The sequence below is a fragment of the Benincasa hispida genome, chromosome 6, assembly GCF_009727055.1.
Source record: "Benincasa hispida cultivar B227 chromosome 6, ASM972705v1, whole genome shotgun sequence".
Taxonomy (NCBI): Eukaryota; Viridiplantae; Streptophyta; class Magnoliopsida; order Cucurbitales; family Cucurbitaceae; genus Benincasa; species Benincasa hispida.
This window is the reverse complement of record NC_052354.1, coordinates 36,568,999-36,641,087: the sequence shown is the minus strand read 5'-3', so window position 1 is coordinate 36,641,087 and position 72,089 is coordinate 36,568,999. Positions and strand designations below refer to the sequence as shown.

The window sequence follows — 72,089 nt, the reverse complement described above, 5'->3', positions numbered from 1 at the left end:
CTTTTACTACATGATCGTATACTTCACCTAAACGATCAAGCATATTGTTTATGCGATAAACGACCGCATTTCCCACTTGCTTGATCGTTGTGTACAGTCTCTCTTCCTCCTTCCCTCTACTAAATCCGAACAAAGCCCACACTTTGGATTCTTACTCCAAGAATACTAATAGCTCTAAGTGGTGTTGTCTTCTCTGTTTCCTTCTATCCGAGTGGTGACTGTTCGAGGTAGATAGTTGGGCTTCAGACTCGCTATGAAAAAGAAATCTTCATCTGGTATGATTTCTTGATCCCTTTAGCATTATGAACGTATGTTTGAATGTATATGCGGTAATTCTGTCACAATGAATTAGAAAGATCCGCATCCGCTTGTAGGTACTCTTGAATAAGAGTTCCTTCAATTGGTATTAGGGCACCCGATTTTTTGATATTCTAATTCATTGCTGCAAAAGAATTGCAAATACGTTCTTGGTTGGTGCATTTCTACACTATTTAATCGTTAAATTGTTGTGGATGTACAAATTTATGGATGTTTTCGTGGATGTTAGCCTCGGTTTGATTTAATACTTTTACATTTGCAGTTGTTTGTAAAGGCCCCTACGTTTTTTGGGCATTAATAATCGTCATCGAGTATGTATTCAAAGTCTGTTTGAGTTTTGAGTCGTTCATGAAGAAGATCGGAGCAAGCGTTGCGGTTCTTCAAGGAAGGAGACAATCAAGGGTTGATCGCATCGTGTAGACGATGGAGTACGCGATCGCTGTTGATCGCGTCAGTTAAACGATGGGGTATACGATCAAGTGTTGATCGCATCATGCAGACGATGAGGTCCGCGATCGTTGTTGATCGCATCGTGCAACCGATGGGGTACGCGATCGCTGATGATCGCATTGTGTAGACAATCGGGTAAGTGATCAAGGGTTGATCGCATTATGTCGAAGATCGGTTACCCGATCACTGAGTATCGGGTCGTGTAGACGATGTGATGCTCGTGTATCGCTTAACGCGCGTGCGCACTGGACTATCGTTTTGGTCAGCAAGCTTCATTGAGTAACTGACTAAACGATCGCTTAGTAACGCAAGGTAAATCATTTACTTGCCACGTTAAGTGATCGCATAGACGATTGTTTTGGTCAGCAAGCTTCATCGCTTAGTAACTGACTAAACAATCGCTTAGTAACGCAAGGTAAATCGTTTATCTGACGTCGCGTTAAGTGATCGCATAGATGATCGTTTTGGTCAGCAAGCTTCATTGCATAGTAACTGACTAAACAATCACTTAGTAACGCAAGGTAAATCATTTACCTGTCACCGCATTGAGCGATTGCATAGACGATCAGGCTTCATTGCCTTGTTGTCTTCTACTTGATCGTTTAATTTTGCTCCTATCGTCTAGTTCACGCTGGACGATCGTCTACCTATGACATTTACTACACGATGGAGTCCTCCTGGCGATTCAAGATCCGGTTCGATTGTGAACTGGTTTGCTCGATAAAAATGTAATAGATAGGGTTATTTCATTCCGATTTTGTAAAGGCTCATCCCGGTCCATAATCCTTTATTATTACATGCGATGTATGTGTCTTCAATATGTTATATTGGTATGCACATATAGATAAATCCCACCTTAGGTCATACATATTCTCTTTATTATAAGTGTTATAAATTTAGAGAAGCATGTTTTAATTTACATAAATGCATGCTCATACATCATATAATATAAGGGTTATATTTATGTATGCTTTATTTATTTTTTTTTAACGTTATATTTATAAGCGTTATAAATAATTCATTATTTGGATGAGTGTTTTAGTTATTTATTTTATAAATGGTTATAAAATGAAATTAGAACCAAATAATTAGTAAAAGATTAATATGTAGCAAGTCTATCTATAGTAGACCTTTTTGTCGATGGCGGGTTCTGTTTAAGCTAGGGTATTAAGATGACGGCAACGGAACACCCCTACTTGGGAACCTACCTGGAAAGGTAATTTAGATAGATTTTATGCATGCAAACTAAGACCAGTCCATTAAAGAGTTTAATATGACTACTTGGGGTTTTTTTTTTTTTTTTTATTCAAAGACAAAAGTTGTTTTTGAACAAACTTTATAAATGACTTTGATCATAATCAATAGCCAGATTGTCTAGGTTAATAAACCCCTAGGTAGAACATTCAGTGGGAGGTCTTAGGGCATTTGATGCTGCATTTTCACCTTTCGCATTTCTCCCTCATAGTCCACACCGTGAGATCTACCCTCGACCTCAAGGCACCTTTGGCGTGTCCCCCCAACAGAGGTGTTTGGGTAGGTCCATATCAAGGTGGATGGAGAGAGTGTTCATAGTAAGTGGGAGCAAGAAGTGCGACAAACATATCCCTCGGTCTCCCTCGTTGGATTGAATAAAATTTTGCGCTTGCCTCGTGGCACCTTGGGTGTGTCCCCTATAGGATGGCTATTTTGCAGGTTCTTTTATTTGATCTCCTGTAAGAGGATAAGGTTACTTAGTCTCTTGTCCTAATATTTCTTTTCCCTACGATTAGTGCATTAGGGCTGGACTCTGGGGCCGAAAACGATGGGTTACACTTACACGGGATTGTTAAGGATTAATTATTCTGGACTGAACAAATGGTGGCTATTAGGTTTAGTTCCAAGAATTGGTTCTACCTAATGGTTGAGAATGTCTCATCCTAGTGAAGAGCCATCCGATCACCCCACTGGTGACGTTTTTCCTGCCTCATTGGGGCATCATTGCAAAATAGAAATCTTTTCACTTAGGGTACTTGAAATCTGTTTTGCTAAAAATTAATTGGTTAATTAAAATGTGGTTTTTGCAAAGTCTTATAAAAGGTTATTCATTTTTTTCCAGCAACGATTTTTTTTAATGGCATCAGCCACTCTCAATTTGCTTAGCACCGAAAAACTGAATGGCCAAAATTATTCAAGTTGGAAACATATGCTCATGACGATACTCATCATCGAGGATCTGAAGTTTGTCCTTATGGAGGAATGTCCTCCTATTCCACCTCAGAACGCTACTCGAAATGTTCGGACAACATACGAGCGTTGAACATGGGCAAATGATAAGGCCCGAGCCTATATTCTGGCTAGTCTTAGTGACGTCTTGGCCAAGAAACACTAGTCCAAGGTCTCAGCTCGTGACAATCGTCTGGACAACTCAAGCATGAGGCTCTGAAACACATCTTCAGCTCCAAAATGGAGGAAGGCACCTCTGTTCTTGAACACGTGCTGAATATGATGGTCATTTGATTTACATGGGTACGAGTGGCCAGAACGCCGACTCAAACCTACCATTTTGGGGATTTTTCTGATTTAGGAGCTGGGAACTCAGCTACACAAGATGGAATTCACTCCTTCCCCGAGGTAGGGGTAAGTAGATAGATAGCTCCCTTAAGGGTTGTTTCCGGGGATTGAACGATGTGGCGTCACATACCTTCTCTTGGCCCGAGAGGTGTTCACACATAGTTGGACTATGTTGTATTGTTCATTAGAGGGATCAGTGGTACTTAAGAAGGAAAATGTAATTATAGGGGCAAAACGGTAAATTGGCCTACTGTAATTACGAGCATCTGTGAAGGGTCATCGTACTGATGATTGGTTATATCCAATGGACATAGACATATATCTATAGCAAGAAGAGTTCAACTTTCGGTCTTTAGTGGAATGCCTGACAGTTAACGAATGGTAGATATCGTGACTAAAGAATTTAGTCAGCTATTCACGTACCCTTGGAGCTTCGAGCCATAGGTCCATAAGGTCCCCTTGGTAGCTTGGATACAAGATGAGAGTCAGTTTTTGGGTCAATTTGAAATGTTCAAATTGACAAGAGGGAGTTTGATTATATATGATATAATTGAACGAGTTAATTAAATATGATATAGTTAACTTTATGTATGAGATACATTAATTTGGAGGAAATTGGATATAAATATAATTTCTATCTAGTAGAGAAAAAAATATTATAATTAATATTTGATATTAATTTATAAGTTATGAATGTGATAAGATCACATTCATTGGATGTTATAAAGGAAATGGGAAGGCACCTCTTCATTCTAAATAACGGATGAGTGCATTTAAATAGCAGACGGTGTGTTGATCTCGGTGTGCGCAGATATTGTGAAAAAGATAGTGTCATCGTTTAGAAAATCAGTGTCTATACGATAGTGACTGCACGATCTCTTACATATACGATATTGTTAAGCGATCGCATACCAATTACACCGTTACGCACTATTATCTAAACGATCGTTTACCTATTTCCTAAGCGATCATTTAGCTCCCGATATTTACTAAACGATAGTATAGACAATCGCTTAGTTTTTCCTACGTGATCATTTGGACGATCACTCACCTTTTTTCCTACACAATCGTTTAGACGATCATTTACCTTTTCCTACACGATCGTATAGACGATCGTTTACTTTTACTACACGATCGTATACTTCACCTAAACGATCAAGCATATTGTCTATGCGATAGACGACCACATCTCCCACTTGTTTGATCATAGTGTACGGTCTCTCTTCCTTCTTCCCTCTACAAAATCTAAACAAAGCCCACACTTTGGATTCTCACTCCAAGAATACTGAGGGCTCTAAGTGGTGTTGTCTTCTCCATTTCCTCCTATCCAAGTGGTGACTGTTCGAGGTAGATGGTTGGGCTTCAGACTCGCTGTGAAGAAGAAATCTTCATCTGATATGATTTCTTGATCCCTTTAGCATTATGAAAGTATGTTTGAATGTATATGTGGTAATTCTGTCACAATGAATTGGAAAGATCCGCTTCCGCTCGTAGGTACTCTTGAATAAGAGTTCTTTCACACCACTCACGAGTCTCACACTGAGAATACCAAGGTAACTAAGTGGTAGTGTCCTCTACCTTTTGGTTCGAGTTGCATTGTTGTTTGCTGTTGTTCATTTGGAGTGTTCATGACTTGTTCGACGCGTTCATGAATGAGTTAGTTTGAGGGATTTACTTGAAGAAGAGTTCTTCAAAGGTATAATCTCTAAACTCTTGTTAATTATTCAAAGGCATGTTGTAATTTATGTTTTATGCATAATCTATTTATTTTACTGTAAATGTATGCATTCAATCGAAATAGGATTTTGATGATCCGCTTCCGTTCATAGGTTCTCTGTAAAACGAGTTCCTTTAGTTTACACATGTATAAGCATTTATATATATAATTTTCTAATATAATCCTAACAGATGTTCTAAATCAATTCACTTAAAACATTTATAAGTTTGATTGAAAAAATTAAATGTTTTGCATTATATTTTTCAAATTAAATATGAATGAATGTGTAAATTGATAAACTTATGGAAGTTCAAGGTTTAAGGGTGTGTTTGGAATACATTTTCAAGTATTTAATTTAAAAAATAAGTCATTTTGAATGAAATTAGAGTATTTGGCAACCACTCGAAATAGCTTTTCAAGTGTATTTTAATAAGTTTTTATTAAAAGTGTTTAATTAAAAGTGAGTTTTTTGAAAAATACTTTTTTCTCAAGTCAATCCAAATGATCTTTAAATTGGTACAAATATTAGTTTGGCATTTAAATTGATACAATCCCTAAAGTTTAAGGTTTAAACTGATACAATTATTATTTTAAGGTTTAAATTGGTACCGCCTCCAAAATTCAAAGGCCAATCCAAGTTCAACTCAAGCCTGATCCATGTCCAACCAGAGGTCAACAGTTCACCAGCCTAACCTTATCTAGCCTTTTCATAAATTAGATTAGAAATAAATCTATCTTTTTTAATTAGGTTAACCCATGCGCCAGCCCATTTGAGTTATATGTGGATCGGCCTGTCTGACTAATCCAATTAATCCAATATAACAATATATATATTATATATAATTATTAATACTAGCTAATAAATAGTAATAATTCTACAAATAAAAAAATAAATTCAACAACCAACTAATTTTCATCTATAGATGCATGTGGATTACAAAAATAAATGAGAGAAGAAATAAATGCAATGGTGCAACAGGTTGGAAAGTGAAAATCATTAAAGAATCACCATGTTCTTGTCCCACATAGAAAAATTTGAAAGATGGGGTTGTCTACTTTATAAATAAGTCCTTAAGGTTATTTTTAAATTTAAAATAAAAATTAATAATTTATTTGAAATGGCCAATTTGAATCGGATCCAAAAAGCTAATCCAAATCCAATCCCATTCAATTGGAATAATCAGGTAACTAGCAATAATTACACTATCATTTGGAAAAATAGCAGAAGACGGAGTAACTTTGAATTATAGCAAAATGCCTGAAGATCACGTGAGTCAAACTTTTGGAAATCCTAAAATGCCCTTATCGTCTCTTTTAGTTGCAGTGTAATTAATTCGACATATGTATTAATGATAACATAATTATTTCGACATATATATTAATGATACTGTAATTAATTCCTCAACTATATATTTCGCCAGACTTTTAATGCCAACTAACTTGATTATTTCAAGCGGGTTGTCCTCCTTCAATCTTGTTATTTTAACATTTGTGATGAATTTATGTATCAAATTTAATACTTATTTTGAATTTTCAAATATTCTACAACAACTAATTTTAAAATCTTGATTTGAAATTTAAATGATCATATATATTAATTATCCCAACTAAAATTATTGTTTTTATTATACTTTCTACTAAACTTAATCAAGATTCACAGTTTTAAAATACGTTTGAATATTATATCTATTATCCTTTTTTTCAAACATAAAATATTAGAATACAAAACATAGCCCTAGCTTTCTTCATCCTCTTCACGTTTCCTTCTTATGGTTGTTAAACGATTAAGAATTTTGTTCAATGATAAGTGGGATGAAAATAACTTCTATCATGACTTCCGATTTATTGAAGTTCCTATTGCTTCAAATACATCTTTTAAACATCTTGTCGATCTAATCCAATCTAAAAATTTTCCAACTTCTGAATGTATTATTTCTCAATTAACAATGTATCGGGATAACTGCAGAAATCCTACTATGATTAGAATCATGGAAGACAAAGATATGTTATGGTTGTTATCTTTTGTTTCAGATTCCTCCTACAATGATGTTTGTGTTGTAGTTGAACATGTTTCATCTTGTCAATCAGATTCTGCAATTACATTTTATACTGGGTCCAACAATAATGAAAGAGATTCCTTGTGCAAAACCTCCGATAACTCATCTCATATCATTGACCTAGTAGATTTGGATTCGTGTGTTGTAGACACCACCATTAAGGAAGGTTCTATTTTTAACAGCAAGGATGCATTAAAGAAAGCTATATACTTGCTTGCTATTAAACATAGTTTTGAACTTAGGATTGCTCGCTTGAATCAAATGTCTCTTGAACTTTGTTGCAAAGACCCTTCTTGTAGTTGGTATCTAGTTCGTATGTTTATAAAAAAAGAGGATTATGGATTGTTCGTAAGTTTGCGATGTTCATATTGACATTGTTAAGGATGCTCATAGTCGGCCGACTTCGTGGATAGTATTTGAGTGTATGAAACCTTGTTTAAATATGAATTCCATGAATTCCATGGCGTCCGTATGATGTCATAAGTTTCATGAAAAGGCAACATGGGGTTAATGTAAGTTATGATAAAATGGAGAGGCCGTGAGCTTGCGTTATATTCAATTCGAGGTACTCTGGAGTCATCTCTAATGCTTTGATTCAAAAGAATCCAGGTGGGTTTGAATAACAGTTACAGTGTAATTAAATTTAATCATACATTTACTTATATAATGTAAAATGCAGTTATGACCTACGCTTACTCTTGTCAATAATTCTTTTTACTAGGAACTTATACAACACAAGAAGTAAATGATGATGATGTATTCAAGTACTATTTTATGGCTCTTGTTGCTTCAATCCATGCATGGGAGTATTGCTTTCCGATCATATTAGTTGATGGTGTGACTTTGAAGAACAAATTGTTTGTACTCTACTATCTGCGTGTACATTGGATGGTAACTCACAAATCGTCCCCCTTGCATTTTCTATTGTTGATTCAGAGAATGATGAATCATGGTGTTGGTTTTTTCGAAATTTAAAAGATGTTTTTGGTGAACGTAATGATCTTGTGATTATGTCTGATGGTCATAAGAGCATACCAAAGGGTATAAGTGTTGTGTACAATTCAGCCAAACATGGACTGTGTGCTTTTAACCTATTTGGGTATCTTAAAAAAACTTACCAATCAGCTCCAATTGAATAACCATTCCATATGTGTGCTAGGGCCTATACAACTCTTGACTATGAATATTACATGAGGTAGTTGGATGAAATATCCCCTTCAATTAGGCTTGAATTAGAAGATCTAGGCAAACATAAATGATGCAGGGCATTTTGTGTAAGAAAAAGATATATGTTGTGCGGTGGAATACAACTGCAAAATGATATGCGATGTCTTAATCACGCTACCAGATAATATATGTGATGCTACAAAATTCACTGTGGAATACCAAGCAATGCGTTCATGTAGTTTATGCGTGTCACAAGTTTTCTTGCGATGAAATCAAGTATAATTCCACCGCAAGTTTCTCAAAATGATCCGAGGTCGAACATGGGATTTACGATGCTAATGCGACAATGATGTGATATATGCGACCATAATCAAATTAAGATTATGAGGTGCTAAAGAGTAAAATGCGATGATAAATGAATAAACAGGTAAATAAATATGAAGTTGTGCAAAGTATGTGTAAGAAAATGCGATGGCAAGTCTTGTGGATAGAATCAGAATGAGAATGGGTTTGGGAAAACGAATATCGCAAGTTTGTATATCCTATTGAGGACGCAACTAAGGTTCCATCTTCCCTTGACTTACACCTCTCGGTGATCGCCTGCATCACCACATCTCTATGATGATCAGAGACAAACGTTTCCGAACGCAAGGTTGTTTCCATCTCTAGAAATACTTCTTACTTTAGTTAACGCATTCTATCAACCTTCTTTCAAGAGGCAGATTAGCTTCTTCACTTCTGCTCTCGCAGGTGAAGATGCCATTGAGCATGCGTTAAATAAACTTAACTGAATTCTTAACATGGATTGACTTACTTGCTCAATTCTTCCCCCACACCCTAGAGGTTTAGTTACTCATGGTGAGAGAAATAGAAGATGAATGCGATATGGTGAACAGAGAGATGAAGATGTACATGATAATGATATTAACTGGTAAAGATAAAGCGTTTGTTACAGAGATATGAATGAAAGACAGGAAATGAAAACAATCGATGAACGGAAAGTAAGAACAATTGAGAGCAGCGTGTCAATGTCTTGGCACGGATCCCGATTGGAGCTATTTGTTTGCCCACGTGATGGAGGAATGAGGTGGAGAACTTCCTTCTCAGGAGAGTTCTCAAGGGAAGAATGTCCCTTGCGTAGAACTTCTTTCCGTCTCTTTTTCAGTGTGTTTCTCCCTCACCAGTGCTAAGTGTTGATGTTGCTATTTATAGACTTTTAGCATATCTTGCGTCAGTGGTCTCGCTCTGAAAAGTTACTTTTTCCTGTCGAAGCTTAGTGGGAATGTCTGCTCTGCTTTACATTCAATTTGTCAGGTCGTACATCAGAAAATTTGTACGATTTCATAAATCCCCGAGAATGCGTTGCTTTTTTTGTCCACGAGCAATCGTCGCATGCGGTGATACCTGTTACCTGTAAAACAAAGATTTGGACATTCTTTTTGCCATTGCAATGCGGTCAGCGGGTGTGTTTCCGATGCTTTTACAATTTTTGCGTTTCTAAGCCAATTTTAATATGTTTGACGCAACTTTTCCTTCCTATTGCCGCATATTCTAAGTAAGATGATATAAATAACTTGTATTTCTACAAGTTATCATTATACCTTGATGACCACAAATATATCTAAAAGTATGAATTTATACCTTAAGGAAGCATGTGAATTACCTATTCTTGGCCTTCTTGAATTTATTCGGAGTTTGATTCAGTGATGGTTCTATGAACATTGCAGTAATTTTAGTTTTCAGCATTCAGAACTAACTTCATATGCAGAAGACATGCTTTGAACATCATTAAGCGATAGTAGATCGATGGATGTAACTCATTTCCATTTTAAATGATTGTTAATTAAAATATCATATGTATATGTCACTTATTTTAATTAGTTTAATATTTTCTATTATAGATATATCTTATTAACCAAAATGAGTTTAAAGTCCATGACAAAACCAAACAATTCCACGTGAACATCTTCAACTGCAATTGTTCGTGTCGTTGTTGGGATCTATACCTTATACAATGTCCCCATGCTTGCATTGCTTTGTCTCGTAGAAACCTTGGATTGGGGTCATACACTCATGACTTCTATCATGCTTCAAAGTTAATTTCATTATATAGCAAGAAAACATGATCGATTGGTAATGTGCAACAATTTTCAAGTCTTTGCAATTTGAATGATGACCCCATTCGTTCTCCTCGAGTCAAACGCCCGGCTGGAAGACCTGGGAAAAAGAGAATCCCATCATGCTTAGAGAATAGAAAAACAGTACGTTGTACTCATTGTGGTAGTATAAGTCATAATCGTAGGTCATGTAAAAATCCAATACCTTGTTGAGTTTGAGTTTTTAGTTGTTTTCTTTCTTTTACCTCATATTTTCGTTCTGAACATTTATGAATAGTTTTGTTTGTTTAAAGTACTTAAAAAATTTGTTATTTTCTTAATCGATGTTAATTTTTTCATCTATTATTACTATGTTTTATATGTTGTTCCTCATACTTTTGCAATATTTAGTTAGACTGTAATTATCACTATTTAACGTTTTCACATCTCTTTGTTACAACATAATCATATATAACAGTGTATAAAACGTTACTTTTTAAATGTGTATGACACTATAATTATCACTACTTTAAGATCTTTCAGTCCTGTCATGATCTTTGTGTTCCTACCTTAGGGAATGCTTAAATCATAACACTTTTCTTGTTTTTGGTTTCCACTCGAGGAATCTATGAATAGAGATTTTCTTTTCCTCAATGATTTATGTTTTTGCTCATTCATTCAATCATGATATGCCTTTTTCGAATGTATTTGTACATAATTTTGAACGACGTACAATGTTATAAAATATTGGCCACCATTCTAAACTATCTATAGTTATTTGTCAAATTAGATTGTTTAATTTAATTATCAGTTTTGACTGACTATTATTTATCAAATTCAAATTAACTTTTTATCAATATTTAGGAATGACTAGATATGTAAATAAAATTATAGACTTCAGTTCGCTTCATTTGTAGGATAATTAAAAGGAAGTAAAATAACAGGACCATAAAATGCATTAACTGTAATTAAAAAGTCATTTCAAACATAAATTAAGAGGTTGGTCTAAACAAAAAACATAGGTTTAGAAGTTCAAATTCTAGGAAACTTTAATCCAAAATGGTATATTCATCAGTGATCACACTCTTTTACGCCTGACTCAAGTAAAGGTCAAAGGATGGGTCATTCTCGTCAACATATTCTTTAGATTTTTTTTTGGCATATTGCCCTTCACTGCATCAATCCATATACCAGTAATTTATGCATTTGTAGCATCCTTCAATGGGGTTGATTTTGCAGCTCTACGTCGATCCATTTCCTCTCTTTGCTTCTCTAATTCTTCTATAGTCGTCCCCAACTATCAACAATAAATAATTAATTTAGTAAGTATAATATTGTTATTTATTTCAAGAGTAGCATTTATATACAATTACACTTTAATTATAAAAACTTATATGTCGTAAGATGATTTGTGTTGACTTCAAGTTTGGGTCAATCATATCCAACCTTCTTTTGACCTTTGATTTTCAACAAATAGAAATTATATGTTAGTAGGGTACAGAGTCTATAAGTTTAATACCGTGCTCTATTATACTTAACCTGTTTATTCTTGGGGTCTATCGAGGCTTGCACTCCAATCGACGAACAAAATCTACTTGTTGCATATGTTGATGGACTAACAATTGTCCAATCAATAGGTAAATTAAACTTTTTTTTATTAATTTTACGTTTTGTAACAAGTTTAACCATACAGTTTAAAAATAAAATCTTTTTATACCCTCATAACAGAGTTTCCCTTCTGGTGTTTCGACAACCTTTCATATACCTCCTACTCATCTATGACATTGTCGATTATATCGTCTGGATCTTCAGCAGGCTATTACATGTCATAAGCAGTACACAAGATATCATGTATTGTTAGGATTTAAACTATAAAATTCAGTTCATTGACATTTTATTACCTTGTAGCATGTGTTTACTTTCCGTTCTATTTTTTACTCTTCTGGTTCTTTCACTTTAGATTCCTGTGGTTGTTGGGTTACCATATTAGACAATATGTTTTTCCGTTCTCTATTCCCTGTTCTTCCACCTCCTTCATGCTCATCATCTCTCTTTGACTTTAATTTTTCAACGCCACAAGCCATATTAAGATTTGGATTGTCTTGATTGTCTCCTTTATCATCTTCCATAGTATCCAGTGTCTTTGTGAATTCAAATGCCACCTGTTTGTATGTAAGAATTATTCAACTTTTTGTATGGATTAAATAACTACATTGTAATTATAGAACGTACCATAAAGACTTCACCGGTATTTTGAGTATATGCATGCTCCTCCATTCTTTTCGTTTGTTCCAATATCAGGTTCATTTTATCCATCAATTCAATCATTTGTTGCCTCAGGGAGTCTTGGTTCTTCATTAGGACCTATTGATTTTCATTGATTGTTTGATTCGTCATCTCTTGATGTTTCTCCATCCTCTCTAGTTGCTCTGTAATATGTTTGGTGTTCATTGATTTGTGTAGGCTTTTATTAATTGTAAGGTCCACTACATGCGTTTTTGGTTTTTGGTTTTGAAGTTCCAACTAAACTTCTTGAACTACTTTTTTCTCTTCTTCAAGGAATGGCTCAGACCATGACGTTTTTCATTTCTTTTGGAGTGGCTAAGAGTGGACAAATTTCAAGCTACAAAACATAATGAAGAGACAAAAATTGTTAGTAAACATTTTATTACTTAGATTGTTATGCAATATATATGTAATTCAATGTTACCTCGAGTGAATCGAAAACCTTCTTCTTCAAGTCCTTTTATTTTGGTTGGCTATCAGCAGCCCAATTTATTATTCTTGGCATATTCATATTAACTCTCCTTGCAAAGCAGTTTTGTCCAGTACTAAGGGTAGGTATGACTTTGTATGCCTATGCTAGGATTGGGAATACAAATCCTCCTATTGTCAATCTTGTAGCACACTTAGCAGATATGGCATTATGCATCACATCAACCAGAAGGTCAAAGACCAACTTACCCCAAGGATAATTTCTAAAAAGTTCCTCTGTTGGGATTGGTGTCCTAATTCTCCTGGTGATCTCATAGTTTGTAAACATTGTTATTAATAAAATAAATGTTATTATATTTGCATTTACTCATATCCAATAAACTAAGATTTGTGGTTATTTAATGTAAACTTAAGCATGTATGTGAGACATACAAGTGGATCATGCCTTAAGTAATAACCTAAATGGTCTATAGTATAAGAATAAATGAGGGATACCTTATTCTGGTGACACTGCACTACGAATACGACCCGTTTTGTAGATATTTACAAGTGTTGTAAAGTGCTACAAATGGTCTGATCCTGACCATTCATGTGGAGACATACGAGTGGGGGTGTCCTATACAAAGAGTTTGTATAAGACCGAACCACGAGATGATTAGTCTCTTTATATAACGTCATTGATAATTGGGATTTACATTTCACTAAAATGACCATAGGTGACATGACTTTAATCTTGAGTGAGTTGGAAACTCCTGCCTATGAGGGCGGTCCTTTGATTAGTATGGGTGAGAGTGGCCAGATTGCTAACTCAACAAGCCTACCTTTTTGGGGATTCGACTGATTGGGGAGCTAGGAACTTAGTTACACAAGATGGAATTCACTTTTTCCCTGAAGTAGGGGTAAGTAGATAAATTACTCCCTTAAAGGTTGATTTCGGGTCTTGAACATAGTGGTCACACCCTCTCTTTGGAAGAGAGGACTCAGCCATAGTAGGACTATGACTTATTGTTCATTAAAGGAATCACTGGTACTTAAAGAGTTAGATGTAACTACAGAGACAAAATGGTAAATTGGCCCAACTGTACTTACGAGTGATTTGTGAAGGGTCATCGCACTGTTGATTGGTTATATGGACACAAAAATATATCTGTAGTGCGAAGAGTGTAATTGTCGGTCTTTAGTGGAGTGTCCGGTAGTTAACGAATGGTGGATCTCGTGACTAAAGAGTTTAGTAAGTTATTCACGTACCGTTGGAGCTTCAAGCTACAGGTCATGAGGTCCACTTGGTAGCTCAATGGATTCAAGTTGAGAATAAGATTTTGGGTTAGTTTGAAGTGTACAAATTAACAAGAGGAAGTTTAATTATATGTGATATAATTAAATAGTTCAAATATATGTGATATAATTGATTTAATGTATGAGATACATTAATTGGAGGAATTAATATAAATATGATTGATATTAAGTACCATAAAATAGAAAAAGAACTATGGTTTATGAAATATTAAAACTATAGGTTATAAATATAACATGAAAAATTGGTTATCATATTTATTTATAATAAATTAATTGTATGATAATTAATTCTTTTTCTCTAATAACCGATTTGAGTGGGAGGTTATTGAAAGTTTTATGGTAACCGTGAGATAAAAGGAAAATTATTTTCCAAAATTTAATAGTTGTTTCATTCGAAAAATTCTCACGTCAAAAAGCTATTAAGTAAAAATAGTTTTTACTAAGCGATAGCCATTGAGAGCATAAACGATCGTTTAGAGTTGACTATACAATCGTTGCTACACGATCGAGTAGCAAAGTCTATGCGATAGGCTTCATTTACTAAACGATCAAGTACTTCATCTATACGATAGACAGTGTTCTTATCTCTCACTTACTCGATCGCATACCTCCTGTCTTCCTCAATAGTGTTCTACATCCGTTCGTGAATCGAGTTGGAGTCAATTGGGTTTGAGGAGCATTCAGACGTTCGTGGAGGCTGTGTTTGTGTTCGTGTTGTTGGCTATTCCAATTGTTGCGTTTGAGTGCATTGTTAGACGCATTGGAGATTGATTGAGGGATACTTGAAGAATGGTTCTTCAAAGGTATGCATCCTTTATCCCTTGTATCATCTTATAGCATGTGTAATTTCTGATTATGCATAATCTATTTGTTTCCATTTAAGATTATAATCATTGTGTTCATTCAAATTGGAATTTAGAACGATCCACTTCCGCTACTCATGGAGATCTCTGTTTTGTAATTTCCTTCAATTGGTATCAGAGACAGGTTGTTCTCATATTCAAAATTCCATTTCTGTTTTGAACTTCTTTTACAGTTGTGGTGGGTTTTAAGTTTGTTCTGCAATGGGTTTAAGAGTTAAATGTGTTTGTGGATGTATTGATGGATGTTTACAGGATGATTGCCTCTATTTAAAGCTTTCTTTAAGTTTACAAAGTGTTAAATTGTAAGGGCTCCTATGTTTTTGGGCATAATTAACAAGCAATCGAGTCTGTATTCAAAGTGTTTGAAGTTGTTTGAGTCATTCGTGATGAAGTTTCGAAGCATGGAGATGCAGTTCTCATCGAGGAAGAAGACCAAAGGTTGGTCGTATCGTGTAGCCCAGGCTAAACGATTGTGTAGAAAAGTTCTGCCCGATCGTGTAGTATTTACTAAACGATCGTATAACTAATATTAAACGATGGGGTAAAGAGTTTACTCTATCGTGTAGCATTGGTTGCTCGTTCGCATGGACGCTTGAGGTAAACGATCGCGTAGAGTATTTGATGCTCGTCGTTTAATAGGCACGCACACTAAACGATTGTGTAGCTCAGCATGCTTTATCGCATAGTCACTGGCTACACGATCACCCAGTATACGATACCTGACGCTTGCTCAGCGATCGTTTAGACGATTATGCTTCACTGCAGCTGTTGTCTACTTGATCATTTAAGGCTTGCGTTGCATGATGCGCGTTGCACGATCGCGTGATCTTTATACTTCATTGCATAGTCAAAGGTACACGATCGTTGCTAAACGATTGTTTATGCTCATACAGTGACGCTAGACGATCACAAGGATTTGTTACACAATCAAGGAGACACGATCTTCACGCGAACGGTTCAAGACCCAGTTCCCCTATTTGAACTGATAGACTCGTTGCTATTTGTAATAGTTAGCTTTATTCTTAAGAATTTTAGGCTAATTATCCCGGTTCATCAACTTTTACTTAATATAAATGAGATGTATGTTTGTTCATATGTCATAGTGTATGACATATAGTTTTTAAAACCCACCTTAGGTTATGCATTTTATTCATGCATTATATACTATAAGTGTTATAATATAGTAATTGGCATGATGAAATTACAAGAAAGCATGCTCGTGCATCATGAAATATAAGAGTTATATTTATGCATTCATTAAGCATATTCATGCATCATTAAGCATATTATAAGAGTTATAGTATAAGGGTGTATGAGAGCATGTATGCTTGGTTCATTGCTTTGTTATATAAGTGTTATATATCAGTAGTAATGAATGAGCAATGCATGGAGCATGACACTTAGGTTTATTTATAAGAGTTATGAATGCCTTGTATGTGTTGCTTTGTATTGTGGATGGTTTTAGTTGTTTCCTGTTATAAGTGTTATAATAGAAATTAGAACTAAAATCAATAAGAAAGAGTTGCATGTGAACTTAGATGAACTCATGTTTTAAAAGGGTTTTAAAATTTGATTGAGATAGACCTAAGTTCATGATTTTAATGAGATTAGATACCTAAGTTTAATCTTTTAAATCAGTTTAATAGGATTAAATTGATTTCCATAAAAGATTAAATTTGTACTAAATCTATCTAAAAGAGACCTTTTGTCTAAGGCTGGTTCTGTCAAGGCTAGGGTATTTAAGTTGATGGAAATGGAACACCCCTACCTGAAAACCTACCTGGAAAGGTGAATTAGATAGATTTACTGTAAGCATGCAACAGTTGATCAAAGACTTCATTAAAGAGTTTAATAAATGATGATCAAAAGTTGTTAAACTTTTCAAAGTAAGCATTACTTTTAGGCAAACCTAAAAAGTCACTTAGTTAAAATCCTTAGCCGTGTTTTTTCTAAGTAAACTAAACCCTAGGTTATAAAATACTCAGTGGGAGGAAAAGATATATATGATATGTCAATTCCACTCACGTTTCTCCCTTAATGTTCACACCGTGAGATTCATGTTTGGTCTCGTGGTGCCTTGGGAGCATCCCTCTTTGGATGGTATTTGTATGAGTCAATATCAAGGTGGACGAATAGAGTATTTATAGTAAGTGGGTGAAGGATGTGTGTCAACATGTCCTACGGTCTCCTTCATTGGTTTGCACTGTGAGATCTTCTTGCACGACCTCATGGTGCCCTGGAAGCGTCCTCCTTTGGATGGTTTGTGCAGTTGGTCAATATCAAGATGAAATCCAGAAATGGATATGGTCGATTTAGTTTTTGCCCCAATCGGATTTTTTCTCTTCGGGTTGGCTGCTTGGGGCAGAACTCTAGGATCTAAAATAAAAGGTCACACTTACGGGAAATTATTAAGCAAGTTAATGATTTCTTGATCAAATCAATGATGGTTAGTTGTTATAGGAACAAAAGTTGTTTTGGTATTAATGACTGGTTGAGAGTGTCTTAATACAGAGGAGGGATAAATTGACTACCCTTCGGTGGCTTTGTCCTAAACCATTGAAACGTCATTGCAAACTAGATGTCATACGGGATTCATTTAGTTTTTGCTAAACCAAATTGGATTTTGTTTTCAAGAGTATTTGCTAAAGTCTAATGTAGATCAATGTGTTTGTTTTTCAGCAACATGTATGATTTTTCGTTAATTGTCTCTTTTAATTTGACCGATTACATACATTTGAAAGAGTCTCTTAAAACATATTTTGTGGTAAACGACCTCAAGTTTGTCATGGTTGAGGAGTGTCCTCGAGTCTCGACCCTTGATGCACCGTGAAATGTTCATAATGCATATGAAGTGTGGATGAAGGCTAATTCGTTGGCCTGACTTCACATTTTGGCTAGCATACCTGATGCTTGGCCAAAAGGGTTGAGAACATGGTCATTGCACGTAAGATCATGGACTCATTGCAAGAATTGTTTGAACGTTAGTTCTCACTTTTTGAGCAAAAAGGGATGGATGACAAAGAAACCAGTAGTGTCAATTCTCAAGATAATCTTCAGTCTTTCTTGAATGTCAAAAGACTAAAAAAGAAAGCAATTGTTGCTAACTCTATAAAAGTTCATCGACGAGAAGTGTTCTCTGAAATGGAACTTGGAGTTTATTTAGGTTCTGGTAATGATCCCACTACTCTCCAGAAGAGAAAGAAGTCTAAAGACAGTAAATGTGATTTATTTGTCTTGGAGACGTGTTTGGTAGAGAATGATGATTCTGCCAGGATACTTGATTTATTTGCTACTAATCATGTAAGTTTTTCCTACCAAGGATTTAGTTCCTAGAAACCGTTGGAAGATGGAGAGTTGACTCTTCGAGTCAGTACTGATGAGGTTGTTTCAGCTATTGCTGTAGGTAGGCTGAAGTTGGACAAGAAACGTTATCTATTACTGGATAATGTTTATGTACTTCCTCATATCAAGAGGAATTTAATCTCGATTTCTTGTCTGATTGAACAAGTTTATACTGTCTCCTTTTCTGAGAATAAAGTATTTATCTTCATGAATGGTATGGACATTAGTTTTTGTTCAATGGAAAATAACTTATATGTACTAAGGCCGTTAGTCATAAAAGTCTTGCTTAATACTGAAATGTTCAGAATAGCAACAACTGTAAAAAGACCAAAGGTTTCTCCTAAAAAAAAGGTCCATCTTTGGCATCTAAGGTTAGGTCACATCAACCTCAATAGAATTGAGAAGTTGGTGAAATGTGGACTTCTAAAAGGTTTAGAAGAAAACTCATTACCGGTATGTGAATCATGCCTTGAAGGTAAAATAACCAAACGACCTCTTACTGGAAAAGGTTATAGAGCCAAGGAAACATTAGAGCTTATACATTCAGACCTTTGTGGTCTGATGAGTGTAAAAGCTCGAGATGGGTATGAATATTTCATCTATTTCATAGATGATTATTCAAGATATGGGTATCTATACCTAATGCAATATAAGTCTGACGCCCTTGAAAAGTTCAAGAAGTATAAGGGAAGTTAAAATCTTGTTAGATAAGAAGATAAAAACACTATGATCTGATCGTGGTGGAGAGTATATGGACCTCGAATTCTAGAACTATATGATAGAACATGGAATTAGGTCCTAACTCTCGGCCCCAGGTACACCTCAACAGAATGGTGTATCAGAAAGGAGAAACAAAACCTTGTTGGACATGGTTCGGTCTATGATGAGTTATACTCATCTTTCAGACTCGTTTTGGGGACTTGCAGTGGAGGCTGCATGTTATATTTTGAATAACATTCCTTCAAAGAGTATTTCTGAAACACCTTTTGAGCTATGGAGAGGCCATAAAGGTAGTTTACGTCACTTCAGGATTTGGAGATGTCTGGCCCACATGCTAGTGGCTAACCCTAAAAAGTTGGAACCACGTTTGAAAGTTTGTCTCTTTGTAGGCTACCCCAAGGAAACGAGGGGTGGATACTTCTATGATCCGAGTGAGAATAAGATGTTTGTGTCAACGAATGCTATCTTCTTGGAAGAAGACCACCATCAAGATATGTTTGGTGTCTACATATACAATATCCTATTTCGGCAGAAGGAAACTCTTTAAGATATATAACTAGGCCATTTTTAGTTGGTCACTATCAGAACCACCCTTGCTAACCTTAAAGCTTAGATTGACAAACCTTCTCACAACTGTCTTTTCTCCCTCAAAATATAAATCTCTAATATGACCATCCCCTTTAATCTTCTCCCTATCTATGTTAGGCAAAGGTCCACAATTTAGGCCTGTAATTAGAGCAAATTCTCTAAGGTCAAATTTTAACACCCTACCTCCTATGAAGAAGTTTAATTGTGAGGAAGATCTAGGCTTGCATTGTCTCTTAATCAAGTACACCAACATTTGGGAAGACTGGTTTGTTATAGAGAAGTCAAGGAAGTGACCAAATGGAGTTTCCTTAAACTTTTCTAGAAGGGGTAGGTCCTACAAGTCTCTCCTTGAGTACCTCAATTACCTCTAATTTTTCTAGTAGGTTTCTCTATACGGGTTCATCCCACTTTGATTTTGGCATTTAATACAATGCATCCTAAAAAAACCCGTAATAAACACTTGTTATAAAATTATAACGTTATTATATTATATTAGAGGTTTGATAAATATATCATTCAACAGAACATTGGTTTTATTACAGGAATGTGCTAATCTGATAGATTAATTGAGGTGTAATTATATTGTTTTCATCATAAAACATACAACAGTATTATATTATCCTTCCTTATATTTTATCATAACTAACGTATCAAAACACGACTTAAATTTATATTCATCTAGCCAGTCACATTACATCATTAAGGTATAATTATATTGTTTTCATCATAAAACATACAACGGTACTATGTTAGTTATAATAAAAAAATATTGTATATAGTACAAACCTCACTACTTTCTTCATCTATAATAACTTTTCGAGCTTCCTATTTTTTCTTATTTCCTTTTTCATTCCCCTTCTTAATGATTGCCTTTAAGGATTAACATTAGAATTTTATATACATCAAACTATTTTATGGATTAACTTGAGAAACATTACCTTTTTTTATTTGTTTTCTTCAATGGTGGAGTCTTCTGGCTGTGATGTTACTTCTTCGTTGCTATTTGGTGGTCCTTTAACCTCCTCATTGCTATCATTTTCAACGTATTCTTATGTGTGTTTTTGATTTTCTGTTTCCTCCATTGTCTCATCCAGTGTTAGTTTCATATTAGAATGATTCAATTTGAACATAATTCGGCCTAATTCTATTATTTCATACCTTTTTCTCTTCAATATCTTCTTCATGTTTGTCGATGTCACTTAATCTTGTCTTTCTTTTACCCTTTATTGGCACTTTTACATTCTGTAAAAAAACAACAAACACATGATTTCAAGGCATCTATTTAATAATTGTTATATGAAGAAGTATGAAACGTCAGTTACCTTTAAATTTATTTTTGTCCTTTTAGGTGTTTCACTTACATCAAGGATCGTTCCACTCTATTCTCTTTTCTTAGATTGTCGTTTCTGACTATTTCTTTCAACTGGAAGACTTTCCATTGTGTTATTTGGTATCTGTATCAATGCAAACAATCAATTAATAGTTCTATTTATACAACTTACAACTAAATAATTACACTTTGATTATATAAAATTGCTTCTATAATCTATCGCATGCAATATTCATAAAACAACCTTCTTATTGAAAATACAAATGTACCTCCTCGTCACTACTTAAAGAGTGGACTGATCCAATTTTCTTTGGCTTTCTTCCAATTATCCCGACAGCACGCAATCGGTCACTACTTATCTTCTCTTTTACTATCCCTTTTAATAATAAAAAAAAACAAGATATTGTTCTTAAAATGGGTACATATTTTCGGTTGGTGATCCCTTAAAAATTGGTATGAATCTTAGTTTTCTAAAAAAAAAAAAAAACAAATATTAGATATTTTGAATATAAAAATCTCGCATGGGTACAGAAGAGCATGTATGTGAACCTTTGTTTTAGTATGGAAGATTTCAAGAATAAAGAGTATCCGGCCGGAGCACCTCCTATCGACGGGTGGAGCGTGGACGGCAGCACGGTTTTGATTGCTTGAAGAACGGTCGTCGACCTCCTATGGAGCAGAAGTTCGAAGATGGAAGGGTTGGGAAGAGGAAATGTTAGAATGGGGAAGAGGAAAAGTTACGTGGGAAGAGAAAATGATGATTTAAACAGTGTAGGGTTAGATTTTTAGAAGATAAATTTGCAGTGATTTTAAAAGCATAATGGTACTTTTGGGTGAGAATAATTATATTGTATCTAGTCTTTTTTCTTATTAAGCATTGTAACTATGTGGTAGGGATAGTTTCGACTTTTAATATCTTGATTTATTTATTTTTTATTCCGACTACCTATTTTTACAAATGGAAAGTATGTTTGCTAATTTTTCAAATGGAAAGTTAAATTATGCTAGTTTTCTTGTTACCCCAATCCAATTTTGGTACATCGAGTAAGGTCCATGGATTAAGTTATGGATGTTTAAGAGGTTGGGCTAATCCAAGCCCGACTAGATCCGTGCTTGAGGCCTAAGGCTTGAAATCTTTTTTTCTTCCCTATAAAATTTTAAAGATATAATGTTTTTTATAGTATAAGAATCGAATAGAAACAGAAACTCAAATCCAATAAAAATAGACGAATAGCATAATCTAACATAAAGAATGGTCTTCAACCCACACAAAAAAAATTTGGGTTTTCGAATTTTTTATCTTATTAATTATTAAGAAAATTTTGGTTTTCAAATTTTCCATCTTAATTTAAGAAAATAAAAATGGTTAAAATAGCATTGATATGGTTGAAGAATATTTATATTTACCCCCAAGAAATATTAAAAAGTTTAGTTTTCTTTTCCTTCTCAGTTCCGGGATAGAAATCCAAACATGTGATCCTTTGGATGAGGTATAGTGTCTTCTCTGACTTAACTATATTCAAGTTGTAAAGACGAGCATAAATTTGCTATCATATTGTATACGTTAATGATCAAAAGGTAATTGTACTAATTTTATAGGTTAAAAGAGATGTTGACATAAGTATAGCTCGATTGATATAGGATAATTTGCACATGAATTATAATATAAATTGAACTATTAATAACAAATTATTAAAGTTGTATGTCAAATAAGGATATATTAAAAAAAGTCAAATGTAAATCGGATTTGTAAGGAATCCTCTTTTAGTCCCCTTTTTATATTATATTTATAGTAAGATAAGAATTAAGAGTTGCTTTATTAAATTCATAAACATTAAAGTATCAAACATATGATCTTTTACCGATAGTCGAATATTTTAACCGATTAAGTTATCATCAACTTGGCCCATTATCATACACTAAAATATATAGATATGTTGAAATATGTAAGAATTGGGTTATCACTAAGCTATGTTTATTTTGACTATATTAATATATTAAAAAATTATTATTATTATTATTATTATTATTATTATTATTATTATTATTATTATTATTATAGTTCAACCAGCGATGTATGAGATTTTAAACCTTCAACTTCATATAATGGAGCAAATACCCATCGTGGATGAATTATACCCACTTAGTTATGTATGAGCTAATTGTAATGCTTTCATAAATTTAAGATATTAAACAAATTCAAAGTAGAAATTAATAGGGAAAAAAAACGTGAAACATGTAATTCTATATATTATCAATTCGATTGTTAGCTTGAGGTAGAAAATACATTAATTATCATTTGTGACCAATTTTAATTCAATCCACTAAAAGTACTTTTTTAGAGAAAAATATCTTTTGGGTCCCTATGTTTTGGGATTAGTTTCTATTTGGTCCTTAAATTTCAAAATATTACATATTTGGGTCCCATTTTTGTAAACGTTTGGCTTTTTTGTTTTTTGTTTTTTATTTTTGAAAATTAAGCCTATAAATACTACGTCTACCCTCAAATTTCTTCCTTTGTTATCTAGTTTCAAATTATGAAAATTAAAAAAAGTGGCTTGTTTTTTAATTTGAAATTTGGGTAAGAATTCAACCATTGTAAAGATGCAAATCATTGTAGGAATTGAGAGGGAAATAAACTTAATTTTAAAAAACCAAAAACAAAAAACAAAATGGTTTGCATTAACACTAAAGATGGAAAGTGGGAATTTAGTGAAAATTTGATATTAAAGTTGTAATTCTTGAAACTTAATAATCAAATTGAAATAAAACTCAAATCTCAAGAATAAAATTATAACATTTTAAAACTTAAATCCTAAAATAAAACCAAACTCAAAACTTATTAGTCATCTGGCCCACCGAATGGAGTTAATATGTTGAAGTTAGTATATTTATGTTGTAGAATTGTAAAATAGAGTTCCTCGATAAATACGAAAAGTAAAGAAAAATGAGAAGGTGAAGTTACTCAATGTGAAAAGCAAAAATGAAGGAGAATATGAAATTCCTCTATGATGTGAAAAATGGGGAAAAAAATTGAAAGATGAAGTTCTTCTATAAATGTGGAAAAATAGAAAAATAGTCGAAGATGAATGTACTCCATAAATGTACAAACTTCTATAATGTTTATAATTAAAGTCGATTTATTTATACCAAACTTAAAAAGTTAGGCCAAATGGCCTTTAGCGACTAGATGTGTAATATTTTTAAAATTTATGGATAAAATAAAAATTAGACCCAAAATATATAGATTAAAAGATATTTTCTTCCCTTTTTTTAAAAAAAAAAAAAAAAATCTTGGTATTTTTTCCTTTTGGTTAATTAGTTAATATTCGATTCGTCACATCTATTTTAGGATCGCTTCCATATTACAACAGAAGAAGACGAAATTAGGGTCCAGAAGCTTCCATTTTCTTTCGCTGTCAAAATAAATAATAAATACGTTTCAAATAAAAATAATAAATAAATAAATAAAGGCGTGGAATCTGTCTTCAATTCAAATTCCATCCAGATCAGAAATGATTAATATGATCTCACGCTTCCGATAACCTCAGAATTCATGGCGGAGATTTCTTCTCATCTTTAAATTCTTCCTTTTTCTCTGTAGGATCAACATCCATTTGCAGGAATCTTCCTTCACGATCACGAGGAATTTCAACCATGTCTTCATTTCGACGCTAAAGCAACGTCTTCCCCACCGCTGCTCCTTCAGTTAAGTCGTATTTCCATAGCGCCCACTGGAATGTTCTATGTTCACTTTAGAATTTTGTTGAATGTCTTGTTCTAAATCTGGAATCGACTTCAATTACGGCTGTAAAACAACGGTTTGAGTTTTATAAATTTGAATCTTCTTTTTCTGACGAGTTCTTCGTATGAACGAATCTGAATTTAAAATCATTTGAAGAAAATACACCCGTTTAGTGTTCTGGTTAAATTAGGTTATAATATAGTTTTAGCAATAAAATTTTGGAAGTTTTGTGTTGGATTCGATCCTTACGCAAAATCATTCTAATCCATTGTTGTTGAAGATGACAACCATGAAATATCAAACATCCACCATAAGAAGTATTTTTTAGAAACATCATTCGTAATTTCATTGATAGTATGAAATTACAAAAGACGAGAATACCGAGATGGATTACAAAATGCTATTTCACTGTGAAATAAGGGATGTAAGATCATAATCAAAAAAGAAAGGGGTGAATTTACACTAAATGAGCAATGTATACAGAAGGTGACAAAAAAAAGAGTGAAATCCATCTTTATATCCATCACGTGTCAAATGGAATTTTCGAAAACGAAAGATCAGAGTGCAGGAGGATGTAGAGGGAAGGAGATAATAAAAATCACACTTTCTTTTTTATAAAGTTTATTGTCGTCTAAAATATTACACTCAGCTGTACACACGGTTGTACTTCCTCAAGAAATGCAAATCAGAGAAAGAAAACTAAATTGCAGACCATCTAATTTCTCTCCTGAAAATAATTGAATGAAAAAATAAAACTTAAAACTAAACATATGNTACCTCTCGTTTTGTCACATCAATGTCTGAAACGGGGTCAGTTGATGTAGTTTTTAGGCGCTCATATGGATATATTGTGAGGCCTTCATCATCTTCAGTCTCGCCTTCTTTCATGTCTTCTTGTATGGTGAGAGTTTCAATTCTGACCGTCTTTGTGTTCTCCTTCTCCTTATCCTTTACCTCCTTATCATTATTATTAGTCTCTGGTTTATCATTGTTATTAGTCTCTGGTTTAGGCTTGGGAGGCTCTGGAGTCACTTCACCCAATGTAAGGTAACTATGTCAGTTAAGAATACCATGAAAATAGTCTCCATAGATCCAGAAATTGAAGCCTACCTTTAATTGAACGCGGTATAATAGCTTCTCGAGCAGGTGGTGGCTGTTCAAAACTAGCACTAAGGGCTGCTATTGATGTAGATTTTGCAGCAACTAATTTTGCTGAATCTGGGCTCATTGATTTCGGGTAGATCTTTCTAACAATTGGGGGTGGAGTAGAAAGGTTTCTTGAATTGGGGTTCTCGAAGTTAGCAGCCAATGCATTGAAAGCAGGAGACCTCCCCCTTACACGGACCCTTTCAGGACTGAAAGACATGCTCCTAGAGCGCTGTGATTTGTCTGGCACCGCAGACCTCCCACCATATGATCTGTCTCTTATACACATCTAGATGTGTATAAGAGACAGTCAATCATGAACACAAGTCTCTGGGAAACAGAAGCAGCTAAAAATGCACTGAAGCTGTCCCTTCCACTCCTTACCAGTTCCGTCCGACCACTTCAGAAGGCTCCTTAGATCTAACAACATATAGATTTGAAACACAAGCTTCTTCCACTGGTAATATATAACTGCAGGAAACTGAATGATATGATCAAAGGAAACCATATTAAAACAGTTGAAGGGCCATTTTATGCTTATTCTGTTTCCATTTTGGCAACTTATAAAATGCGTCTTTAGTCATTCCAAACTTCTCCCTGAACTCTTCTGATGAGAGGTACGTCTGCAGGGTTGCAAATTTAAACATCTCAGAAAAAATCATATTAAGAATCTACGGATTCTAGTTGAAGCATAACAACTGTTTTAATATACCTCTCGTTTTGTCACATCAATGTCTGAAACGGGGTCAGTTGATGTAGTTTTTAGGCGCTCATATGGATATATTGTGAGGCCTTCATCATCTTNTGGCACCGCAGACCTCCCACCATATGATACTGGTGTTCTTCGCTTCGGTTTCTGAGTAATAGTGAAGTCACTTCATAGTGGGGCATAAAAGAAACACCAGAAACTAGGAAACGCGTGTGAAGAGCGGAAGAGGGTAGTTGATGATCATGTGAATGCATGAAGTATATTAGACTTCGATTAAATTTCACGATATGCAGCAATAGCTTAGCAAACTACAATGGCGGCCATTAAGAGTCTTCCAAAGAAGTGATAATTGAAAAGAACATAACGCAGATTAAGAAAATCAATGGACCGTGTTTGTGTGTGTTGTGGGTGGTGGTTAAGAAGTGAAACTATAGAAGAAGCCTTACATCCACAGTAGGAGTGCCCCCACTTTTGACTATTGTAAGTTTCCTTTGGAACGAGTTTCCATGCATCTGTTTAAGATTGAAAATATAAATCGCTTGCAGATATTTTATAGGCATGTGTTCTAAGATAAATGTTGAATGTTTACCGAAGATTTTGCAGAGTCCCATTTAAAGAAGCGTGTGAAGAAAGGGGGTTCACTTCCTTCCGTGATAATGTATACTGGAGCTTTAGAAGATAGATTTTCCAGTAGAAAATCATGTTCTAGAAATTTCTGTTGCAATAAAAAAAAAATACCAATAATGAAAATAACACTTCGTCAAAAAGTTTGACCAAAAACTCTCAAAGGCAATGATGAATGAACAAACTGGAAACTTTTAGTATTAGACTCCCGAGATATGCAAAGGACACAGAACTGATGACATTGATATATAATCAACTTAGATATCACATTGGTGGGGAAAAGAAAGGGACAGACAGAATGCCATAAAATTCCTTCCCAATCAAATAACTGATGATATGACAAGGAATTGAAAAGTAATATGTGGAGTTGGCTGCCTCGAGTGTACAAGATTAACAAAACTATCCTGGAAATACATCTTTCGTACCTCCCCAATAGTTAAAGCATGCAATCTACTCTTGGAGTCGATTTGTTGGCCAACCCATACATATATCTCTGAGTGATTATCCAGAATGTATATGTCTTCAGTCATCAGATCATCTTGATCAAAGTTATATACCTCCACCACCTGCAAAACTTCACATCAACTAACCTTCTCGGGAAAGACAGTCATTTCTATTATTTTTTGAGAAAAGTAAACTTCCCTTGAGTGGGGGAAAAAAAAAAAAAGATTATCAATCCCACTAAAGGAATCTCATCTTCAATTAAGCAAAGTAAGACTTAAAAGATAATTTCAAGAAGACTTCAAATATTGAAGTACTCCAAGGTTTTGGCTATTATTAAGAGTGAGCCATGGTCATAAAATCAGGCATGATGCTTTCATTGCTTACTCTGGCTATAGAAAATGGGAATTAAACTGAAGTGAAAATAGATGTTAGATGATATGACATTAAATTTGTCTTCACCCATCAGCTTAATCTTTTAGGTCAATCAGTGATTTAAGATGATATTAGAGCAGGTTAGTTCAGGAGGTCTTCTGTTCAAACTCCTGCAGTGTTATTTCCTTTCCAATTAATTTGATTTTTATTTGTTAGGTCTTCTTCATATTTCAAGCTCACAAGTGAGGGAGAATATTAAATGATATGACATTAAATTTGCCTTCACCTATCAACTTAAGTTTTTTGGCCAATTGGTGATTTAAGAATAGGAAATCATAAAAACACATCTATTTTCCCAACAAAACTTAGTAAATATAGAATGAAACAAATTGTATACAATTTGTGGGCCAGAACGAGAAAGAATGTACCTTCAAATTTCCTGCAAGTTCATCATGGCCATCACAAGTTCACAGGAAAGGACGTCAGATGTAGAATTACAAGTATAGCAAGAAGTACAAGATAAAGCATAAAATTTTCACCAGCAGCAAGAATTATACAGACCTCTTGAGAAGGTACAGGAAAATAGGTGAGGATCACTCTCAGCATCTCGACTGATTTTTTGGCTAGGATACTCAGATTTGCCTCCCAGCAAATTCCAAAATTGTTCAGATTCTGTACCTTCTTTTTGTGATCTAGATTGTACATTGGGCTGCTGACAATGGAAACAAGTAAGAAATCAATTAGAAAATGTAACGATATAAAACAATATGCAAAATGTGAACTATTTGGTTAAAGAGCCAGTTTAAAATGGATTCCGGCCTACGCCCGTCTGGTTAATCAAAACTCGAACTCACATAAGCATGACTTCTTTGCCAAAGTGAGAGATTTGTTAAAGCTAACCAAAGAATGGTGTGTGGATGTGAAGTGAGAGAAGCAACAAATTTATGTAATTAGGTATTTCATACAGAACACATTTGTCAAGAAGCTCTGTTAAGAAGCCAAACTCTGTGTCCAAGGTGAGAGAATTACACAACCTTTATCAAATCCAATAACCGCTCAACAAGTTCTTGATTATCTGAGTTTGTAAGGCTTCCAGACCATGTAAAAACATTGGAGCTACTATTCAATATGTAGCAGTAGGAGGAATTCAAAGACGATGCAACCTGGCGAGGGAGAAAAAAGAATTGGGAAAGGTAAGAATATATATATAAAGACAAACATCCTTTCAGTTTCAGTTGTGATTAACATCATACGAGTGTAGCTTTTGAGTTACATTTAGTTGTGACTTAACATGATAACAAATCAGGAGAATTTTCTCTGTCATTGATATCTAGTTCACACATTGTGTTTCTTAAATCAAATTAGTATCTGAACTCACATGTGGAGGAGAGTGAAGATAATATGTAGAAAATATTCAATTAACTTTAATCTGTTCACTTTACCTTTTGCAATCATTTCACTAAAGACATGTTTGTCATATGTGTGCATGATTAAAGAATGCTATAGCACAGAAAGTAAAACCACTTCAGGAAAAGTGAATACCGGGTCTACTTGTATTGCTTGCATATTTTCGGGTCCAGAGCCCTGGACTCTAAATAATGCAACCCCATCCTCTCGGTAAGTCTCATCTTGAATTTCCTTCTCAGCAATATAATTTTTGTATCCCTTACTTAGGCCTCCCTGAAGTGTATTTCATCACATTATCTTATAGCCAATCAAAATGCAGATATAGAATAAGGAAAAGAAAATTTCTCCTACAACTTTCTTTAGCTGCAGATTAGATCTAACAAACCTTGAAGACAACAAAGCTCTGGAAAATTGAATAAAATTGTATCGGTTCATTCCCTTCATAAATTCGTGCCTAAAGTACAACAATTTGAATTAGAAACAAGAAGATACGTAAGAAATGAATGTGCATCAATGGACAATCACAACCCAAGTGATGAATCTACCTGGACTGGAAGAAACTTTAATGACTCGACCATCTTGTTTACCACTGATAATGCTGAAGCTCTTTCTTCCTGGAGAAGATGATAAAAAAAAAAGCCCAAAAAGAAAAAGGCCTCAGATCAGGATATATTCATGTAGTACAAAAATCATTATGTATGTATATGACAAAATGTCATAATATCCTAAAGTATATTAGACAGTAGAAAATATGGTGGACAAAACATCAGGTACACATATTGTCAAACCGAACATAGCTCAATTGGTATAAGAGTATGCACGAGATTTGTGATTCAAATCCTCCGACCTCAATTGTACATTAAAAAAAAGGGACAAAATCTTGTTTTCGTCAGAGTGCCCATCACATGAAAAAGCTCTACTTTTGATTTCCTATTCTAATTTCAAAACGATTAGCCACAATTGTATTAAAAACTACAAGCTCATCAACGTCCAATTAAACAAAATTTGGATCTCTCACAAAAAAAAAAAAAGCATACAAGGGATAATGGAAATTTAAGATGCAAGATCTATTAATGAAGAATAGAACATGTTGGAAGTCCTACAGTCAAATTAATAAATGATAATCCATGTCCCAAACTCTTGACCAAGGTAATCTATAAACCTAACAAAAAGGACAAAGGAATATTTAAATTGATGGCATTGGCATAGATTTATCCTAACACAACAAATTACACTTAAAGCATTACTTCCCAAATTATAGTTTCCAAAAGATATTTTGACATAACAATAATTCCTCACTCTAACGTCTCCCGTGGTCAACATGTTAAAGTGTAGGCATCGAATGCTTAAATGAATGATGAGGAACATTAAATTTCACTATACATATATTAATAAGAAACCAAACTTTAATTGAGAAAGATGACATGATATACAAAGGCGTACAGAGAGAGAGAGAAAACAATCCCAAGAACAAAACAACTCCACACCCATTACAGAAAGCTTCTGGTTGAGGGAACCCAGAAGCTTTCAGAGCATTTATTACCTCAACGCTTTGCTTCCCAAACCATGTTCCTATAAGATATTCATCTTTATCGTCTCCAGGATACGAATACTGAAAGATATAGCAATCTCCACTGTAAAATTTTGACTGATCAGAGGCAGGAATGAGAATCTTTTCATTGCCACTGACTCGCCAAACCTGTCATGAAGGAACAGGAATCGTTGACCAGAAGGAAAAGCACTCAGCTAAATTTACAAATGAACTCAGATGCTGGATGGTTCAGTACTACATTTTGCTTCTATATAGAAGAGCAAAAAATGAGAACTCATAAGAAATGAAGATCCAGAATGTCCAAAAGGTAAATGACTGATCTTAGGTACATTAGCAATTGCTGATTAATATAGTTGACAGATATCAGATATTCCATAATATGTCTCAAAGCAAAATAGATGCCTGCATTATATCTACTCGTCCTCTATGTGTAAACCATCCCCTTCAATGATATTTGAGTCACTTATACCAAAAGAGGAAGTAAATATTATCAAAAGAGATTTCCATCAGGTCCTTATCTTTTCAAATCTATGTTAAATTCTCATCAAAATTGTTACTTCTGGGCATCCTAAATACGGGCCAACCAAAAACTGGTTTCTCTACATAGTCCATGTCAATTATCTGAAATTGGCTTTCATAGATGGACTAAAAGAACAAGAAGAAGAGGTCATTAAAAATAATAGTATTGAGTTACAGTTTTGAAAATAAGAAATGGGCTTGAAAGCTATTTAGAGGAAAAAAATAAAAAACAATAGAAAAAGAAAGAAAGAAAGGAAGAAAGAAAGAAAGAAAGAAAGAAGAAGAAGATTGAATCCTCAGAGGCAAAGAGAGAAGAAAATTCCTTAAACGGACTCATTTCCTACAAACAATTGCAAGAGCTACAGAAGCCACACCTGCAAGTTCCCAGTGCAATCAATGTATGGTTGGGGTTCTTCTTTTACAGGATCAGCTTTTAGAAGACCCTTGACATTAACTCCTTGACGCTTCAAAAGAGCTAAAAGAAACGCCAAAAATCAACACACAAGAAATGAAATCAGTGAAGTAATATAGCTAAGATCATAAAATTGATATGTGGACAATACCAACGGAAAAAGATTCTAAAGTTTTTATTTTCTAACCTGCAACCTTTCCTCTACCATCCTCTGACACAACTACATTGGTAACTTGAGGCCATGAATCAAATTTAGACCGGAATGTAGCGGTCTCAAAACCTTCAATCACACAAGTTAATTGTGATTTTGGTCTATCAGGTCCATGCACCAGTTGCTGTTCACTTAACAACACAAAGTAATAAGAAATTATACAATGTCATGTTACACAAGTTAAACAGATTTGCAGGTAAAGGGTGAGCTGACCTCGGCAGCAGCAGTCGCCTTTTTGCGGTCATCAAGAGAGGTATTCCTTCCCATCCATGCAAATACTTCAAATCCAGAATCTAGAATATAGCATTTCTGTGTTTCTAGCAGATCCCTTGTCAATGATCCATCACCAAGAGGCTCCAGCTGCCCCTTCTCAATTCTTTAAAAGCAAACATATAACTTTGAGAACCACAGAACAGAGTTTAGAACTACAGAATAACAGTTACCAATTAACCATCTCATCATGGAAGTCCAATGTATTTAGTTTTAGGACTTGTTGGTGATCATTGGTTATTACACTATTAGCTGAAGATAGTTCTAGCTAATGATAGAACAATCAATGATTCTATTCAATAACCTTGAAACGTTTTAAAAAGAGCAGAGAAATGTATGTGTATGCGTGTATATTAAGATACTTGGTTACATAACATCTCGACTTCCTTATCTGGCTGAGGCATACATTATCAGAAATATCACAGAAGGAGAACCTAAAAAAGGAGATAATATATTACCGAAATAGCTTAGATGGATGAGAATCATCAGGCCTATCCTCATCACTAGTCGTTTTCCTTGGAAGTGGAGCAAAGCCACCAAAAAAGCTCCAAAATTCTCCAGTTTCAGGATCAGCCATCAACTTTCCATCCTCTACAAAAAGTTAACTCAAACTGATATTCCTCAACGTTCATCTTTCACTTCCAACTCACAGATCAATCGTTAACTTACCAATGGCAGCAATCTCACATTTTCCATTGTGATATGTATCTTTAACATATTGAACAACTTCCAATGCTTTTGCTCTCTCTTGAATAGACGAGTTCGAACCATTAAATTGGAAAATTTTGGACTTGGTATCTAGGATAAAAATGTCATCGTGATTGAGTGAAGATCGACTGAAAGGAACCTATCACCACAATTCCAGAAAACTCAGCATTCATAAAAGGCAAATGTATCAACTGATACCCATACAAAAACCAGAACTTGCCTCTTTAACATGGACAACACGTTTCCCTTTACACACGAACAACCGAGTTTATGTTCCTCAGCCTCAGCATGTTTGAACCCAGATGCAAATCCACCTTCTTGTGGTATAACATGGTTTAAAACAGGACAGGAATTTTTCAGTCTCATGACCTTGAACCTCACGATATTGTACAGCACGTCCACCAAGAGCTGCATCTAGTTCAATTGTCTTGATGGCAGCAGTACCGGCTTCATCCTTTGTACAAATAAGTCGCCAAATCAAAACGTTGTGCAAAAAATTGGATGTTGAGAAAGAACTTAAATGATGTTGGAAGCATTTACCTGAGTGGTATCCCTACCAAGCCAGTAATGAATGTCATGTCGCAAGGTTCCACTTTTTAAGGAGGTTGTCTGCACAAAAAGGTTTAAAACATGAAAACATTCATATCGCTTTCATGCCAAAAAAGTACAATAGAAATACAGGGACTAAAATCGTTTTCAGTTTCTGAGAACTCGAAGTCAGGGAAAACGTCGGTCTACTAAGTTCCTGAAGTTGTTTTCTCTCAATTTTTTAGTTTGTTTGATGATCTGTTTTCTAGAAAAAGTGGACTATGAGTTTGTGTAGCGAATGCTTTGTTTTATAAATTTGAGATTCATAAATGTTAGAATGTAGTATGAGATATAGCGAACAATTTCAATCTATGGAATTAGCAAATTGAACACTTGGAACAAGCAAATCCCATACATCAAATGTAAAGGTCAGTTTTCTCACCTTATGTCACACATTTCCTTAAAGCTAACTTGAACATAACTAAGGCATATGCTCTTTGATCAAGAGGTTAGAGGTTCAAATTTTCCACCTTCACTTGTTGAACTCAAAAAAAAATAATAAATAAAACAGTAACAACAATAAATAAACCCTAAAGCATCTAACTAAACGATAAATTAAATAACTCACTCCTAAACCTTCAACCCTAAAAAATTATAGCATTACAAGCCTTAGATATTTTTGTAGTGCAAAATTGGAATTCAACTAATACAACACAAACTCCTGTAATAAATAAATTACAGTCAGAACACCTTAAAGTGCTTCCCATTTCACACGTAACCCAAATCCATCTGTTCCTATTCATGTCTAATCCTTTTGTAGCAAATATAGCTACATGTGGTATTAAAACACTTATAACGAGTTTAATGGCATTCAACAAGCTGAATATAATCTGTCTTAATTCCCAAACACATACTGGAGACTAGATACATATAATGCCTTCTTAGGCAAAAAAGTATGCATTAGAAGTAATCTTTCACATATCATGGAAATATATGTATGTTTGTGTTTCAATTTAGGGAATTAGAATGCATCCTTTACCTTAAGAACGATATAGGAGTCACCAGTAAAGAACCTTCCATAAGAAGACTTTGAAACAGGAACAGGATTAAAATTTTCAATGCGCCATATTTCAAGCCCACTTTAAAATGTCAAGGAACAAAATGTGAAGTCATAGAGGAATGAATAAAAATTTAGTACCTAAAGTGGATATCCAACACAGAAAAATTCAAAATCTCATACACAAAGGATACGCCTTTTGTCCTGCCCCCTGGAACGCTGGGTCCAAATCTCTCATGGAGACGGCCATATTGTTCTTGCAACTCTAGTTTTATACTGTTTCCCACTACTCTGTCAGAAATACAGCTATTCCACCCTGAATAACAAAACAAATAACTATGAAATGAGCCGAATTGATTTTGAGCCTGTTTGGAATGACTTTCTAAGTGCTTAAATTAAGACATGGTACAAGTAACCCAAAAATAGGAACAAATCAACAAATAACGTAGATGAGAAATTGGCCTCTTAGAGTGTTAAATCACCCATTGACCCAAAAGCTTAAGCTGATGGATGAAGGTAAATTTAATATTATATCAACACTTTAACACCCTCATTCACTTGTGGGTTTGAAAATTTGTAGAAGATCCAACCGGTGCAAATCGATATTAATTGAAGATGAAATTACATTGGAGGGGTTTGGACACATAACCTACTAGACCTCCCACCCTTATGCTAACTTAAATTTATGAAAGAAGAATAATATTATTGTATTTCTTCTTACTTATATAAAACAACTCCAAGGTCTTCTTATAAAGGAGAAAGACTACCCACCAATAAAAAAAATATATTATCAATCTAAATAATAAACAAATACAAAATACACAATAAATATTACAAAAGATATAAAACATCCAACTAGTGTTATGGGAAGAACCCTCTATCAGTCCAGGAGGGAGCGAAGAAGAATTGCCACCTAATTTATCTTAAATTAGAAAAATAATAGTAATAAAATTTCAAAAGTTACCTCTAATTTGTCCCAAAAGCAATTCTTAGAACTGAAAGGTTATACAAAAATTAAAACCTAAAATTTTGTCCCTCCTCAAAATTCACTTCCTTTTAAAATTCATGGATCCACCCCTGACTATCAACATTTGAAAATTACTGTCATAGCATTAGAAAAACACTTCTCCAAGAGAACTCTCAAACTCAATCTAAACCTGAATGTGGTAGGCAACATTTACTAACTAAAGAACCTCAGAATAGTCTTCAAGCAAAGTTTAGCGAAACGCTTGGTGAATTAAACAACCAGAAGACAAGTCAAAGGCTTAGAGATGAAGGAAATGCAGTTGGATTCACCCCCAATATACAAACATAAATGTATGTAGTATATATAATATAACCTGTGCACTCTCCTAGAATTCAACAATGCCAATCTTTGATTTAATCAAAGTTGCATCTTCAGTACAACAGCTTAAAGCCTCCATTTCATAAGAGAAATTAACAAATAACTATAGTAACTAAAACAATTCCACCAAAATAAACGTATCACACTAAGGCCATTTGATTACCATTTGGTTATTGATTTTCTAAAATAAAGCATATAAATTCTACTTTCAGTTGTGTGTTTCTTTGTTTTGTTGTCTACGTTTCAAGGGTATTTTAAAAAGTAAATTTTTAAAACTTGTTTTTTTAAGAATTTGACTAATACTTCAAATGTTTACTTATGAATTTAAAAATTTTTGTCAAGAAATTATGATAAAACAAGCACAATTTTTCAAAACCAAAAACAAAAAACTAAGGTCCCCTTTGATAACCATTTGGTTTTTTTGTTTTAGTTTAAGTCTATAAACACACATTCCATCTCCTAATTGTTTTATTTGTTATCTACTTTTTACCAATATTAAAAAAAACCATGCCAAAATTTGAAAACTAAAAAAAATAATTTTTAAAAACTTGTTTTTGTTTTTGGAATTTGGCTAAGAACCCAACTCTTGTACTAGAAAAATGCAAATCATAGTAAGAAAACGAGACGAACGAGATTTAATTTTCAAAAACCAAAAACAAAACAAATATCAAAGGGAGCTTAAACTAATTAACAAACTCTCTAACTCCCTAAAATAATTCATACTTCTCAGAATGAATTAAATCAAATCTAGTAGCTATAGAATTCAGCTAAACCAAGCCACAGAACATGTTCAACATCACCAATCGATAAAAATTATTTGAAAAAAAAAAATGGAGCTTAAACTAATCAGCCAGCTCTCTAACTCACTACAGCAATCCATACTCCTAAGAATGAATCAAATCAAATCAAGTTTCTATAGAATTCAGCTAAACCAAGCCATAGAACATGTTCAACATCACCAATCGATAAATAAAACCAATCCCAGAAAACCCATTACTCGATTAGATCAAATACTCAACGCTCAAACAAAAAAAAAAACGATTCGACCAAAACAAAGCACAGAAATCTGCAACTTCACAACACCACCCCCAAACAAAAATCCCCAGAAAACAAAGAACAACCATGTTCCAGAAACTAGCTAAGCAAGTAGAATTCAAACCCCAAACCTGAAACCAAAAGAAGAAAAACGATTAAAGAGCAAAAATCCAAAGAATCAGAGATTGAATTACGAGTACCTGAGGCCGATTAAGACAATCAGGAACGGAAAATCGAAGCAGAAGAACACCCAGATCCAGTCCCAGGATTAGAATCATGCAAACAATACTGTTTTCCACTTTTCACAGCGCATAAGAGAGAGAGAGAAGGAAAAAAGGGGAAGGAGGAGAGAGAAAGTAAAGTTTTTGAGCTGAAGAAGAGAGAAAAGAAAGGAAAAAACAAGTAGAAATCTAGAGAGAGAAAGAAAACCCAAAAAAGTATATGTATTTTGTACTGAATCTGAATAAGAGAGAAGAAGAAAGAAAGGGAGAATGATGAAGGGCAAGGCGTGCTAATCACTAACTGCAACAGAAGAACGAACCCACACAAAGCAGAAATGAACTGTAATGTTAAATTTAATAATCAATTAATTCAATTTTTTTTTTTTTTTTTTTTGGGGGATTTCAGTATGTGACAGATAAGATTTGTTCTATTTAAAATATTTTTTTGTCCCATTACTTTCAAATATTCACTCTAATTTTTATACTTTTGAGAAATTCTTAAATCTAGTCCTAGTGCCTGTTTTAATGTTGATTTTTCAATTTTTTTTTTATTAATACTTATTATAAATTTTGAAACATATTCACGTATTATATTTTATTGGACAAAAATTGTTATATTATTATTATTTAACTTCAATTTGATTATTAAAAAAAGTAACTTTAAGATGTATAGGATATTGAATTGAGTTTATGAAATCTAATATGTTAGAGGTATATATTTGTTGTGTAGGTTTGATAAACATGGAATATTTTTGAGAAAAGTGAGTTTCTATATTGCACTTTCGATAGTAACACGACTTATAAAATTTGATGAAATTCAAATATTTAATGATTAAATTTAAGATTTATTAAAAATATATCGGACTAAAATTGAATAATTTTGAAAGTTAATCAAAAATGTTAACCTTTAATTGTTCAAGAAAATTTAAATCCATAAAAGCTTTCTTTAAATCAATCATCTACCAACTTTTTAGCCAAGAACTTGTTTCCGTCTATTTATGGATTCAATTTTTCGGACAACCCTTCTTGTGTAATTGAATTTAAAGTTCGTGGTTGGATTTTATTTTTTATTGTTTTTAGTCCTACGAAGTTCATGTTTGGTCGGATGTAGATTAATCTTTTCCAAAATTAATGATTTGGGTTTGTTTTAAATTATAAAAAGAAGCACCGGAAAACAGGAGGAAAAGAAGGGAAATAATTCTTATTTCTCCCGTTTTGTTGCATTAAATTTAGAAGGGGAAAAATGGTTAATTTACAAATTTTGTCCCTATAATCATTTTGAAGGACTTTAGGAATTTAGCTTCTATAATTTATAAGATCTTTGTCGTCGGAAGAAACTATTTATGTTAAATTTTTTATCAAAAATATAAGAATATTATTATGAGATTTATCGAGCCACCTGACTAAATTTTAATTTTCAAAATTATTAGGAATTAAACATCTACTTTCTTCGAAAGATAAATCAATTTATGATTCAAATAATTGAAAAAACCTCATTTTTTTTACTTTTATTTTGTACCATAGAAACAAGTTCACTTTCTTTGTTTCTTTCTTTCTTTTTAAATGAATATAAAGATATTGACATGATTGAACAGTAAAAAAGAGATTTACAGCATGTTTCGATGGATAAAAAATAAATTATTATCTTCAAATCAATAGTTTGATTCTTCACTCTTGCAATTATCTTTAATATTAAATAAATTGTAATTTTTTATATTAATATCAATCATGAAATTATAGATTATCCCTTGAAAAAGTCAAAGTATACATGAAAAGTACATAATTTATTTTAAACAAGCAAGATAGTAAACAAATTAACGCCTTATATTTTACGTACTTTGAGATATTATTATTTCTTTTCCATTGATTGAATAATTTATAATATATAAATGAAGTGTGATTGAACTAAAATATACATCTGAAATGTGATAATTCATTTTCTTTCTTTCTTTAGAACAACAAATGTTAGTAGGGTAATTATGTGATCGATAATTCAATTTAAAACAAAGAGATTCTAAAACTTTGTAATCGAGATATGAAATTAAATAATCAAAATTTGTTGTCACTTACATGACATATATGAATGCAATGAATGAATGATATTAGAGAATCATATTGTATTTTATTATTATTATTAATAGTAGGTGAGTTTAGAAATATTAAAAAAAAATGTACTTAATTAAGGGGCTTTTGTGAAAATGATGGATGGGCAATTAATTAAGCAATGGGGCCAAATTTGACTTCCTTTTGTGAGGATCCAATTCTTTAAAAGAAATGAGTAAAGGAAAAAGAGAAAGGGTAATCAACCTCAATTATGCAGTGGTCACACAGCTCAAATTGTTGTTTCATGTCATGCCCCCCCCAAAAAAAATAATGGTTTTATTCTCAAGTTATTTATTGGAAATATAACTCAATATTTAAACCATAAATCCAATTTTAAGTTATATGAAAAATGGTATGGAATTGTCAGAGTACACAAATTTAGGATTATTGAATGGTTTTTAGTTCCTAAAAGTGATTTTGAAAGAAGTTTTCTCAATTTTTTTTATGGGGTTTGGCTATTGATTTGAGACACATCAATTTCGTTTTCTGAATTATAAGAATTGGATGTCGATATTATATTCTCTTTTAGCGATTTTAATATTTTGAACCTTTTTTTTCCTTAAATCAAACTACATGTAGAATAGAGATTTGAATATTGAATTTTTAGATCGATCAAATATATCTTAATCAATTGAATTATGTTTGAATTTTTTTTTTAAAAGAAAAAAAACTTATAAAGCAAATAAAGTAACAGGTGTTTTGTTATTTTACGTGAGTTTGAAAGTTTTTTTTTTGCTTCATCATTCTTTTTTTTTTTTTAAAGATATTGAAGTGGTTTATAACAAATAAAAATTACTTTTTTAAATTGGTTAAATATTTTCTTGGAAAAATTATCTTTTTTGATCTTCAAGTTTTGAAAAATATATATGTTTGGTCCTCGAGTTTTAAAAAATTTATCTTTTAGTCATCAAGTTTATAAGATAAATCTATTTGGTGTATGAGTTTTTTAAAATGTACCTTCTTTAATCCATGAATTTTTAAAGGTAGGTTTAAAAAGTCCCTCAATAACTTTATACTATTTATTTTGAATAATATTTTACATGTTAAATTAGAATAATAACTTTTAAAAATCGCATCCTCTCTAAAACTTTTTTTTAATTTTTTAAATATCATATAATTTTTTTAATTAAAAAATCAAACAAAAAAAATACTTTGAGGACTTTTTAAATATATTTTTTATAAACTTGGGATAAAAATGGTATATTTTTGAAACCTCAAGAACCAAAAAGATTTCTTTTATACACTTGAGGACATAAAAATGTACACTTTTAAAATTCGGTAACCAAATGCACATATTCTTGAACTTTGGGGCTAAAAGGGTAATTATCCTATTTTCTTTGAAAATTTACTTCCAAATTGATTCTCTAGACCGGATATCACATTAGAATCCCTTTTATGATCAATTTAGATTTATAAAATCATTTTTTTTTTTGTGAAATTTGAGGGAGCACAACGGTGCACAATGAAAACAAGGATAATAGAAAATATAATATAATAATTATATATAATAAAATAAGTAAATATTAAAATAAATATAATATAATATAAAAATAAATAAAATAACAAATAGTGGATTTTTCCACTTTTTCCAATCTTTTTGAATTGATGACTAATATGAGTCTTCCAAAATCCACTAAATGTCACTAATTACAGTGGATTATATGGACACTAATAATGTGTAATTTTGAGACATCAACCTAATAGACCAGTTTATACTAATAATGGATATCTATATTACACCTAATTTAACATTTTTATAATAATTTTGATATTGTACAATCAAACAAACTCATAGTAATTAAATGACTTTTAAAGAAAACTAATGTTTTATTATGTGTAAATTGTTTTAATTTTAAAAATTTTAAATAGATATTTTCTAATAGTTTGGATAAAACATTTTTAATAGATTTATTTTAAAGGTAGTTAGGATTCATTTTATACGTTCTTATAATATAATACTATTTAATTGTTAATCTGGTTAGAATTTGAAGTTGTTTAAAAAATACTCTCACGTTCAACATTTGGGTTAGAGATAAAAACAAATTTTGTCACTTTTTTTTTTAAAGAGACAACATTAGGGTTTACAAATTGGGGATACTCTTCACAACCCAACGAAAAAGAAGACTTTAGCAACATTGGCTAAGATTGACTCATGATTCAAAGACGCCATTGAAAGTATTGCTCTTCCTTAGGGAAAAAAAAAGTGATGAAGTTTGATTTTATCTCGAACCCAAATGTTGAAATGTGGGTTTTGATATGCAGGGTATTTTTGAAACCAAAACCTTTTAGTAGAGGTATTTTTAAAATAATTTCAAACTTCAATCGCCTCACGTGCCACATGTCAATTTTCAACATCTACTTCATCATTCCATTTTCTCCATTAATAATAAGGGTACTTTTAAATCAAATTTGAAAGATCAAGAATAATTTTGATTTTTTTTAAAATTTAAGGGTAAAAAACCAAAGAGTTGGAGTATTTATTATAGTTTAGCCTTTATAATGATATACCTTTTTGTTTAAACTACTTTATTACACTTGATATATTTTTATTTTATTTTATTTTATTTTATAATAAGAAACTATATTTTCATTAAATATAAATCACTATATCTTATAAAATCGATAAACATTATTGATATATAATGTACATATAAAAATATAATATTAAAAATCATCATTATTATTAATATAAATATATTAAAATTTTGAAATTTGCAAATATCTACNAATATAAATATATTAAAATTTTGAAATTTGCAAATATCTACAGTATTTTGGTTTATCTATGAATAATTATATGAAATTTTTTATAATGATAGAAACATCTTAGATGTGTATTTTTTAATAGGCCAATTATTTTTTAAAAAATTACCCTATCATAAAAGTCTTAATTAGTTTATTAATTATCCTTACCAAATGCTTTACTTTTATAATAACCTTAAACCAAGTTTTCAAATTTTTGTGTGTTGGGATTAATGTCATAAATCTTGTGGGTTTTGTAGTTTGTAAATTACTTGGGTACGAATTATTTATTTAACAAAATAAAGTGTTGTTTTATTAGACATTTAGTTTGCATTAACTCAATCAAATAAACTAAGATCAAAGTTATTTAATATAACTTAAACATGTATGTGGTTGACATACAAGTGGATCATATTTAAGTAATAACCTAAATAGTCCGAGTATATGGATAAGGTTGGATACTTTATCCTATGACTCTACAGATACGACCTACTTTGTAATTGTTACGATAGTCGTAAAATGTTACAAACGATCTTATCCTGATCGTTCATATGGAGACATGTGAATGAGGGTATCCTATAAAAAGAGTTTGTATAAGACCGAACCCCGAAATAATTAGTCTCTCTTTATAACACCGTTACTAGTAGAGACTTACATTTCTCTAAGATGACCATATGTGACTTGACCTTAATTCTGAGTGAGTTGTGAACATCTGTCTATGAAGGCGATCCTTTGATCTGTATGGGTGAGAATGACCAAATTCACCAACTCGATATGTCTACTATTTTGGGGATACATCCGAGTAGGTAGCTAAGAACACAACTACACAAGATGAAATTCACTCATTCCCCTCTCGAATGTAAAGTAGATGACCTTAAGGACTGATTCCAAGTCTTGAACAATGAGGCGTTCACCTTCACACTGGCCAGAGAGAGGTTTAGTTTATAGTTGGACTATAACTAACTATTCATTAGAGGAATCAATGGTACTTAAGAAGTTAGATGTAACTACTGGGTAAAACGATAATTTAACTCAGTTGTAGTTACAAGCAATTTATGAAGGATTAAATTAATGTTGATTGGTTATGTCCATGGATAAAGAAATATATCTACAGTGCAAAGAGTGCAACGTCGGTCTTTAGTGGAGTGACTAGTAGTTAATGAATGTTAATTAATTTAATTAAAGAGTTTAATTAATTAATCTCGTATTATTAGAGCTTATAATCTATAGGTGTAACGACCCGACCCCCTAAGACTTAAGTTAGGCCGTTACTAAATACATGCGTGCATGGAACTCAAAACGATACTTGGTTATGGCAAAATAAATGCTAATTAAATAAGCTAAGTTCAAAAGACTTTCATTAAATTCAAATACTAAAACAATAGTAGGGTACCCATAAAAAACGATTCTTAAAAGTAAGTTTTAAATATCAAAACTAAAAGTTAAGAGAAACATGAAAAGAACTCTAAGTCTCACGAGCAGAAGCGTAAAAACTAGTCCCAGTGGCTCGATCACGAATTCCATTTGTCCATCGCTGGTGCATCTCTACCCTTACCGAAACAACATAAGAAAGAATGAGTATAAAATACTCAGTAAGTAACCTCACTACTGGGGTCAGACTAGGCATCTATGTCCTCTAGATACCCACCTCTGGTGAAACATATAAACTGCTCTAGTACTCATGGGACACATATACACATGAAACAAGAAGGAGACTGAGTCCTATCCTACTATAGTTAAGTATGCCCACTACCTCAAATCCCGAAGGAGACACAAACTGGTGAATCCTGAAGGAAACACAAACTGGTGAATCCCGAAGGAAACACAAAATCTAATGGGCATCTAACTAATCAGTAAGTACATTGCACAGTTCAACATCATAATTCATCACTGTACAAATCTATGACATATATATAAACCTCAACATCATGGCTATACAACATACACATATACCTCAACATCATGGTTCTACAACATACATGTATACCTCAACATCATCAGATCAAATACAACCATATGGAAGCACATACCATCTCATACTAGCATTCAAGTATCTATATACATAAATAAATAATTCAGATCTCGTACCAGAACATACTTTGATCATATTATACTATTAGTCTATCATGCTGTCATTCTGCCATAATATTTATTTATCATGCTAGCATACATCTAATGTCTGGCCCGTGGGCAGTTTCAGTAGTAAGATTACTTACCTCAAGTTAAATCTAAAGAAACCCAAGCAAGCTTATCCTTTTCAAGACAAGCAACACCTAAGATAAATCCAATATTTAAATCAATATTTCGGGTCTAACTCCAATTAACTAAATTATTCAAAGAGCTCCAATTTTACTTTACCTAAACTATAGCTCGGTCTAAACTTAATTCCAAAACCCAATTCTGTTGGCTACCTGAACATACACAAAGTTCAAAATTATTAACTTAATTCTCCACAATTAATCTTAAGTCAAAATAACCACCCAATAACTTAATCCAAACTTACCAAACTTCAAAAGATAATTGGCCTTTACTTTGATGAGCAACACCCTAAACATTTCAAGTCTTGAATCTAAAATCCAAACCCAAAAGATATTAACAATTTTAATCCAAAACCAAACATATAAAATTTAATCTAACAATCCTCAAACCAAACCACAATGGGGGTTACCAAGCTTTGAAACTTACCAAAACGCCACGAAGAATGAACTTTAACACCTGTTGGACAACACACAAATTCTCCTCCAAAACCCCCAATTAACCTTTAAATGCAAGGAGGAACACTATCATAAACCCAAGACATAACAAGTGATCCAGAAAATAACCAAGAATAACAATAACACCCAAAAACTTACGCAAAAAAATCATACTCTAACCAAGATTCGATCAGAACCAAGTGGCGAAGAAGATTTGCAGTGGAAGCTGGTTCGACGATAAGGTCAAGCTAATGGCGAGGGGAGGGCACGGCTGGCTGGGAGTGCGTATGTCTAGGCGGCCGGACCTGGGTGGCTGGGTGTTGACAGCACGGCTTCAGTTGGCGGGAGCAGATCTGGGCAGCGGCTTCAATGGGAGACCGGAATCAGATCTGGGCGGTGTGAACGGTTGAGGCGCGAAGAAGCCAAAGTCGAAGCTGGGCTGCTCGCGGCTCGAATCTAGACTGGCGGTCAAGGTCAGCGGCAAGGAAATGCTGGTCGAGGTCGGCGGCGGGAGATGCCGGGTTTGCGTGAGGAAGAAGATGGAAGGGGGGAAAAAAAAGAGGAAAAAAGAAAAAGGAAAGAAAAGAAAGGAATAAAAAAAAAATATATTCCTTCCTATTCCCTTATTATTTATTATTATATTATTATTATTATTATTATTATTATTATTTTCCCATTCTCTTCCTTTCCATTTTTAAAACAACAAATCTTGTCTTTGATTTTCAACACTAAACTCCGGAATTAATTCCTAATATTATTTTCTACTTAAATGATTTTAATTCCAACAATTGCACTTAAATGTCCAAAAATTCCAAAAATGTCCTCAATTAGTAAAAATTTATTGAAAATATATATTTAATAAAAAAATATTACAGGTCCCCTTACTAGCTCATTAAGGATAAATAAAGAAGAATTATTTTGGGAATCATTTGAATTGTTCAAATTATTTCAGGAAAATTAAAGTTGTTAATTATATTAATGTGATTAATATAAAGTATAATGTATATTGATACATTATAGTATATAGTTAATTATAAATATGATTTATATTAAAACTATATAATAAATGAGAGATGAATATTTGAATGAGATTCAAATGTTATTTATATAAATAAGAATTATATAAATTATATGTTAAAGTTTAATGTGAATATGATTCATATTAAACTATAGATTAAGGAGAAATATGCATCTTAATATGATGATTAAAATGCATATTAACAAGATTAATTAAAGGATAATATTAATTAATTAAATTAGTTAATTAATCATATAATATACTTTATTATATGATAATATTGTATGTTTAATAACTCCCCATTACGGGGGAGTTATTTCCATCACAATGGATGGAGTTAAAATAAATCTCATCCTCCCTCTTCCTTAACTTTTTTATTGTGAATAAAGAAGAAAATAGTTGCAAATTTTACATGAAAGAAAACGAAGAAAATTCTCTCTCAAATCTCTCTCTCAATCTCACTGCTTTTCTTTCTCCCAAAAACAAAAGGAGACCACCCTTCTTGTTTCTGTCTGGATAATAGCAAAGGCTCTGAGTGGTGGTGTCAAAGAAAGTTCAGTGTTTGTGTTGTCCAATTTGAGGGAGTAAAGTTATTGTGTTCATGATCTTTTGCAGATGTTTTTCGAGAAGATTTCTACAAGGTTGTGTACTTATTCCCTTTACTCAAATTTTTGTATTGGGATTGATGCCCTAAATCTTGTGGGTTTTGTAGCTTGTAAATTATCTGTACACAAATTATTTATTTAACAAAATAAAGTATTGTTTTATTAGATATTTAGTTTGCATTAACCCAATCCAATAAACTAAGATCCAATGTTATTTAATATAACTTAAACATGTATTTGATTGATATACAAGCGGATCATGTTGAAGTAATAACCTAAATAGTCCGAGTATATGGATAAGGTTTGGTACTTTATCCAAATGATGCTACAGATACGACCCACTTTATAATTGTTACAATAGTCGTAAAGTGTTACAAATGATCTGATCATGATCGTTCATGTAGAGACATGTGAGTGGTGGTATCCTATAAAAAGAGTTTGTATAAGACCGGACCGCAAAATGATTAGTTTCTCTTTATAATGCTGTTACTAGAAAAGGCTTACATTTCTCTAGGATGACCATAGGTGACCTGACCTTAATTCTGAGTGAGTTGTAAACTCCTGTCTATGAAGGTGAACCTTTGATTCGTATGGATGAGAGTAGCCAGATTCGTCGAATCACTATCTACCATTTTGGGGATACATGCAAATAGGAAGCTAAGAACACAATTACACAAGGTGGAATTCACTCCTTCCCATCTTAAGGGTAAGTAGATGACCTTAAGGACTGGTTCTGAGTCTTGAACAATGAGGCGCTCACCTTCTCACTGGCCAGAAAGGAGTTTAGTTTATAGTTTAACTATAACTAACAGTTAATTGGAGGAATCCGTGGTACTTAAGGAGTTAGATATAACTATCGGATAAAACGGTAATTTAACTCAGCTTTAGTTATGAACAATTTGTGAAGGGTGAACTTACTGTTGATTGGTTATGTCCGTGGACACAGAAATATATCTATAGTGCGAAGAGTACAACTATCGGTCTTTAGTAGAATAACCGGAGTTAATGAATGTTGATTAATTTAATTAAAGAGTTTAATTAATTAATATTGTATTATTGGAGCTTATAATCTATAGGTCCATAAGGTCCACTTACTAGCTCATTAAGGATAAAATAAAGAAGAATTATTTTTTAGAATAATTTGAACTGTTCAAATTATTTAAGGGAATTAAAGTTATTAATTATATTAATGTGATTAATATAAAGTATAAATGTATTGATACATTATAGTATATATTTAATTATAAATATGATTTATAATTAAAACTATATAACATATGAGAGATGAATATTTGAATGGGATTCAATATTTATATAATGAGAATTATATAAATACTATAGGTTAAAGTTTAATGTGAATATGATTCATATTAAAACTATAGATTATTGGAGAAATGTGCATCTTAATGTGATTAAAATGCATATTATACGATTAATTAAATTAGTTAATTAATTAATTTAATTAATCATATAATATATTTTATTATATGATAATATTGTATGTTTAATAACTCCCCATTATAGGAGAATTATTTCCATCACAATTGATGGAAGTTAAAATAAGTCTCATCCATTTATGGAGTCCTTATTTTCAATGAAGTTGGTTATATAATATCACCTATTTTAAAAAAAAATAATAAGTCTCATCCTTCCTCTTCCTTAAGTTTTGTATTGTGAATACAGGAAAAAAAAATACAAATTTTACGTGAAAAAAAAGAAAGAAAAGTCTCTCTCAAATCTTTCTCTCAATCTCACTGTCTTTCTTTCTCTAAAAAACAATAGGAGATCACCCTTCTTGTTTCTTGTCGGATAATAGCAAAGGCTCTGAGTGGTGGTGTCGAAAAAAGTTTAGTGTTTGTGTTGTCCTATTCGAGGGAGTAAAGTTGTTGTGTTCGTGATCTTTTGCATAAGTTTTTCGAAAAGATTTCTGCAAGGGTAAGTGTACTTATTCCCTTTACTTTTTCGTTGAACAACATGCTTAGAATTCTTAATGTTTATCCTATTATACGTTTTTTTTTGTACATTTTTCTTTGTTTTCATTGATTTCAAAATTGAATCACAAATGCACGATGTTCTCATGCTTACGCACGGAATTCAATTCCTTCCCTGCAAAAATGAATGTAGTAAAAAATTTAGAGCTAATGAAATGAGAAAAAATTATAAAACTTTTGACATATCAAAGTTTTCATATGTTGGTTATAATTAAATATAATTAAATAAAAAATTAATTAATAATTAATTTATTTTAACTTTTCACATTCCATTCATTCAATCTTGATAAGTTTATTGAAATCACATCAATTTATCTCATACCACATTTTTAATGAATTCTAGGTTACATTTTGTTGTTTTTAATGTAAGTTAAATATAAATAAATAAATATATATATAGTTCTCCTTATGTTTTTCCTTTTTTAAATGTTTTGAATGACTTTTAAGTTGTTTTCTACTTTTGAACCGATTACTTTGCTTATTTGTTAAAAAGTTATATAGATTCTTATGCTAACATTTTTTTTATTATATAATAGAACTTTTCAAACTAAATAAAATAAAATTATCATTTGATTTCATATTATACTTAAAAGTTAATTCTAATTAAAGAAAAAATCTTTAATTTTTTTTTAATGAAGTAATAAAACTTTTTGTGTTCCATTTAGGGATGACAACGGAGGCGAGACGGGACCGGAATGCACTCCTCATCCATGTTCCATGGGGATTTGTAATCCCCATTTTCGTCCCATTCTCCGTTTTGGAGAGTCGGGGTCGGATCCCCACAAAAAAAGTTTTCCGTCTTTTATTTTTTATTTTTAATTATTTTATTTAAAATTAACTAAATTTTTGTATTTATATTAAAATCCTAAATATTTTAGGAGTTAGTATTGTTATGGTTATATTTATTTAAATTAATAATAAGAAACATTTTAGCATTTCTTTATTTTAGATTTAATAAAGAGTTAAAGTTAGTGAAAAAAAAAATAACAAAGCTACTGTTTAAGTATAAATAAATAAAATATATATATATATTAAAAGATAATTAAAAAAATATTGGGAGTGTGGTCAGGGTCGGGAATAGGCGGGGATACCCTCTTCGTCCTTGGTTCGGAGACCATTTTGTGTCCCGATTTGTCTCCATCCTCGGTCAAATCGGGGATTCCCCGCTTCAATTGGGGTGGGTACCCACGAGAATCCGATTTAATGGGGATTTTTGTCAACCCTAATTCCATCATTTTAGTTCTTAATTACAATATTTAATTTAATCTATTGTTGATAGTTAATTATTTACTAATTATAATTGATTAAAATTTTCTTTAGGCATAAAGTTATACGATCTTTTATTAAAAAAAAAGGAACATAGACAGGTAAGAGATCGATCTATTGTTTTTGCAACATCATTTTTAATAAAAATAATAATAAATACTATTTATAAAAAAGATTTTTTTTTTAAAGAAAAGTATCCCAAAAAAGGTAACCAATAAAATTCAAGATCAATGAGAAAACTGGTTTTTATAGTAGTTAGTTACCCAACTTTTTGAATTCTAAAACTATTTAAAAATTTTTTGAATTAAATTAAAGGAAAAAATTCAAGTAGGAGAAACTTTTTATATTCCATCCTTTAAGTTTCTATTATACTTATTATTAAAAATTAATAATTAAAAAAATTATTTTAGATAGTAAAACGGTTGACAATATTTATAAGATAAAGTAAAATTTTAAAACTATCAATAATAGACATTGATAGACACTGATAAAACAAATTATTGTCTATCAACATCTATCATTGATAACTCTAAAATTTTGCTATATTTTGTAAATATTTTGACTCATTTTTCTATATTTAAAAACAGTCCTAATTACTAACTAATTATGTACTATAATTGGATAACTAATAATTAATTATTTATATACTATTTATAATTTATTTTTAATTGCATTTTTTGTAAATAAGTAAATTAACGGAGGAATAAAAGTGTCTAAAACAGTTTTTCCGAGGTCTCACTTTTTAATATACTATCAATGTAACAAAACATGAATTTTGATCAAAACCATGGTCAAGCTCATTCTAATATTGATTGTAATTGCAAAGATTTATTTCTTTTAAGGATGTAATTTTATTTTGAAAAAATATTAATAGATCCTCTGTTGCATTCGTTTAAATCTTAAATTAATAATTTTATCAATTCAAACTTTGAAATTTTGTAAGTGTATCAATTGACACCATCTACCATATTTCGTTTGAAAAAAGTTTGATGTAAAACTTATAATTATATCAATTAAATCCCTAAACTTTCATAAATAAATCAATTTAGACTTTTATACAAAATTTCATTTGAAAATTGTCTATGTATTTACTCTAATAATCCATTATATAAAATTGACATTTGAAGAAGTATACAGGCGTTCGAGAATTAATATATGAATGATTTTCAAAAGTAACCATAGGAAAGAGTCTTAAAGGGTGCAAATTGATGTGCTTTATGAAAAGTTCATGATTTAAATTAAATTATTAGTCTAGGGTTTTAATTGATACAACTCCAAAGTTTAGAGGTATATTTACCTTTTTCTAGTTTTAAATGTGTGGACAAAGATTTAAATATTTTATCTTTTAATTTAGAATATATATCATGATCGAATTAACTATGCTCATTTTGAATCTTGAGGGGGTATATTATGTATTATGTATTATACTACAACTCATTTGTAGGTCAATTCCTTATGAATCTTGAGGGGTATATTTATGTATTTATACTACAACTCATTTCTAGGTCAATTCCTTTTATATATCCATATATTTTTCTCTTTGATTTTTTCTTTAACAAATACATTTAGAGCGGAGGATTTGAAACTCTGACCTCTTGGTTAATAGTTCATATATCTTACTGGTTGATCTATGTTCATGTTAACTCTTTGAATTTGTCTTTCACTAAATTCACACACATGAGAATCTATGTTGAAATTACATGATATCATGTTATTCTTCTTGATGTAATTCTGCTTCATTCTAAAATACATAAGATCTTTGATTAAATTTACTCCAAATTATATATAAATACTAGCCCGTAACACGTACTAGGCACGTGAAATTTATAGTTTTACTTTAGTGTATATATATATATATATATATATATAATTAATAAAATAGTCTTCCACATTGCCTAAATAGTTGTAAATATTCGAAAAGAAAGACGAAATAGGAATTTGTGAAATTTTAAAGGGGAAAGGAATATATCAAACATAAATAATACATTACCTTCATCGTGTAACTACTTCGAGCCAATAAGTTGGATAATATTGTTAGATAGTGATGCTTCATATTTATGGTTTTGTTATACCTATACATAAAAGGATAAATTACCTTCATCGTGTAACTACTTCGAGCCAATAAGTTGTAATGGAGAAAAAGACGTGATTGTTCATTCAAACATATCTCAACCATTCAATTGTGATATTCATATCTATGGTCTAGATCATACCTGTAGTCTACATTAAGAATATGTGCGTTGGGATAATGTTTTAAATTAGTCAGTTTAATCCATGAGTTTTCAAGAATAGACTTAAAAAGTTCTCCAACTAATAAATTTATTAAATTTAAATATAAAATTAATTAAAATATGATTTGACAAGATGAATTGTAAAAAATATATATTTTTTAACATTTCTCACTTCTCTCTCTCCTCTTTCTTCTTCTTCTCTCCACTCTTGTCCTTTCTTGGACATCTCCATAAAAAGGGTGATTTGGCAAGATGAACTGGATTCGAAACTCCCAAATATATATTAGTGATAGACTTTTATCATTTATCTATCACTGATAGACTATTTAAATTTGATCATATTTGTAATTTTTTTATATTATGTTACATCTGTTAATACTTTAGGTCTAATGTTTACATTTATAACTGTACCATTTTGTTTAAGATCGAGCAGCAAGAGGAGCAGCCCATTCCAAGTGTAAAACTTGATGAAAAGGGCCAACATATTTATGCTTCAATGGTTTCATCCAACTGCCATTCACTCTCTAATCCAATTACAAGCTCTAAAGTTAGACAACTGAATTTAAGAATTTTGCTAACTGAATAACTTATAAACAAGGATGGAAATATACAACTTAATTCAAAATTTTGAAATCTTATTCTGATGTGACATTTCTAAATTCTGGAATACACAAAAGTTTTAAACAACCCACAAACTAGATTTCATTGATTCATACACTGCTGCTGCTGTAGTTTTTACTTGTGATCCTTAAAAAATATGGAGATGAAGAAGAGAGGAGAGAGAAGTGGGAAATGTTGAAAAATATATATTTTTTTCAAATCATCTTGCTACATCATATTTTTAATTAATTTTATATTTAAACCTATTCTTGAAAATCCATGAACTATATCAGCACCTATTATTAAAAATTTAAGAACCAAATGAGTATTTTTCTCTAATTATATTCAATAATGGAACCTCAGGCGTCATGTTATGCAATACCATCTCTTCAACTTCTATCCATAATCAATATAAAGAGCTATCATTTACTTTTTTTTTTTTCCACAACGAACTTAGTTTCTTTTACTTTCTCAAACTTTCTTTGTCCGTATGAAATCATAGCTATTTTTTTACTTTTCAAATTTTGATTTGATTTTTTAAATTATTGTTAAAAAGCCAATGACAAAGGAAGAAATTTGAAGCAAGAACTAATAAGACTTAATTTAAATGGTTACCAAACGAAACCTAAAAAATTAAAAAAAAAATGGTTTTATAGATGTAACAAAATGGTTCACCATGTTCTCATCTAAGGAGCTATGATCTTAAGCATGTTTTTTTTTTTTTTTTTTTCAATATTCGACTACTTTCGTTTGCTGTAATTAAAAAACAACTTAACAATTGCATGTTAATCTACGAATTTATGGTTTTATATTTAATTTAAATTAAAAAACAACTTATTCATCTCCTTCAATATAAAAAGGCCTCTCATCTATTTTTTTTTTTTTTTTTACCATGAGTTAGTTATATTTTTTTTTCATCTGTTAGTTCCCAATCTTCATGAAGATTTTAAATTTAAAAGATTGCATCTCATATTGGTGTAGCACATTGTTGATGGCAAAATCTGGCCAAGGGAACTCACCTAACTTTCATGTATCTTCAATGGTAAATTTGTACTCAAGAGAAGAAATTATCTGCAAGATAATAAAAAAAGGTAACACATTGGTGTGGTGCTTACAACAAACACTTTGATGCTTAAATCAATACTTTGCATAAATGTCAAGGCAAGTAGTTTTAAGGAGGAGATGAGCTTATCTTTCATGGGGTTGCCACTCTCTATTTATAGTTGAGTCCTAGAGGTCTTCCTTATCCCAATTGGAGAAGGAGATCTATTTCCTTATTCCACTTTAAAACTGGACACGTGGGACTTGGGATCAGGCCGCTGAAGATATTCGAACGAAGAAGGTTAATCCGGATCAGCCTTACTATAAGGGATTTCACGGCCTCGACCTCGACCTTTGAGGCCGAGGCAAGCCTTGGGCTCACAAGGCTCACGCCAAAACGGGCCAAGTGAGCTCTTTTGAGCCCGACTCACCTTCCCTTTATTTGTTGGAATTTGGACTTGCTTCTTAGCAAGTCTCAGGTCCGTTTTCTGGGTTAGGTAACTTGCGATGGTGCAAGTAAAATTGTGATCTAAAAGAATTAGGCGTCAGCACGATTGAAGATTGCGATCGCAAAGTTATGCGATCATATGCGATCGTGAGAAATTGCTCAAAAAGGTGGTCGCATAAAGACTGTGCATCAAGGTGATAACATAATAAATCATAATGGGATGGAAAGCTGATGACAGTCGAATCCAAATTTAGTTGACAAGTCGTTAAAGCCACACTGTAGCAAGTACACTCAACTTTCGGTGACCATTAATCGATGCATCAGAGCAGGGGAATTAATGACCGCCCATCATTACAATCATTAGAGAGAAAGATTGCTTCACCTTGAGCTCTATAAATACCGAAGGCCACCAATGTAAAAGGGGTTAACAAGATATATAGAGAATATACAAGTTAGAGAGTCGTTAGTCTGTTCACGTACATACTCATATTTATACTTAGAGGACGGAGACAAGCAAGGAGACGAGGAAGCCGAGAGATCATTTCCGGACAGATTGAGAGACTACCGGAAAGCGCTATAAAGGAGAGAGGGCCAACACTTGAGAGAGCAAGGATATACATCTAGATAGAGTTGGAGTGAGAAAGAATAATGTAAAAGGCCACGGGAAGCAAGACATTGCTTACCGGGCTTCTTATCTCTCAATTCCATTTGTTATTTTGTATTCAACACTTTATTTATAGATAATGGAAATCTCATTTACACCTATGTTCAATCTCTTCATACTTCGCATGAGTAGCTAAATTTCTGAATGGGTTGAGAAGTATTTAGCTAGCATGACTTAAGATTTACATTTTATGTGATCATCTTGTCTTATGTATGCGTCATTCACCCTTTAGAGATAATTGAGAGAGTAGTCGAAAGATAGAATCTAGACTTGAGAGAGTCAGATTAGAATCTAGGCTTAAGAGAGTCAGATTAGAACCGCATAAGCAAGAAATAGAAACTTAGACATAAGTTCTATTGCTATTAACACATCGTATGCACCCTAGAAGTAAGATATGATGATATGCGGTCATCTTGTTTTATGTGTGTATCATTCATCATCGCATAAACAAGAATAGAGGCTTAAACATAAGTCATATCGACTTTTTTGTATACATCGCATACGTCTTAGAAATAGGAATTATGGCATTTGCATTGAGAGATGACGTACTGTTATTTATGTATAGCATGATCGCATAACTTGTGCATAATCTTAGGGAGTGTTAGTTAAACCTCTTCTCAACTCCTTCATCGCATACTCATTTTAACTCTTGATTTCATCAACTGTTCGTTCAAACTCCGTCGGATAGGAAATATTCTTAATCAAAACACCATCCAATTCATTTGTTTTCACCATCGCAAGAGAATCAAAGCAACTGTCGCATATTTACTCAGTAGTCTTTGTGTTCGACCCTGAACTTACCAGGAAACCTAGTAAGGCTTATACTTGGCTCTTATTAGGAAAACTTGCATGATCACCACATAATACATCACGCAAACCCACTCCAAAATCGCATCACAATTCATAATGCATCATTCACTTTCATAGGTTAACTTACGGGATTGCTTAAATGTACACTATGTACACCTTTTAATAATAAAAATAATAAGTCTAATAATAATAGAAACTTTAATAATGAGGATGATAAGTCATACCAATTTTTAGGAGGTGGAGTGTGCTATGCATGTGGCTACCTCATGGTGTTGTACACTTGTCAAGCTTGGTTTGGTTGGAAACAAGGAGAAACGGATTGAGGATCACGTGGCATCGATCCAACGATCAAAAGAAGGTGGGGGGTGTGTCGAGCACACATCCCAATCGAGCGGCTCTGCTCAGCCTTGGCTATTGAGGCTGAGGCAGGCCTGCACGCCTACCATTCTTAGTGGTAGGTTGGCACGTCTGGTGTGCCTTCCTCGAGCAGGCACGCCTCAACCCTCTCTTTCTTTCTTTCTTTATTTCTTTTTTTTTTTTTTAATTTGAAATCTTCATTTCCCTCAAAATCTCTCCCACAAGTATGGGTGAGTGAATCTTCTTTCTCATCCCTACTCCAGCTTGTTTCTGTTTTCAAAAGATTGGTGTCTTACACCCTTCTTCTTTCTTTTACTCCCTTTATTTTCTTTCTCCTTTCCTTTTGCTTTAAGATTTCTTTTAACGGTGAAGGTGAGTGCATCTATGATGAGAATAATTCCTCCCCTTCTTACTATGAGTCTTAATATTCGCCTGAGTCATATGTTAAGGAACCTTTTATGCTTGTGGGTGATTTGCCATCTTCCGTGATTTGAGTTCAACTTGAGACATAATGATGTAACTATGGCATCCCTCCCATGGTTCATTTAAAGGCTCCTTATTCTGACAAGACCATCGATAATCCTCCTAATGGGGAAGTGACCCTTTATTTGACCATGTTCTGTTTTGGGGTTCGCCTACCTCTAACTGTTAGCTTTAGGGCTTCAATCAAACCAAGTATTTTGATGATAAAAAATTTAGAGTTTTTGTACTAACATTTTCAGTGTTTCAAAGTTACTATCTTATAGAGCTCAGAAAGACGATTCCAACGCAATTTGAATCGCTCAAATCAAAATTCAAACAAGAAAGTTATAAGTAAAAGAAGATTGGAGAGGAAATCCAACGTGGCAGTGACATGTGGCACCTTGCTGACGTGGCAGCTGACATGGCACACAAACGATCAATTTTGATTAGGTAGCAGCTGACGTGGCACTCCAACCGGTCAGTTTTTGCTAATGTGGCATATGATGTGGCAGTGACGTGGCAGCCATGGACAAATAAGATAATGACAAGTGGTAGCTGATATTTAAAAAAAAAGGAAAAGGAGAAGAAATCGTTAATTGACCCGCGGATCAATAGTATGGCGACACGTGGCGCGGTTTAAGATTTTTCAGCCTTTTCAAATTTGATTTCCTTCCTAAATTTTCATCCTTCAAATCTTTTTTATTCTCCAAATCTTAATAATTCCAATATTTCAAAATTCCTTTTCAAATCCTTTTTATTCTCCAAATCTCAATAATTCTAATCTTTCAAAATTCCTTTTCAAATCCTTTCCTTTTCTATTTTTATTCAGTCTCCACCCTTCATTTGCAATCATATCCAATGGCGAAAATTTATCTCCCTCGCCTATAAATTTGACTTAATTTTACTCTTCATGGACACACCAAAAGCTATCAAGTCTTAAAGCTCTCAATTCTCTCTACTCTCAAATTCTTGTCCTCCTTGCTCCTAAATTGGCCTAGAGTTATTTTTGTGAGTGCTCAATTTGTGTATTTAGCCTTCAAGAGGTAATATTGTGAGGTTTTCTTTTAATTTTTGGGAATTGTATTAAGGTGTGGGTACACCTTGGGTTGTGAGAAAAAGAAATTGGTTTGATCCTAAACCAGTAAAGGATCTTGGGTTTCTCTTTAACCTAGGAAAAAGAGGGTCGTGTGTCGGTTTGGTCCTCACCTGTAAGAGGATCACTTAGTGAAATACCCAAGAAGGAGTCTTGGAGAGTGGAGTAGGTAATTTGCCGAACCACTATAATTTCTGATGTTTTCTCTTCCTCTCTCTCTTTTATTTCTTGTTTTTTGCTTCTTGTCTTAGTTATTTTTTTAATCTTTCCAAATTGCATGATTTAATTTTTAGTGTGTTATTTAAATTTATCCTTGATTAAATTGTCTTTAAATTTGAAGTTATCATAGTTTGCATGAGTTAAGTTTTGTCTTGCATAAATTTTCTTTAATCAAATTAGTGGGTTAACTTTATTGAGCATTTTTTTAAGATAAAATTATTTTAAAAAAAAATGGTAGTCAACCCTATTCACCTCCCTCTAGTGTTGCCTTTAGATCCTATACTAACTTTATTTTTTAAGAGTTTCCTGGTCTTGATACAACTCGCCCCTGCGCAAATTTTGTCGAACGGGTGGAGTCATGTTATCAGGACTTACTCACTTTGGCAGATCTACGACGATGGATTGCCAATGTCCATTCCCACTTTCCTATCACTGTACCAAATTAATCGTAGTTCAAAATTCAAGGATTGTTTTTGTTATATTGTGGCTCACAAAAAGGCTTTAATGTGTAATGTCTCCTCTGTAAAACATTGGACAGAGCATTGGTTTTTTGCTCGTGGTGATTGGTTGTCTACTGATGAGGCGGGCATGTGTTATGTGGTTCCAACAAGGTTTAGGGATTTCGGTAAGGGCCTTTTTTCCTGTTACCCCTTGCTTGGAACCATCTTGCTTCTCTTGCTTCTCTTTCTTGCTAACTTTTTTCCTCTATTATTTATAGTGCCTCGAAAGTTTAGCTGCTCCACTATCGCAAGGAATTTAGCCAGAGCCATTCAGAGCTCGAATAAAGAGACAAAACACGGTTCTAACTTCATATCTCAAGAAAACCTAATCCTCGTCGGACTCACTCATTCTGAATTTTTGACAGGTCTACTCTAGTCAAAGTCCTTATTTATGTCTGATTCTTCTTTTAGTCGGCCTTGGCCTCCGAGGTTGACATTCTCTTTTCTTCTTACTTCATGTTTTACATACATTTTACACCTCGCTATCATTTATTTTTCAAAATGAGTTCTCGCACTGCCTCTTTTTTTGAAAGCGTGAGTAGGGGAGAAAAAAAAAGCAAAGACAAGGTTGGGCCCTTCCATGCTCAATCAGACATCAATGTCCCAAACCTTGCTTGAGATAGAGTCAAGAAGAGCCATCCCCTATCGGATCTTCATCCCTTATCCAAAGGTCTTCGCCAATCCTCTCGCCTTCAAAATACCCCTGTTCCCCAAGATGTTGGTGAAGGTTCTGGTTCTAAACCCCGCATTTGCGCCTTCGTTCTTCTTAAGGATTTTTTTTACTCCAACCATATGAACCTCCTATCTCTCAATTTCCAAATATGGTAGGGGATTGGCCACCAGATTGAGTCTCATGAGGTTGGTGCCATCAATCCTTTCAAAGCCCCCAGCTCTACTCTTTACAGTCTTTAAGAGGTACTTCAGGGTACCTCCCCCCTGGGGGGGAGGGGGGGTGATCGACCTTGGCCTCTGAGGTCGTGCCAAATTTATTTTTCTCTCTCTCTCTCTTCTTTAACACTTCCGTTTTCCGTTTTAACAACTTTTTACTAAGATTTCCATTTCTAGTATGAGCCTAAGCAACCATATTAACTCTCTTCAGCAAGACCATGCAGAATTGGTTCGAATCCGAGCTAAACTTGTTCAAGCTTAGCAAATTTTGGAAAAGGTGAGGAACAAACACTTTTTTAAATAGATCAACTCTCATGAAAAGATTAGTCAACTTAGGGCCCAACGGAATGAAGCCCAAGAGCATCTGGACTCTGTTGAATATTTGGCTGATGCATTCGAAAAAACAAAAAGATACAAAAAAATGTAAAACGATGCAATGGAGGTTGGACTTGCCTAGTTGTGAAAAAAAAATATTCTCGTCAGCACCCTGGCCAAGATTATACCTTCCCTCCCTCATTAAACGAGTCTGATGAAGGTGCTGGAGAGGGTGACATGGACACTAACTTAGGTAAAAATGATGCTTGATTTTTATCTTTTTTGGTTGCGTACTTATTTTTCATTTCTTCTATGTATTTTCTATTTTTGGACTTTAAAACTTATCCAATCTTTGTAATGAAAAATTTTCCCTTTTCCTTTTGCTAACTTCTGTCATTTCTCTTTTTAAATGTTGAAAGACGGAATTCCTCGATCAATTTCTTTCCAAATAATTTAACCATTTCTACTAAAATTAATGCACTAGTGGTAGCACAGGACGAACATAGGGAGCCCTTGAATTTCTCAGATAAATAGTTGCGGTCCGAAGTAACAGAAGGGGGGTTTTAGACATTGATTTTTATATGCAAGAAAATTAAATTATAGGAAAAATAAATGAAATTAAATTCAATAATTAAATAGTCTAGCTTAGAATTTTGAGTTATTCCCCAAGTTATAACTTGAACATAGATTCATCAAATTAATTCCTTTTTTTATCTAAGCTTAGCCAACTCACCTAGAAAAGCTTGGTGAGAGTCCAATTAATCAATTAGCCAATTTAATCAGATGAAAAATCATCATATTTAATTAAGACTAACCGCATTATGAATAAGGATTGTGCTAAGGTGAATACTAACTAGGAACAACCTAATTCATCATGATTTTTCCTAGGTTGATTAGAATAATAAGACAAGCTAATCTAACATTTTGCCACTTTGGTCGAATCACAATTATATGTCACTTGTTGCATTTTGATACCTAGCTAATGATTATACAACTTCAAGTAGTAATATAATCATAAACATGCAATACAAAAAAAGAATCATAAGACAAAAATATTAGAATTGTGCAATTGATTTAAATATTTCAAGTTACAATATCGAGGAAAAGCTAAAAAGAGTACCTTAGCTCATCATCGACATGCTGATCAAGGAGGTTGAGTTTTGATACATGGAAGATGAAAAAACAGAGAAAAAGTAGAGAAAAATCATATGAAAGTCGGTTGGAATAAAATATATCTTGACCCAAACGGCTAACTTTTCTATTTACAAATCGCGATGCTGCCACGATGCTAGGGTGCAGCACCGCGGTGCTAACGAAAATCTGCACGAACGAAACTTCGAAGAACTGCGATGCTCTAAGGCAGCACCACGACACTATGTGCTTTGCACGAAAACTGGACATTCTGGCTTGTCAGCGTCGAGCGCGGCGCCATATAGCATCGCAGCGCCTGTGCAAGCAGAGGCAAACTTGTCTTTTTCACCTTATCTTTTCCAGCTGATGCAATTAAAGTCTGTTTTGGTCCGTTTTAGTTCCATTTTATCACTAACACCCTGTTTGACCCTTTAAGTACTCGAAACCTACAAAATAATCAAATAAATACATAAAATGCAAGAACAGTCTCAAATTAAGTGAGACAAGATAGTATATTTTTAGTTCTATCTGATCCCCAACTTAATTCTTGATCGTCCTTGAGCTGGTAGAATAAAGCACACAGTCACACAAAAGATATGCTCGCTCAAGTTGCATGGTTCGTTTCTCAAGTCTCAATAGTCTCCTAGAATTTAACTTGCACCCAACAATAAAATTAATTCATAATCAATTAGTGACACACAATTTAAAAATGATTTTAAACTTATTCGTGCAAGAGTGAGTTCAAAGCCCTTCAAATTAAGTCCTAGCACCCCGGAATGACATTAAATGGCTCTTAATTTATTTTTCCCTTACATTGGCTCATGAACTAACTATCAAGTTCCCAAAAAAAAATCAAAGTAAAAATTGTTGGGGTTGATGCCCTAAATATCGTGGGTCATATAGTTTGTAATTGTAATGTACAAACAATTTTATTTATTTAATAAAATATGAGATATTTCATTCGACATTTAGTAGCATTAAACCCACAAACCAATAAACTAACATCCAATGATATCTTCTGTAGCTTAAACATGTATGTAGAGACATATAGGTAGATCATGTTTAAGTGATAACCTAAATGGTCTGTAGAAGATGGATAAGGCTGGGTACATTATCCTAGTGACACTCGAATATGACTTGCTTTGTAGATGTTACAATTATTGCAAAGTGCTACAAATGATCTGATCCTGATCACTCATGTAGAGACATGTGAGCAAGGGTATTCTATACAAAGGAGTTTGTATAAGACCAGACCACGAAATGAATAGTCTCATTACATAACATCGTTAATGATAGAGATTTACATTTCACTAGGAAGACCATAGGTGACATGACCTGAATCTTGAGTGAGTTGTGAACTGCTGCCTATGAAGACGGTCCTTTGATTTGTATGGGTGAGAGTGGCCAGATCGTTGACTCAATAAGTCTACCATTATGGGGATTCATCTGATTGGGGAGCTAAGAATATAGCTACACAAGGCAGAATTCACTCATTCCCTAATTATTGGGATAAGTAAATAAATTGCTCCTTTAAGAGCTGATTCCGAGGCTTGAACAATGTGGCCCCACATCCTCTCTTGGCGTGAGAGGGGTTTGGTCATAGTTGGACTATGACTTAATGTTCATTAGAGCGATCAATGGTACTTAAGGAGTTAGATATAACTATAAGGGCAAAACGATAATTTTCGTCCAACTGTACTTACAAGCAATTTGTGAAGGGTCATTGCGTTGTTGACTGATTATATCCAATGGACACAAAAATATATTTATAGAGCGAAGAGTGCGGCTGACGATTTTAGTGGAGTGACCGACAGTTAATGGATGTTGAATAATTTAATTAAAGAAGTTTAATCAATTATTCAAGTACCATTGGAGCTTCAATCTACAGGTCCATAAGGTCTCCTTTGTAGCTCAACAAGGATTATTGAGAATTAATTTTGGATTAATTTGAATTGTTCTAATTAATTGGAGAAGTTAATTATATGTGATATAATTAATATAATGTATTTGATACATTATAATATGAAGTTTATTATGAGATGAATTAAATATTTGAATTTGATTCAAATATTAATTATATGGATGAGATTCATATAATTAATTTAGTATAAATACGATTTATATTAAATACCATGCATTATTGAGAGAAATGTATTCAATATTAAAACTATAAGTTACGTATTATATTTGATATAACATATAGTTTAATATATATTAGATGATAACATATATTATATGATAAGGTGGTTATCATATATATATATTATTAAAATAATTTGATAAATTATTTTATTAAATGTTTTTTAATTTTATATTAATTTTTTGAAATTACAACTCCCTCCCCCTTTCTCCCTCTTCCTAAAAGAAACACAGAACCCACACCTCTTGTGATTCTCATCCCCTATAGAGAATACAGAGGAAATTCTTGTGGTGTGGCCATAGTGGTTTCTTGTTCGTGATAGTTCGCGAAGAAGGGTAAGCACTTTCTAACCCTAATTCTTTTAAAAAATTTGCATGCAATAAAATTAGTTTGAATTGCATAATTGTTGTTATGCAATTCTTTATATTCTGTAAAAATTGGGAATCGGCAACGATCCCCACTTTCATTGTGGACCTTCGGGTTCCTTCAATAATATGTCAACTGAGGTGGCTGAAATTAAACTCTAGGGATCCCTAAGTTTGCATTTATTTTACCTAGGGGTATTAGCTTTCACACATCCCTACAGGGAACTATACTCATTCTTTTCTCGCGAGTGTTCTAACTAATCACAATAAAGGTAGCTCTTTCTACCCCTAGTCGAGCACAAGATTATAAGTTCATTTTCTTTTTCATGATATTTTCTTTTCAGTCAACAACAAATCAACTAATTTTTTAAAGCAGACATATAAATCATTTTTACTTCTCAGTATTACATTATAACCTATCATGCAAGACACTATCTAATCATTGGTGCCTATCAGAGTGATAACAAAAGTACAAGCCAAGTAATACAATTCTAAGCATGCGAGATCTAATATAGGCAGAAAAAAAAAATTAAGCGTGTATGAAAAATTAGAATTTTTTTAAAAAATGGTTAAAAATCATGATTATTCATCTCAAAGATCATATCATGCAAGAAAATTTACAAGGGAGTGTGTAATAAACTAGTCAACACAACGAACCATATAACATGAGTAACTATGCATATAAAGCATACAAATAGTCTGAGCTCAGATGCTCAAGGGCTCCAGCCAGAATACAGACATACCCTACCCCCAAGTTAAAATCTAACAGTGGTCCTCAATGTGATAAAGAATGAAAATAAGGGACAAAATGAAAAGAGAAACAAAAATCTTCCCTAAAATTTTGACACGAGGATGGCGATGATATCTAGTTCATCTAGAAATATAATTCTCTCTATCTTCTCATTTGGCTACAAAAACCTAAATATCAATAAACATTGAAAAAACTAAGTTCAATAAGAAATAAAAATAAACAAAAAAGAAATCTACATTAAGAAAGCAATAAAAATATAAATCCTGACTGCCTCCAGGTACCGCAATTGTTTAAGGTCATTATGCTCGACCGGACTCGACTTCATCAACCATATTCATTACAAACTACTGAGCCACCATCCTCCACACCCATTTTAGAAGGTTGGCCATAATTCTGAAAAACCATAGTACTAGAATAGACATGATAAGTAGTATTGGGAGTTTTAGAAACAAAAAAACTTTTTGCATTTATCATCGTGCCTAAGAATTAAGTCCCATTATCAACATCAATATTAGCCCTTGAAGTCTTTAAGAAGGATCAACCTAACAACACAGATAATTTAAAAGAATTACAGTCAACATTCACATTTATCACATAAAAATCATAGGGGAAAATCAGGCAATCGACTCTAACAAGCATATCTTTAGTCAAACCAATTGACTTAACAAGAGAATGATCAGCTAACTGCACCAAAATATAAACAGGGTGCATGATATGAGACTGAAAATTAGCATACACATAAGCATGCATTATGTTTGTAGGAGACCCTAAATCTAATATGGCATGTTCAAATTTTCTAGCACCTATCTCACAAGGAACAGAAAACATACATGCATCTTCCTACTTAGTAGGTAAATTACCTGGAAGGACTACCTCCTGCTTGACCTTTTCCTCTTGTTTCTTTCCCTCTGAAGGTACCTCAGTCCATATTTTCTTGCCCTTTTCAGTAGGGCTCTTGTGTTGGGTTGTATATCTTAAAACTCGTAGTTTGTAATATTAAACATATTCTATTTTTGCAATAAAGATGTTATTGAGGTTTAATCAATAAACAATTTTTGAATATGTAAATTGCGCGTATAAATACTAAATCTAATAAACTAAGATCCATGGCTATTACATGAATACTTGGACTATATGTGAAGACATAAAATGGATCAAGTTCGAGTAGATAGCCAAAATAGTCTATAGAATACGAATGAGGCTGGGTACCTTATTTTGGTAACACTAAAAATGTGGCCCACTTTGTATTTAGTACAAATGATGTAATCCTTAATCGTTCATATGGAGACATGCGAGTGGAGGTGTCCTATGCAATGAGTTTGTGTAAGATCGAACCAAGAAACAAGTCACTTTTACTTTATAACGTTGTTTAGTGTTTAAGATTGACTATTTCAAAGTGATGACTTAGGTAACTCGACCTTAATTTTGAGCTAACTATAAACTCCCATTTCAGAAGTAAGATGAGGTAGATAGCTGGGGACATAGGTTGCAAGATGGAATTTATTCCTACCCGCTTTTAGGGATAGTAGAGAGATTGTTCTCCTAAGTACTGATTCTAGGTCTGGAACAAGGGCCCCACCCTTTCACTGGCCCGAGAGGGACTCGGTTTGGTGATTGGATCACAAACCAATTATCCATTAAAGGATCAATGGGATTTAAGGAGCAAGATATAATCTCAGGGATAAAACAACATTTGATCCAACCGTTATTATGAACAACCTATGAAGGGTCGACTTACTGATTATGGTTAAATCAAGTTGACAGAAATCTATCTACAGTGAGGGGAGTGAAACTACTTGGGCTTTAGTGGAGTGACTCGATAGTTAACGAATTTTGATTAATTTGGTTTAAAGAGTTTAGTCAATTAATCTCGGATCATTGGAGTCCATGATCTGTAGGTCCATTAGGTCCCCCTACTAACTCACAAATGGATTAAACCTCAAAATATAGTGATGAGTAAATTTGAAATGTTCAAATTCGAATTAAGGGAATTCGTAATTACATACGATATAATTACACGTTTAATTATTGAAATAAACGAAATTGGAGAATTGGATAATATTTAAATTCGATTTAAATATTAATTTTAATTTCATGAATAGGGATTCATGATTGTGGAATTGATGTTTTTATAATTTAATATTAGATATTAAATTATGTTAATTAATTAAATTGATTAATTGATTAAATATATTTTATTTAAAATTAATTACTGAATTAATTTTATTTAAAATTAGAAATTTGAATTTTATAAAAATTCAGATAACAAAATCAATTTTGATTTAATTTAAATTAAATTTTGGAAATTAATTTTAAATGAAAATTTAATTTTCTAAATTAATTTTGAAAATAAGTTTCAAAATTAAAAGAAAATTTGAATTTTAACTTGAAAAAAATATTTTTTTTTTGGAAAATTCCACTAAGTGGAATCATCTCACTTTCAAACACCCAAATTCCAACTCACAAATCCATTTCAAATTTGAAGTAAGTTGTGAGACCCAGAGCCCATTTTCCCTATTAGCATAAAATAAAGAAGAATTAAATCCTAGGGTAAGAGTAGGAAGGACCCTAAGAGATAAAAAGGGATAGAATACTCTGGAATTTAAACCCTAAGTGGTGAAGATGTGGTTAAGTGAAATCCTACTACAAAATTGACTAAGTGTTTAGACATGGGCAAAAAGGGGGAAGTGTAGTAAGAGTAACACATGCCTTGGAGGTTAGATCAACGTATTAGGCAAAGGATGCATTGAAGGGTGGCAGACGGTTGAAGGATGGCAGCCGAGGGTGAGGCATTGGAATGGCATGAGGCTGGAGGGTGGCATGCATCGAGTAGGCTCAATGCCCAGCCATGCGTCGAGCAGCCTCGACCAAATTGCCAGCCATGAGTCGAAGCGCCTTCGCCAAATGCCCAGCCATGCGTCGAAGCGGGCCAAGCTGTCGTGCCAAGTGATGCGTTGAATGGCTGAGCGAACGATGCGTCGATGGCAGAACCCATGCGTCGAGCGGACGAGCAAGCCCTGCCGAGCGATGCGTCGATGCCAAGCTGCCGTGCCGAGCGATGCGGCCAAACGCCCATGCCATGCGACCCATATGAGCCATGCGTTGATGCTAAGCCATGCGTTGGAGCCGTGCGACCTTGCAATGCGTTGGAGGTTGGTGATGGCTTGCACAAGGGATGCATTGGACATAGGCCATGCGATAGACTAGGTTGGACACATGGTGTTGGCTCTTGCGATGGTTAAGGGTTGCGATGGTGCTATGTTGGAAATTAAGGTAAACTAAGGATTACTATGCGTTGGAACCAACTATGCGTTGAGGACCTACTATGCGTTCTGAGTACGTTATACGTTAATACCTTAGGCTAGTTGTATGCATTGAGAATCACCCTAGTGAACGCATATTGAAGGGCATGAACGCATAAGAAGGTTGAGCTCATAAGGAAGACGTCATCCTAACATGTGGCTCGTTGAGAAGAAACCTTCAGACTTAAGGATTTGAGGTGGAGGCTTGAGAAGACATGCAAATTTGGTCTCATGCTTGGCATTGTAGAAGGAAGACATCCAACACTTACATGGATCAAACCTTGTGTTGGTAGACACCTCAAGCAAGAGGTGGAAGGGGCTGAAGTTTGGTAATCTTTAGGAGTAACACATGGAGAAGTAGGTGTCGATTTGGAGGGTTTTTGGACGCCTATAAAAGAAGGGACACCCCACTCCAACCTACACACCAAGTCATTTCTCAAAGAGCACAAAGAGAGGAAAAATAAAAAGAGAGAAAGATTAAGTGTGGGTCGGAGATACCAGCAAGGACGCGGAGGAGGCAAACTATCTGGACAGCCGCAAAAGGCCAACTTCAAACCACTAGTTCTCCCAAACCACTCGTGCAAATCAGGTGATTCTTAAACCAAAAGTTTCTAAATTAGGTCTAGTTTCTATGTGTGGGCTGTCTCATTAAGGCTGTCAAAATTAAGGAAATTGAGAGGTGCTCACCAGAAAGAAGACAATCGGGCCAGGAAGAGTAAATTTGATACTCAGAGCTTTCACCAAGGAATTTGGAGGCGAAACTTTAAGTTATTGTATTAAGAAATTTTCATATATTTTTTAAGAAGAAATTGTCTTGAGATAAGGTCCGGAAGTGGTAGTAATCTAAGTTTCAAAACTGAATAGGATCCAACGGTAGAATCAGGGAAACCAAGTGAACTGCGTGGAAAGTTCTCCATAACTTCACTGTGAGTGGTTAATTATTCCCTTGTTATTTTGAGCATATTGTAAATTAATATGTTGTAGATTATGTGTGATGATTGGGATGGTCACGGGGTCTAAGGACCTAGAACCTGAGCCTAGAGTAAATCCTTACAGGATGGTCAGGGGACCGAGGAGTCTAGTGCCTGAGCCTGTGGGATAGAGAATCCTTGAAGTGGGATGGTCAGAGGGCGTGCGGGCCTAGTTTCTGAGCCCATGATAGGAGGAGCTATGTGCACATAGGCTGGTATTATTGTTATGATATTGTATGTTAAACATCTATCGTGTGTGTAGGTAGATTCGTGAAAGCTTCATGCTTTGTTGAAGGTTCACTTGGAAACCTCATGTTTGTTATGGAAGATTTATATTTGTGTTACCACTCACTGAGCTTTGTAAAAGCTCATGATTTGTCTCTATGTTTACCTTGCAGGTAGCTGACGAGTCCAGGTTGTGATATTGGTTAAAGTCTGCCACAAGTTGAAAAATAGCTTTAAATAAGACTGATTACCGGGATAAGGTTTCCATGTGTATATTATAATTTGAACTTGTAAACTAGTTTCTATTAAAATCATGTAATATTTTTTGCTGTGAATATACTAAAAGAAACTAATACTTGAGCCAAAGTATTAACAGATTATATCATGCCTCAGCACGGGCTCGGGGCGGGGTGGGACATAAGTGTTATCATCTTCATGGCAATTGAGATTGCATGAAGAAGGTGATCAAAACCAGCTTCATTTTGTTGATAAAAAGGGACATGCAAATGGTTTTCTGCTGAAACAATTGAGTAGAAGAAAGCCTTTCTCTTGCTCTAGCACAACCAGCCTTCTTCTCCTAAATATTCCTTAAATATAACTCATTTTAGACCTTACAATCCAATCTAAGGTCCTAGAGAATAGTAGGGAAGATCAAGTGGTGGTTTACATCCATTTGGAGTGAAGAATCAAGCTGGAACTTGAAGATTTTGAAGTCTTCAAAGGTATGTTTTCAGAAACCCTATTACTTGTTCTTAAGCATGCTGTCTTAATTGCTAAAATTGATGAATTAGAGTGCTTAATGATCCTGATTTTTTCTACTAATTGCATGCTAACTTCTTCAATTAGCACCAGAGCATGATTTAAGCACTCAATTCGTGTTAATTTTAGCTTGGTGCGTGATTTTCATAGGTTATATGAAAATAGTTGCGGATATAGATAATTTCAGTTTTGGCATTAAAATTCTCTTCAATTAAATATTAATTGTTGTAATTGCCTTTATGTTTATGGACCTTAATGTGTGATTAAGAGTTTGTAAATTTTTTAGAGTCAATACAGTTGTAATTGAAGAAAGAAGCAAGAAAGGTCAGGCGAATAAAACCTGTTGTGAAGCTACTACCAGGCAGCATTGCAACACTGCCCATAGAACGTCACAATGCTGCTTATTAGACAACCCAGTTTTGAAGAATAGCCCGAAGCGTTGCAACGTTGTGCTCGATCCTTTCCAAAAACGCGTGCGTGTAGCTCAGCCGGTTTGAGGGTGAACCGGTTTGGCCAGTTCAGTTCATGATAGTTCGATTCATCCCCATTTTTGGCTAATTCAACCCGTTTTAGTGTTTTAGGGGTCTAGTTTGGGCGATTCGAGTCCGATTTGGGTCGGTTTGTGAAGTCCAAAAGCTTTTGGAAGTTGGTTTTTTATTATTATTATAATAATTTAAGTTATTTGTTTGCTTGGTATACCAAAACGGATCTATATCAGTGTGTGTTTAATTATTTATGCATTATGAATGTATGTTATGATTAAATAAATCTTGTTTGTACATATAGTATGCCATGTATATTTGAAATCTCACCATAGGAAGCATGTAGCATGCATTGAAAGTATGTTATAAATAATTATAATGTATAGCATGCTTTAGGGTTTCAAGTTTTTAATATAAAGTGTTATATTAAATTCAGAAATGCTTGATGTATGTTATGGATGAAAAGCATGTCTATAGTTTTATAAATTATTATAAAATTGAATTAGACATTTAAAATCCATAACAAAAATAAAATGTATGTTCACCTAGGATTAACAAATAACAACTTGTTTTAGTTGTTAAAATAGGTTCTCATCTTGTAAAATTTTAGTTACAAACTCAACCGGCTTATAATCCTGTCTAAGGCTGGAGGTATTTAAGTAGACGGTTTACGGAATAGCTCCTACCTAGGGATTAGAACCAAATAATTGAGCATTGTTAACCTGGTTTTATGAGCATGTATGAGCAACGTGAGGTATTAAAATTGGTTTATCACCTAAACGTCGTGAGTTAAACCAAATATAAAAGTTATATTTGGAAGATCACCTAGACTTAGGTTGTTTATTAACTGGAATAAACCTAAGTAAATTTTTATCCAAAACAAAATAGAACACTTCAGTTGGAGATTAATATATAAACGGTATATTGTTCTTAGCTCTCACGTCTCTAGGAGTTCACACCGTGAGATTCATGTTCGACTTTGTGTCACCCTAGGAGTGACCTCCACTTGAAAAGTGTTTGCATGGGTCAATAGCAAGGAGAACGGGGGAAGTAGTTCATAGTAAGTGAGTGAAAATGTGTGTCAAGTGTCATGCAGTCTCTTCCATTAGTTTGGACCATGAGATTCTTATGTTGCACCTGTTTGTCGTTTTTAGGCGACATAAGCTAGTCATTTTACGGTGGTTACCCCTCGAAGGGTTGTAACATGGAATTCAGAACAATTCAAACTCCAAAAATGGATAGGATTTCTTAGGTACACTCCCAGCCTTGACTTTTCAATTTGGTAGCATCGTTGGGACCGACCTCTGAGGTCTGAAAATGGAGGGTTACATTTACAATAATTACTAAGTGTTAGTAAGTTCTTGACCAAAAGTGGTAACTAAATGACTACAGAAATAAGAGTTATTCTAGAGATATTATTTAATCAAGAATGTCTTGCTTTAGTGAAGGAGTATTTGACAGCCTCTCAGTAGCATCTATTCTGACTCACTAAAGTATCGTTGCAAATAAATAATGAAATTTGGATACATTATTACGTTTGCCAAAATTGAATTGATTTTAAAAGCAATTTACTAATTAGAATTTGTTTATATTTTCAGCATGTTGAATTCTTCAAAATTACACGCTTCCAATATGTTTAACAATCTTAATTATTCAACATGGAAGTCGAATGTAAAAGTAATACTAGCAGATGGTGATTTAAAATTTGTTTTAATAGAGGAATGTCCTCAATCTCCCAGTTCATCAACAAAACAAAAGGTTTGGAATGCGTATGACAGATTGATTGAGGCAAATGAAAGGGCCCGAATCTTTATCTTAGCAAATATATTTGATATGTTGGCTGAGAAATTCAAGAACATGGCTACTGCTAAAGAAATCATGAATTTGTTATAGACATTGTTTGAACAATTTGTTAGAAATAAGATTCTCGAAGAAGTTTATAACCGTGACATAAAGGATAGAACCTCTGTTAATAAACATGTTCTGGATATGTTAGAAGTGTTGGGGTTGATGCCCTAAATCTCGTAGGGTGCTGTAATTTGTAAACACCTGTATGAACAAATAGTTTGGTGATTATGAGATATTTTATTCACTTCTGTCTATGAAATATGAGAAATTTTAGTTGCATTAACTACAAACCAATAAACTAAGATTCCTGGTTATCATTGTAACTTAAGCATGTATGTGGAAACATAAAATGGATCGTGTTTTAAGTGATAACCTAAATGGTTTGTAGTATATGGATAAAGGAGGAAAACCTTATCCTGGTGATGCTACGAGTGTGGCCCACTTTGTAGATGTTACAAATGTTGTAAAGTGCTACAAATGGTCTGATCCTAACCATTCATGTATTAGACATGCGATCGGGGATGCTCTATACAAAGGAGTTTGTATAAGACCAGA

At 33.3% G+C, this 72,089-nt stretch overlaps 3 protein-coding genes and 2 long non-coding RNA genes across 7 annotated transcripts; 1 reads left to right on the top strand and 4 right to left on the bottom strand.

Annotated features, from left to right (window-relative positions):
- Positions 1–12,262: 12,262 nt before the first annotated feature.
- Positions 12,263–12,952, bottom strand: LOC120079469. Its single transcript, XM_039033664.1, has 2 exons — positions 12,588–12,952; positions 12,263–12,517 (listed from the first exon to the last, which is right to left on the bottom strand). The coding sequence occupies exons 1-2, from the start codon at positions 12,711–12,713 to the stop codon at positions 12,290–12,292; spliced, it is 354 nt and encodes a 117-aa protein (XP_038889592.1). The 5' UTR covers positions 12,714–12,952; the 3' UTR covers positions 12,263–12,289.
- A 7,889-nt stretch (positions 12,953–20,841) lies between these two features.
- On the bottom strand, positions 20,842–21,917 carry LOC120079672. Its single transcript, XR_005482310.1, has 5 exons — positions 21,759–21,917; positions 21,479–21,585; positions 21,202–21,333; positions 21,038–21,121; positions 20,842–20,948 (listed from the first exon to the last, which is right to left on the bottom strand). It is a non-coding gene; the product is annotated as an uncharacterized LOC120079672 (long non-coding RNA).
- A 3,799-nt stretch (positions 21,918–25,716) lies between these two features.
- On the bottom strand, positions 25,717–37,837 carry LOC120079217 (villin-4-like). The gene is given in 25 exon segments (XM_039033379.1): positions 25,717–25,985; positions 26,065–26,357; positions 26,919–26,956; positions 27,256–27,321; positions 27,399–27,524; positions 27,859–27,999; positions 28,678–28,688; positions 28,811–28,961; positions 29,284–29,412; positions 29,792–29,929; positions 30,042–30,110; positions 30,202–30,270; positions 31,200–31,355; positions 32,102–32,202; positions 32,327–32,474; positions 32,564–32,726; positions 33,079–33,211; positions 33,290–33,467; positions 33,549–33,598; positions 33,601–33,656; positions 33,658–33,782; positions 33,869–33,937; positions 34,896–34,995; positions 35,108–35,229; positions 37,494–37,837. Coding segments are annotated over 24 exon segments (2,835 nt in total). The 5' UTR covers positions 35,164–35,229; positions 37,494–37,837.
- Positions 37,838–43,845: 6,008 nt separating this feature from the next.
- On the bottom strand, positions 43,846–45,650 carry LOC120079993. 3 transcript variants are annotated; one of them, XR_005482392.1, is made up of 6 exons: positions 45,212–45,650; positions 45,045–45,118; positions 44,863–44,928; positions 44,718–44,770; positions 44,576–44,632; positions 43,846–43,904 (listed from the first exon to the last, which is right to left on the bottom strand). It is a non-coding gene; the product is annotated as an uncharacterized LOC120079993 (long non-coding RNA). The 3 variants fall into 3 exon arrangements; XR_005482391.1 differs by having other exon boundaries at positions 43,852–43,909; XR_005482390.1 differs by lacking the exon at positions 43,846–43,904 and having other exon boundaries at positions 44,455–44,632.
- A 12,449-nt stretch (positions 45,651–58,099) lies between these two features.
- On the top strand, positions 58,100–59,874 carry LOC120080500. Its single transcript, XM_039035173.1, has 3 exons — positions 58,100–58,482; positions 58,576–58,722; positions 59,470–59,874. The coding sequence occupies exons 1-3, from the start codon at positions 58,266–58,268 to the stop codon at positions 59,505–59,507; spliced, it is 402 nt and encodes a 133-aa protein (XP_038891101.1). The 5' UTR covers positions 58,100–58,265; the 3' UTR covers positions 59,508–59,874.
- The last annotated feature ends 12,215 nt before the right edge of the window (positions 59,875–72,089 follow it).

Bases quoted from the DNA above. Each gene is read 5' to 3' on its own strand.
- LOC120079469 (XM_039033664.1), bottom strand. From the start codon at position 12,713: ATGAAGAACCAAGACTCCCTGAGGCAACAAATGATTGAATTGATGGAT. The intron at 12,518-12,587 runs GTACGTTCTATA...ACATACAAACAG, and splicing joins ATACCGGTGAAGTCTTTATG to GTGGCATTTGAATTCACAAA.
- LOC120080500 (XM_039035173.1), top strand. From the start codon at position 58,266: ATGTCCATTCCCACTTTCCTATCACTGTACCAAATTAATCGTAGTTCA. The intron at 58,483-58,575 runs GTAAGGGCCTTT...TATTATTTATAG, and splicing joins AACAAGGTTTAGGGATTTCG to TGCCTCGAAAGTTTAGCTGC. The intron at 58,723-59,469 runs GTCTACTCTAGT...AAGACCATGCAG, and splicing joins TCATTCTGAATTTTTGACAG to AATTGGTTCGAATCCGAGCT.